We start from the raw sequence: 72089 nt of genomic DNA, 5'->3' as shown, positions 1-72089 counted from the left end.
TGCAAGCATAGAATTCTAGTAACGATGACGTCTAGAATGAAATCCCAGATTCGATTTTTGATGTCGAGGGAGTTTCAAAGGTGATTGTTTATAAGCTCGAGCAAGAGCATGGGTCCATAGAATGATGGACGGAATAGTAAATATACAGACACGTGAAATACGATGATATAATACTTGATGTTGATATATATACGTATATGTTTTGTTCTCCTATGACAAACCTCTATAGTTCAGAGGTAGATTCCAAGCCAGATATTTTGTGGCAGTATATTATATATATACAATTCTCTTCAATTCGTTATTTTCTCTCCTTTTCATTTCATATAATCTGAGAAGAACAACCCTTCCAGAAGGGGAGGTATTGCCGAATGACTATCTATCTGTGTGATAGAAGCCTAGTGGGATACCATCTATTGTTTAATTGCTTGTCAAGTACTAGACGCTGGCCACCTTCTGTACTAACTATGCAATGTAACATGTGTTCATGATCATAGTGATCTCTCAATAAAATCTTTTACTTCTATATGAAGGACCAAGCTTTTGAAGATGGAGGCAGCTAGAGATGAAGTGGTACCAAGTATGGTGGTATTCCGATTCTAACGCGTTCGTGATACTAAGGTTGACGCGATTATTAAAAGGTTATATAACGCTAACGAGCAAAAGTGTAATCAGTATAAAATTTGGTACGGAAGATAGTAACGATTACGAACTGGAAAACAGTGGGTATTGAGAAGCAAAATCTGTAGATCTAGATGAGATAATGAGAGTCTGTACAATAGACTTGAAAGAAATTTAGAATGATCACTAAATGCGGATTGAGTTTTCTTACGATAATCGATCGTATGTCAGTATCGAGGTATCGCCTTATGAGATCCTTGAGGGAAGACAATGGCGATCTCCCTTATGTTAGGATGAAGTTGTAGAGCGCAAAATGCTCGGACCTGCAGTAATCCAAAGGACCAAGGATATAATAGATCTAATCAGAGGACGGCTGGTAGTAGCCCAAGATGGACATAAGAAGTATGTTGATTTGACACGAAAGGACAAAGAATAGGAAGTAGGAGACCTAGTGATGTTATAGGTATTCCCTTGGAAATGATGGATGTGATTCGGAAAGAAAGGAAAGCTAAGCCTACGAATTGTTGGACCCTTGGATATATTAAGTCGGATTGGGGAGTTAACATATGAGCTAGCCTTACCCCGAACCTTAGCAAGTTCATAACGTGTTCCATGTATCAATATTAAGGAAGTGTAATCCGGATGCCAGACAAATAGGGGCATATGAGCGCATAGACATGCAACCAGGCGTAACCTATATGAAGCAACCAGGAAGGGTTATAGATCAAAAATGGATAAGTGCTTTAAAGAAGGGTTATCATGCTAGTCAGGGTTTGTGGCAGAACCACAATATGGGAAAATTGAGTTGAGAGTTAGAAAGTGCAATGCTAAGAAAGTATCCCTATTCATTTTCTATCTGATTCCGGGACGGAATCCTTTTAAGGAGGGGAGACAGTAATAACCCCAAAAATTTTGGACTTTTTGTAAACCTTATGAATAGTGATTTTGCTGATTATGCTGAATAAGAAAACTTTTCATGCCACACAATGTAGCAGTTCTTTTATTGATATTATGAGGTCTTATTAGTACTCTATATGGTATATAAGTGTATGTAAAGATCGTCAGAATCCAAATCCGAACACTTTGATTTTTCCCGAAAATCCACCAGATACCGAAAGAATTGAGTATAAGGTAACATGATAAAAAGGATTTAAATTCAAGGATTTTTATAGAGGATCATAAAAGGAATATAAATATTGAGAAAGGTTTAGGGGAACCTAAGTAATAAGATGCCAGGTATGATCCCTCAAACGATAAACGAGAACGAAAGTTAAGCGAACCGTATAACAGATAAGCGGTCATTAGCCAAGTAATTAGGGGTTAATCATAGAGGTTAGTGGATGATGATGTCATCACACCAGCAAGAAGAAGACACGTGTAAGAGGATGACATGAGAAAGATGACATAGGCATGGTGACATTAGCATGACAAATGGAGGGATTGGTTGGTTGATTGTGAGCCACACAATTTTTACACTGGTAACAATCTAATTAACAACAAAAGGAAGTAACCAAGCTAAACACCACACAAATCATTTAATCAAACTTGAAACATTTTTACTTCACTTTTTCTTCCCTTGCTCTCGGCCAAAACCAGAGCAGCAACTTAAAACTACCATATCTCCTTCAATATTCACTCAAATGTTTTGTTCTATAGCTCGTTGGAAAGGTATTGATATGGCCTACAACTCTTGATCACAAGTCGCGTCCAAATAAGCATGGTAAGACCCTCATTGTTACAGTTTTTTAAATCGGTCTTTTAGAAACTTCAAAACCTAACTTTGTGTTCTTGATTTCTTTGGAAATATCAAGCTTGTAGGAGGTTAGATTAAGGCTCCCTAAGGATTCCTAGAAACTTAACACCTACCCAGGAAGGTATCAACTTCAAACCCTAGCTTTGATTTTATGATTCCATTAAGTTTTATTGAAGCATTGTTAGTATTAAGGCTTGATCTTTGATTATAAGTAGTTTTGGTGGATTTGTATTGGTTTTGAATATTGGGTCTTTGATTGGTTGGATAAATTGGTAAAACTTGGAGTTGGGGACTGAGTTTGTAGTATTATGGTTGAATATTGTTGTATTGGTGGTTGTGAGTGAATTGATGATAATTTAGAGTGTTAATTAAATTGGAAATCGCGTAAACATAAACGTCATAATGCCCAATTTTCCTTAACTGTTCTGTTCTTAACTTTAGGACCCGTGAACTCACTGAAAGATTCTAACCTTTGCCATTTTTAGATAGTTCATGTTACGAGCTTCATTTTGATATGTGGTTCGCTTGAATCCGATGTACGGTTTAGGAGAAACGACCGTTTTAAGTAACGACATTTCGCGAACGAACCATTACCACTCGCCTTACTTTGAAACCTTGGTTAAGGCCCTTAAATGACTAATTGGAGTATGAAACAATTATGTAAAGTGAATTAGGCAGTTGGTAGAGTACTCGCGAAAGAATCGACTTAAAATTATTAATGGTTAATTTATTAAAAATAGAGGAGCCAAGAGTACTCGAACAACTTATGTGATTCGTTAAGCGTAGAAGTGACCATAAGCAAACGTTAGGGTTCAATTGGTTAAAGTCTAGTTTCTTAAGCGATCGTGGTTTAATTCCGACTTATGTTGTTTATAGGTTATCGGACCCACTCTAAGCTTAAGTCTAACCGGGAACACTCAGGCAAGTTTTCTACCCGTTATACTGTTGTTGTGATGTATATATGTATATGCATTATCTTGTGATAGATGCATGATTGTTATTAGCAAAATCTTGCGATATATTGGAGCATGCTGATATGGTTTATATGCATGCCTGTTTCATAATATTGATATCTAATTGTTGATTTCAATGCTTATAATTGCATAATACCTATGCTAGAGATAAGCAGTAGTAGCGTATACCATTAGTATAGGGGACCCAAAGGCGAACATTTTCTAAAACCGGGAATCGATGTACCCGAGTATATTATATATATTTATATATATATATATAGATATAGTTTTCAAAACTATTAATCGAATAAGGTTTATTCGATAACTTTATTTTTATTAATGAATATTACTTTGAATATTCATTCGAGGACTTATGACTCGGTTTATTTTATTTAAGGAATATATCTTGAATATTCATTCGAGGACTTATGACTCTGTTTATTCTATTTAATGAATATTATTTTGAATATTCATTCGAGGACTTATGACTCCGCTTATTTACTAAATAATATTCTTTATTTTATTAAAGAATAATGTTTCGATAATCAAACTTATTTTCGATTATTCGAATAAAGATCGTACTTTCGTATAAGTATATCTTTTGTTATTTATTATTCATTTCAAGTATAAGTTTTAAAACTTCTACTTCAATTATTTTTATAAAGATTATCCTTGTGGGAATATTATTTAAATAATAATATTCAGATATTTTCTAATATATCGGGACTGATTATTTCATTAAATCAGCATTACTCCAAACATTCTTAAAATGTTTTCGAGTCTTCAAAATGATTTTAAAAGTTAGAGCGGATCCCAAAACTCGTTTTCAAATTTAAGATCGTCCTTTCGAAGGGGATTTAAATACTCGCTTTTAAATTAAGGGATACGGCTCTATGGTGTATTTTATATTCGCAACGAGGTTGTTATTTTGATAAATGAATTGATTACTTACCCAACGTTCGGGAAGTAAGTCCATCTAATTGAGTCGGCATAAGCGACAGGCCGGGGTACGGTATATCAAAGTGTAAGTGGCTGGGTTGTCACACCCCCAACTTAAACAGCAAAATAAATATAGCTATTACAATATTTTAAATGAAGAATACACAACCAACTCCAAGATCTTACAGTTTAGGGTTTGGAACAGCCCAACACTACCAACTATTACATCTGATTACAAATACCGAGTCCTCACACAACTATTATTACTTATTCTACCTGAGCTCGAACATAAGCATCAGCATCACAGGTCTTACGGGCAGTCTGCTTGAATCTAACCATAGCTGCTAGCTGTAATATCAGGGTAAAGCAAGAAGTGAGCCAAATGCTCAACAAGTGCTAACAGTACGACACAGAACATAAATTGAGATATACCTTTAAGAATGATAATGGAAAGACATAACCAAAGGTAACGAGAGATAAAAAAAAAACTATGTGAGATGGCATCATTTTGCTTGCATCAAAACAATTTTAAAAATCATGTCTTAATCAAAATCATTTTATGACGCTACGGATTACAGCCGGTGATCAGCCGCGAAGTAATCCCGAACCTCTCTGGGTTCTAAAACATTATTGGGAATCCCTAGGCAACTTTTAAGCCTAATATAAGTGTGGAAAGGACTCGCGTCTCAGTCCAGATCCACTATTCAAGAAAACATTTATCCCCCTTTGGGACTAAAAACCCACATTTTAATTATTTAAAAACTGATGCCGGTTTATGACAAAATCTCTTTTGACTGTAAACATTTTTATCAAGGGATTATAGATCAGCTCGAAACACGGGAAACAAGGTACTGAATATCAGAGCCATGATTCACAAAACTATTCTTTATTCAAGTAATTGAATGGTTTTCAAATATCAAGGATTGGACAAGAGGATTTAGTGAGACTAATGGATAATATGAAGGGTAATGCTAATTTGGGCTCAAAGCAATGGTTTCTCATCAAGGTTCAAGTGCTGGATCATCAAGAAGGTAAGCTTCAAGAATACTAAGGGTGTTAAGGTGTGAAGAATGATCTTTAACTCGGGACATATCAGAATTGTCAAGCTTTAGGATAAGAAAGAGGATATCAATCAATGAGGAATCAAGCTGGTAAGTATCTGACTATCAGAATTCAAAGTAAGGTTCTATAGGGGTTCAAGTATCAGGATGAGATATTAATACTTAGGAAACATCAACATGTTAATCAAGGTGATCCATCAAGTAATATATCAATTCTTCTTTTTATCATGGCATTAAACAATCATGAAAGACTTTTGAACTACTTGCAATATGTACTCGAGGGTTCATGGCATCTCTATGTAACTTAAAGATAAACAAAAGATACGCTTGATTTAAGTATGTCAAAATGACTCAGGATAATTGCATCGATATATATGAATTTGCAGTAAATACGAAGGTCAAGTTGAATCACTTGCCTTGAGATAGGCTGGTCTGGTCTGACTGGTAGGAGCAACAACTGGAGCTTCACTCGACTTTTATGGCAAGTTTTCCCTCGTCTCGAGATCCTACATAAATAATAATAATCCTCATTATAATATATTCTCACCAACCTAACCTATTTACAACTCGAAATTAAACATGGATGGCACTTAGGCCTATATGTACTTAATTTATATTCACTTTTAAATTAAAATTGCGCACACATAGCCACATATTCACATATCATATATTAACACCAAATAACACCATATATACCATAATGCAACACTAGGCTTGGATGATCTCGACTCGCGACTTAAGTCACTTGGTCGCTAAACTAGACAAGGTCTTCTAATTTCGGCTTTCTAACTCGATGTGCCTTTCCAAAATTATCAAAAACCTATTGACCCTCACTTGTGCCTTTTTCTCTACTGACCTTATACCATCTTACAACTATGGTGGTTGACCTAATACTCACTTCTAAGTGTTCTAAAACTATGTGGTAAGTGATAGTGCTCACTGGTGCAAATTTCAGAATGACAACTATGGTTTCTTGAGTACATTAGACATTCTTAAACTACAAGTTTTTCTTCAAAACTTTTACACAAGACTCTCCTGACCTAAGGGCATCTCACAAACTTGATGTGGCTCAAGGGCCTGGCTTGGGCCTTCTTGGGCCTAAGCTAAAAGTCCAAGGTTCCCCTGTTTTTCTTGGCAGAAAATGCCCTGACTTGAATTAACTTGTGACACATGGTTCTAGCTCATATCCTATGAACTATGGTTGGAAAAACCTCTCTGACATACCCTCTAACGAAGGCCCAATTGTGCCTAATGAGGGCCTACCCATGACATGGTCAAATCTCCCTCGTTCCAAATTGCAACAAAACTGTCCCCTGCTGGACAGATTTTGTGATTCTACTTGTGCACCTAACCAAATGTCATGCAAACCTCTAACCAACTCCTAAAACCTATTATATACTCCCAATACTAACTTCTGGTAGCTTGGGCCTCAAATTGCACACCAATGACATGGTCAAAACTCACTCTAAACCTCAGGGTGCTATACTGATTTTTCTGCAGAAACTATAACTCTCATTTTCCAAGGTTTTTGACTTGACAAACTCAACTAACAACAACTAAATACTTAAACCAAGACTTATACATGGTATTCTACTGAACTAACTCCCTTTTTCTCAAAATAACCTTGGTGAGATCATCGTTACCTAAGGTACAATTATGGCAAAACAAAAGAGACTACTCTTCACAAATCACAAATCTTCATGCTTTTGAAACAACAAGATATATATATTTTTATAAAAGATAACCACGAATTATTACCATGCAACAAGAAGCATAAATCAATATTAACACATTATACCTACTGAAATTAAGGCTCACTAACAAAATCTTTCCAAATGATCAAAATCTTACAACATTCTAAGAGAAATCCTCATGCATGCATGCCTTCGGGTTTTTCAAACCAAAACAACATATTTTCTACATATATTCCATCTTAAAATTGACATGCAAGCCTAGCATAAGGTATACCTAGATGATCACTTAGCATGCAAGGAGTTTTATCAAATTTTCACTACAAAATTCAAGTCATTATCACATATACATGCAAAAATTGATCAAAACAACAAGAATGATTTCAAGGACCATTTATTCGGCTCCCATATGGTCATGGCCGAATAAAATGGATGGAAATGGCCATTAAATCATGAAGAGTTTTCTTCTCAAGACTTGGCACTTATCCATTCATTGTAGTCCTCTCAAAAACAACCTTAAATCCATAAGAATCAAGATTGTATTTTGAGTTTCAACTAAAACCTTAACATGCAACTTTAAAACTTAAACTTTCTACTCAAAACTCTTTGGAATATATGTGATCATGGTATGGTAAGTAACATTTACTGGTGTAGAAGGTGGAAACTTGGTGGAGGAATGAAGAAAATGGGGAGGGGGTTGGTTTCGGCTAAAAAACCGAGAGAAGGAGGGGGAGGGCCGAGAGTGAGAGAGTGAGGAGGGTGGGAGGAGAAAGTGTGATGGTGAGTGGAGTGGATGATTACATCAATTGCTTGCTTTATGGTTTTTGATTTGGCAAATGTGAGTGGGAATGAGAATTGACAAGACTATCCCTCCACTTTTACTTGGTTTATTTTGCATGCAAGGGCAAAGAAGGAATTTGGCTAGAAAATTAAGAGTTAGTGGGGTTGGAATTGTCTCTTTAGCCCTTTGAATTGAATAGGGAAGGATTTGCATGCAAGGACAACCATGTAATTTGATAATTATGACAACTAACATTTATAAAGATTTATTTTTATAAAATAAAATACAAGTTCAAAAATTATAAAATTTATATCATAAAATAACTTGGTTTTTTAGAGACTTTATAAAATCATTTTCAAAATTTGTGAACAAAATTCCTTTTAAAAGAAAATTTTTCCAAAGCTTAGAATATTCCTTATAAATCAAAAATAAAGAAATTAAATAAACTCTTGCTTTGAAAAATCATATACTACACAAAGCAAATTTATAACGCAGAAATTTTCACTCACTCTAGCGTACAATCATTGAATATATTTTCATTTGACTTAAATATTATACCAAATCCACAAATAATATTACATAAAATGTCGGTCGTAACATCCTCTCCCCCTTAAGGGATTCTGTCCCCAGAATCTAAGAGAAAAGATGAGGATGCCGGGAACGCATATCAGACTCTAACTCCCAAGTCGACTCTTCGACCTTAGGGTTCCTCCAAAGTACTTTTACTAACTTTACGGATTTATTTCTAAGACTCTTTACTTGCCAGTCGAGTATTTTAACCGGTTGCTCCACAAATGACAGGTCTGCCTGAATTTCTACAGGTTCATATTCTATCACATGGCTAGCGTCAGGATTGTACTTCTTAAGCAACGACACATGGAACACATTATGCACATGCCGATACTGAGGTGGTAAGGCCAACTCGTAGGCCACCTTTCCCACTTGACTCAAAATCTCAAAAGGACCTATGTATCTAGGTGCTAACTTCCCTTTCTTGCCAAATCTTATCAACCCTTTCCTAGGTGACACCTTCAGCAACACAGCTTCGCCAATTTGGAATTGAACGTCCTTACGTGCTGGATCCGCATACTTCCTCTGTCTATCTTGAGTAGCAAGCAATCTTTTCTGAATTAACTTGACCGAGTCATGCAACTGTTGTACCAAATCCGAGCCGAGAATTCTTCCCTCTCCTACTTCATTCCAACTTGTTGGTGATCTACATTTTCGCCCGTACAAAGCTTCGTATGGTGGCATGCCGATACTGGAATGATAGCTATTGTTGTAAGAGAATTCAATCAATGGCAAATGGTCGTCCCAACTTCCTGCAAAATCGATTGCACAACTGCGCAACATGTCTTCAATTGTTTGAATTGTTCTTTCACTCTGGCCATCCGTCTGTGGGTGGTACGCCGTGCTCATATTCAACTTCGTGCCAAGACACTCCTGAAATTGCTTCCAGAATCTTGAGTTAAATCGGGGATCTCTGTCTGAAACTATTGATACGGGTACTCCATGCCTTAGTACGATTTCGCGCACATACAAATGAACCAACTTGTCTAATGACGACTTCTCATTTATTGGAAGGAAATGCGCCGACTTCGTAAGACGATCAACTATAACCCATATTGCGTCATGTCCGGATTTCGTTCGCGGTAGTCCTACTATAAAGTCCATAGCAATATTTTCCCATTTCCATTCTGGAATCTTCAGGGGCTGAATTAATCCGCTTGGTCGTTGATGTTCTGCCTTTACTTTCTGACAAGTATAGTACTTTGCAACCCATTCTGCCACGTCTCGCTTCATATTTGGCCACCAAAAGTTCTTCTTTAAGTCTCGATACATCTTGGTGCTTCTCGGGTGGATTGAAAATTTTGAATTGTGGGCTTCATGGAGGATCTCATTCTTTAATTCAGGTATATGGGGAATCCATATTCTGGATGAAAACCTTAGTATCCCTTGCTCATCCCTTTGAGTATTAATCTCCTCTCCAGATAACTGTTTCTTCTCTTTTTCCATTACTTCCTCTTGACACTTCTTTATTTTTTCCACTAGTGTTGGCTGAAAGGTCATTGCACGAAAAACTTCCGCAACTTTTCCATAAGCATAAAGTTCCAATTCCAATTTTTCGATTTCTCCAGTTAACTCTTTTGATGTTATCATCATATTCAATCTCTCCTTCCTACTCAGAGCATCGGCCACTACGTTCGCCTTTCCAGGATGGTAATTTATCGAGCAGTCATAGTCCTTGATCAATTCAAGCCATCTCCTCTGCCTCATATTGAGCTCTTTCTGAGTAAAAATGTACTTTAAACTCTTGTGATCCGTGTAGATTTCACACTTCTCTCCATAGAGGTAATGTCTCCAGATCTTGAGTGCGAACACTATAGCGGCTAGTTCCAAGTCATGCGTCGGGTACTTTAACTCATGCGGCTTCAACTGTCTTGACGCATATGCGATCACTTTACTGTGTTGCATCAACACACAACCCAAACCCTTATGTGAAGCGTCGCTGAATATTACAAAATTCCCTTGATCATCTGGAAGTACCAACACCGGAGCTGTTACCAACTTCTGCTTTAATTCTTGAAAGCTATCTTCACATTCTGCACTCCATTCAAACTTTTGATTCTTTCTGGTTAACTTGGTCAATGGCGTGGCGATCTTCGAGAAATCCTTGACGAATCTTCTATAGTATCCGGCCAATCCTAGAAAACTTCGCACTTCCGTAGGAGTCTTTGGCCTCTCCCAATTCATAACTGCCTCAATCTTTGCCGGATCCACTTTAATTCCCTCGTTTCCAATAACATGCCCCAAAAATTGAACTTCCTTTAACCAAAACTCACATTTGGTAAACTTGGCATACAACTTCTCTTGTCGGAGTATCTCCTATGCTATCCAGAGGTGCTGCTTATGTTCTTCTTCCGACTTAGAATAAATAAGGATGTCATCAATGAATACCACGACAAATTTGTCCAAATACTTCTTAAATACCCGATTCATCAGATCCATAAATGCGGCCGGAGCGTTGGTCAATCCAAACGGCATTACTAGGAATTCATAATGCCCATATCTGGTCCTGAATGCGGTCTTAGGAATATCTTCTTCTTTGATCTTTAATTGATGGTATCCCGATCTCAAATCAATCTTCGAAAAGCATTTTGCTCCCTTCAACTGATCAAAAAGGTCATCTATCCTTGGTAGCGGGTAACGGTTCTTGATCGTCACCTTATTCAGCTTCCGGTAATCTATGCATAGACGCACACTCCCATCTTTCTTCTTTACAAACAGAACAGGTGCTCCCCATGGCGACGTACTTGGTCGTATCACTCCTTTATCCAATAATTCTTGTAGCTGGCTCGCCAACTCTTTCATTTCTGCTGGTGCCATCCTATAGGGGGCCTTTGAAACTGGTTCCGTGCCTGGAGCAAGGTTGATCTCGAACTCAATTTGTCGATCTGGTGGTAAGCCTGGTAGCTCGTCGGGAAACACATCGGGAAACTCGCTAACTACAGGAATATCTTCCATGCTGAGGCTGCCTCTCTCTGAATCCACTACATATGCTAGGAACGACTCACAACCTTTTCTAAGCAACTTCTTAGCCTGAACGATTGTAAGAAATAGTTGCTCTTGCCTCTGCCCCTTAAATATTACCTTATCTCCACTCTTCGTCTTTAAATACACTCTCTTGGTCTTACAATTAATCTGAGCGCTATTCTCTCCTAACCAATCCATTCCTAAAATTATATCAAACTCTCCCAACTTGAAGAGTATCAAGTCGGCTGAAAACTTATATCCCGAAATATCGATCTCACACTTTGGACAAAATTGTTTCACAGGAATCTTCTCTTGGTTTGCAATTACCACATTTACTACCTCACTCATAACCGTTTTATCACATTGGAGCTTATCAACAAAAGATTCTGATATGAAAGATCTTGTTGCTCCCGAATCAATCAATACTTTAGCCTTGACATTATTGAGTAAAAGTGTACCTGCTATCACCTCAGAATGCTGAACAGCATCTTTCATCTTTAGATCAAATGTCCTTGCTGTTGCTTACGGGGTTGGTGCGGGTGGTGGAGGTAATGCCAATACCTCAGCTGGCACGCTTGCACTGGTACTTGCCACGTTCATCAGAGCTTTGACTGGTCCTGTTGCCTTACACTCCCTAGCCATGTGTCCAGTCTTCCCACATTTGTAGCACGTAACTCCTGGCTTCGGCATCTTGCACTCATTTGCCAAATGTCCCTTCTGATTGCACCTATAACAGGTCATACTCAGCTTATTGCATACTCCGGGGTGCCTTCTTCCACAGTGCTTGCATTCCGGTCTCTGGAACCTGTTTTCTCCAACTTGCCCTTGGCTTACCTGGTGGTTCCCTTTTGATTCTTGCCTTTTTCCCAAATTTCCCTTCTTTTGAAAATTTCCGCCCTTCTGGAAGCCAATCCTCTTTACATTCCGATCTTGCGTACTTCCAGCTTCAGACTTTTCTCCATAAAACGGAACCTTCCTCTTCTTTTTATCCCTCTCTTTCCTTGACTGCATCCCATTATTTTCAATCAGAGCAGCTTTCTGTACTACTCCCGTATAAGTTTCAAGCTCAAACATAGCCACCCTATCTCTGATCCAAGGCTCCAATCCTTGCTGAAATTTCTTTGCTTTTTCCTCCTCAGTGCTGGTATACTTTGTCACAAACCTTGACAACTCAGTGAACTTCTTCTCATACTCCAATACAGTCATATTCCCTTGCTTCAACTCCAGAAATTTTAGCTCCATCTGATTCTGCATGTACTTAGGGTAATACTTGTCCAGAAATAACTTTTTAAATCTCTCCCAAGAAACCTGCTGAGTGACTTCCATAGCCTTTACTGATTCCCACCAATAGATGACTTCTCCCTTCAAGAAGTAAGTAGCATACGGCGTCTTCTGATCGTCTCCTAACTGCACCAACTCAAAAGCCCTTTCCATCTCCTTGATCCATGTGTTAGCTATCACTGGATCGGTGGTATCATGAAATACAGGTGGATTCACATTCTGAAAAGCCTTGAAAGTGACAATTTGTCTAGGTGGTACTGGTGGTTCAGGTGGTTGGTGTGGCTCACGGTTATCTTGGTTTTCAATTCGTTGTTGAAGAGTTAGTTGTTGTTGAGCTATAGCATTGGTTTGCTGTTGCAAGGTTTCCAGTAGTCGAAGAATATTTGGGTCTGTGGTGAAGGTGGTTGTTGGGTTCTTCTTTTTGGGAGGCATGATCTGAAATAAGAGTTGTGTCAAAACAGATATGAATGATAAAATGATTCGAGGGTATCGCATGGCATTCTCATTTTCATATGGGGTCAAGTTTCCAAATTAAGCAGATATGATGATAAAAACATAAAATAACAGTTGATAGCAAATGGAACAATAGCACATAATTATTGAAATTTTAAAGGTCACAGTACATAGGATTGGGACATAGTCTGATTCTAGGATTAACAGGCTTATTTAAAGGAAAAACGGAAATAACTGGGGATTCCATAGAGTCTGATAGTACAACAACATGAAAGGTAAATGGAAAGAACTAAGGCTCCACTCCATCTAAACGGGGCTTGGTAGTCTTTTGCCTCTCGAAGCGTCTTCACAATGCTTTGGAGCTCATCTGCCACCATCTGAATGACATACTGGCTGGTACGATCCCGGTGCGCTGGCATCTCCTCAAGCTTAGTGTTGACGTACCGAACCAAGGTCTCAAGTCTCGCAGTCATCTACTCCTTGGGCTTCCCTTCATAGTTTCGGCTGTCCGGATACACGTTCTTCAGTCGGTCTATCAGTCGGTCGTACTTGCCCTGAAGCATGTCGAACTCGCGCCTCAACTCAGCATACACGGAGAAAGCAATAGTGTCGTCCGACCCAGAGGATGACGAGGAATGCGCCCTTTGCTGACAACCAATAAGAGGAGTACTAATAATAATTTACTTCACCTACTCTCTCGCGTAATATCTATAACCTACACACAAATCCTATAACCTATTTGGGCTGTCCAGGGACTCTAAACCGTAGCTCTGATACCAAAACCTGTCACACCCCCAACTTAAACAGCAAAATAAATATAGTTATTACAATATTTTAAATGAAGAATACACAACCAACTCCAAGATCTTACAGTTTAGGGTTTGGAACAGCCCAACACTACCAACTATTACATCTGATTACAAATACCGAGTCCTCACACAACTATTATTACTTATTCTACCTGAGCTTGAACATAAGCATCAGCATCACAGGTCTTACGGGCAGTCTGCTTGAATCTAACCATAGCTGCTAGCTGTAATATCAGGGTAAAGCAAGAAGTGAGCCAAATGCTCAACAAGTGCTAACAGTACGACACAGAACATAAATTGAGATATACCTTTAAGAATGATAATGGAAAGACATAACCAAAGGTAACGAGAGATAAAAAAAAACTATGTGAGATGGCATCATTTTGCTTGCATCAAAACAATTTTAAAAATCATGTCTTAATCAAAATCATTTTATGACGCTACGGATTACAGCCGGTGATCAGCCGCGAAGTAATCCCGAACCTCGCTGGGTTCTAAAACATTATTGGGAATCCCTAGGCAACTTTTAAGCCTAATATAAGTGTGGAAAGGACTCGCGTCTCAGTCCAGATCCACTATTCAAGAAAACATTTATCCCCCTTTGGGACTAAAAACCCACATTTTAATTATTTAAAAACTGATGCCGGTTTATGACAAAATCTCTTTTGACTGTAAACATTTTTATCAAGGGATTATAGATCAGCTCGAAACACGGGAAACAAGGTACTGAATATCAGAGCCATGATTCACAAAACTATTCTTTATTCAAGTAATTGAATGGTTTTCAAATATCAAGGATTGGACAAGAGGATTTAGTGAGACTAATGGATAATATGAAGGGTAATGCTAATTTGGGCTCAAAGCAATGGTTTCTCATCAAGGTTCAAGTGCTGGATCATCAAGAAGGTAAGCTTCAAGAATACTAAGGGTGTTAAGGTGTGAAGAATGATCTTTAACTCGGGACATATCAGAATTGTCAAGCTTTAGGATAAGAAAGAGGGTATCAATCAATGAGGAATCAAGCTGGTAAGTATCTGACTATCAGAATTCAAAGTAAGGTTCTATAGGGGTTCAAGTATCAGGATGAGATATTAATACTTAGGAAACATCAACATGTTAATCAAGGTGATCCATCAAGTAATATATCAATTCTTCTTTTTATCATGGCATTAAACAATCATGAAAGACTTTTGAACTACTTGCAATACGTACTCGAGGGTTCATGGCATCTCTATGTAACTTAAAGATAAACAAAAGATACGCTTGATTTAAGTATGTCAAAATGACTCAGGATAATTGCATCGATATATATGAATTTGCAGTAAATACGAAGGTCAAGTTGAATCACTTGCCTTGAGATAGGCTGGTCTGGTCTGACTGGTAGGAGCAACAACTGGAGCTTCACTCGACTTTTATGGCAAGTTTTCCCTCGTCTCGAGATCCTACATAAATAATAATAATCCTCATTATAATATATTCTCACCAACCTAACCTATTTACAACTCGAAATTAAACACGGATGGCACTTAGGCCTATATGCACTTAATTTATATTCACTTTTAAATTATAATTGCGCACACATAGCCACATATTCACATATCATATATTAACACCAAATAACACCATATATACCATAATGCAACACTAGGCTTGGATGATCTCGACTCGCGACTTAAGTCACTTGGTCGCTAAACTAGACAAGGTCTTCTAATTTCGGCTTTCTAACTCGATGTGCCTTTCCTAAATTATCCAAAACCTATTGACCCTCACTTGTGCCTTTTTCTCTACTGACCTTATACCATCTTACAACTATGGTGGTTGACCTAATACTCACTTCTAAGTGTTCTAAAACTATGTGGTAAGTGATAGTGCTCACTGGTGCAAATTTCAGAATGACAACTATGGTTTCTTGAGTACATTAGACATTCTTAAACTACAGGTTTTTCTTCAAAACTTTTACACAAGACTCTCCTGACCTAAGGGCATCTCACAAACTTGATGTGGCTCAAGGGCCTGGCTTGGGCCTTCTTGGGCCTAAGCTAAAAGTCCAAGGTTCCCCTGTTTTTCTTGGTAGAAAATGCCCTGACTTGAATTAACTTGTGACACATGGTTCTAGCTCATATCCTATGAACTATGGTTGGAAAAACTTCTCTGACATACCCTCTAACTAAGGCCCAATTGGGCCTAATGAGGGCCTACCCATGACATGGTCAAATCTCCCTCTTTCCAAGTTGCAACAAAACTGTCCCCTGCTGGACAGATTTTGTGATTCTACTTGTGCACCTAACCAAATGTCATGCAAACCTCTAACCAACTCCTAAAACCTATTATATACTCCCAATACTAACTTCTGGTAGCTTGGGCCTCAAAGTGCACACCAATGACATGGTCAAAACTCACTCTAAACCTCAGGGTGCTATACTGATTTTTCTGCAGAAACTATAACTCTCATTTTCCAAGGTTTTTGACTTGACAAACTCAACTAACAACAACTAAATACTTAAACCAAGACTTATACATGGTATTCTACTGAACTAACTCCTTTTTTCTCAAAATAACCTTGGTGAGATCATCCTTACGTAAGGTACAATTATGGCAAAACAAAAGAGACTACTCTTCACAAATCACAAATCTTCATGCGTTTGAAACAACAAGATATATATATATTTTTATAAAAGATAACCACGAATTATTACCATGCAACAAGAAGCATAAATCAATATTAACACATTATACCTACTGAAATTAAGGCTCACTAACAAAATCTTTCCAAATGATCAAAATCTTACAACATTCTAAGAGAAATCCTCATGCATGCATGCCTTCGGGTTTTTCAAACCAAAACAACATATTTTCTACATATATTCCATCTTAAAATTGACATGCAAGCCTAGCATAAGGTATACCTAGATGATCACTTAGCATGCAAGGAGTTTTATCAAATTTTCACTACAAAATTCAAGTCATTATCACATATACATGCAAAAATTGATCAAAATAACAAGAATGATTTCAAGGACCATTTATTCGGCTCCCATATGGTCATGGCCGAATAAAATGGATGGAAATGGCCATTAAATCATGGAAGAGTTTTCTTCTCAAGACTTGGCACTTATCCATTCATTGTAGTCCTCTCAAAAACAACCTTAAATCCATAAGAATCAAGATTGTATTTTGAGTTTCAACTAAAACCTTAACATGCAACTTTAAAACTTAAACTTTCTACTCAAAACTCTTTGGAATATATGTGATCATGGTATGGTAAGTAACATTTACTGGTGTAGAAGGTGGAAACTTGGTGGAGGAATGAAGAAAATGGGGAGGGGGTTGGTTTCGGCTAAAAAACCGAGAGAAGGAGGGGGAGGGCCGAGAGTGAGAGAGTGAGGAGGGTGGGAGGAGAAAGTGTGATGGTGAGTGGAGTGGATGATTACATCAATTGCTTGATTTATGGTTTTTGATTTGGCAAATGTGAGTGGGAATGAGAATTGACAAGACTATCCCTCCACTTTTACTTGGTTTATTTTGCATGCAAGGGCAAAGAAGGAATTTGGCTAGAAAATTAAGAGTTAGTGGGGTTGGAATTGTCTCTTTAGCCCTTTGAATTGAATAGGGAAGGATTTGCATGCAAGGACAACCATGTAATTTGATAATTATGACAACTAACATTTATAAAGATTTATTTTTATAAAATAAAATACAAGTTCAAAAATTATAAAATTTATATCATAAAATAACTTGGATTTTTAGAGACTTTATAAAATCATTTTCAAAATTTGTGAACAAAATTCCTTTTAAAAGAAAATTTTTCCAAAGCTTAGAATATTCCTTATAAATCAAAAATAAAGAAATTAAATAAACTCTTGCTTTGAAAAATCATATACTACACAAAGCAAATTTATAACGCAGAAATTTTCACTCACTCTAGCGTACAATCATTGAATATATTTTCATTTGACTTAAATATTATACCAAATCCACAAATAATATTACATAAAATGTCGGTCGTAACATGGGTGGCAGCCCATCAACGCGAAGAGGCCGGTTGGCGGTCCAGCACAAGGTCCTAATGAGGCCAGGGTGATGACCGGTGGGGGATTCATCCATCTACTAGTAGAAAAGGTTACTTATTGGTATCTTTTCCTGATCAGCAAGATATCGGGTTTATGCCAAAATTCTTTTCTTTCCAAATTTATTGGATATTACAACTCTGTTCATACTTTACATGACAGAGGTTTTCAGGAAATGTATGAGAGATATATACGGATATATATATATATATATATCGGGACCCAATGAAGTATCTCGTAACTTCATTTCATTCAATAATCTTTCAAAGATTGAATCTATTCAAGTCTTATCTTGTAGTCTCATCTGTGTGATAAACTTTTGAAACTAATTATAACTTGAACGGTGGTAGTTCAAGTAGTATTCGGAAAATATATAAGTATATTGGAGTATCTTGTAACTTCATCTTTTCAACTTATATCTAGTAAATGATTATCTTATGCATGACAAAGATTTTCAGAAAAACGTTGAGACAAGGTTAGATATATGAGATCACCTTGCAACGATATTTTATACAGTTATAAACTGGAACTCTGTATATAATATACATGTCAGAGGATTTCAAAGATTTGAGAAGTATATATGTATATATATACTGAATATTTTGCGACTTCGTCGTATTAAAATAACAAACTTGGTTCATTTCTTCTTGACCAAGACTTTAATGAGTACTATGAGGATGCTCACATATTGTAAATCATTATACATATTATTTTGGTGGGCTTGTTGCTCACCCTTGCTTTCTTCTTTCATCACATAACAACAGATAGACAAGATGAACAAGACCAAGCTCCCAATTTGTGAGTGGATAGGAAACGTTCCGCAGTTTCCTGTAGGCATTGATGCCGTTGTAGCTGAGGTAGGAACTACCAATAGGCTAGGCTTTCAACTTTTGATGTACCAGACTTATGTCTACTTATGAATTGTATTAATGGCAGAGAATATGTAAATTTATTCAGAAACCCTTTTAAGGTGTAATGGTTTATAATTATGGAATAAAATGACTTGTGTTATTTTTGGATACTCATCTCTGAGACTATAACTTGTGGTGTGTGTGTATAGTGGGGTCACAGTACGCAGTAGTTGGTTGATTATTAAGATTAAGTATTATTAAGGGAAATGGAACTCGTGACAACCCGGATCCCCGACCCCGGATTTGGGGGTGTTACAAACCCGATCCTAAGGGGCTTGGTTACTCATATGATCATTTTCCAGGTGGTGTGCCTATGGAAGCAGCTATAGCAGGAGGTTCTCAGCATGCCCGTAGAGCAGCTTGAAGAGCTCAGTATGGAGAGAAGGCTGGATCGTTAGGATCACAGCAGCAGCATGAGGCAACAGGAGGCAACAGGAGACATCAGGAGCAGAGATGGGAGCTGGTTTGAGTTCGACGCAGTATAGGCGTCTTGCGAGGAGGATGAATGCGATGCAGGACATCCATAGTTGGTTTGCACGCGATCTCACCCAAGCACTTGGGACTGCATTTAGAGCCACTGGAGTTGACATTCAGTGGCCAGTTTTTGGTGAGGATTCCATGTATCCATCTCCGAACACGCCTGACACTCCACCCCTTAAGGGTGAGGATTCTGATTCAGAGTTGGTATGCCTGATTCCTTACTATTACCTTCACTGAGGACAATGAATATTTTAAGTTTGGGGGTAGTAGTTGAAGGAATATAGTTTGTGTGAGTCTCGTATAGTTTGTATGTTCATGATAGTTTTATTTCATATAGTTGCATATATAGTTTTCCATGTAGTTTTTTTAATTTGGTAATTTTTTATGATAATAGTTTGTTCATGTATTTTCATGCATTTGCATTATATCATGATTCCCGTAGATAATTTTTCCGATTAATTGGTGATATTGATGCTATTGTAGTGATGTTGTATTTAGTCATGTTGAGTCTTATTGGATTGATTTGCATGCTAGAAATAATTGTATTTCACTAAGTCTTATAGGTTGCTAGAGTGCTAGATCATAGTCATGATTTGTTTGATTTTCGAGGTTTAATCGCTTGTTTATATTTAGAATCTAGGATATGCTCTTAATAATATAGACATGGATATTTAAAAATTGGAAAAATTGGATTTCATTGCCAGTTGTGTGGCTAGGTGTCAAATGGTTAGTAGCCGGCTCATATTTTTATGAGTAGTCTAGGGTTGAATGAGATGGAGCGAAACACACTCATTCAGAAATTGTTGAAAAAAAAAGAGAAAAAAATGTAGAAAAGAAAAAAATTAAATGTTATATATAATTGATCACGAGTGGGCTCTTAAGTACTCGAGTTATTAAGTTCTTAGGGGACTTTGTGCCTAGTGACCTAAGGCTTCTATAGTCTGGGATCCGCTAACCTAACGCTCGCTACATGGGTGCTATTGTGTAAGTCTTTTGTGGACCTCACTCATTGCATGATCAAATAAGCATATTTGTTTTGTTTTGTTATGAATAAAAGCATGAATCCATGTTAATTCTGATATAAGAATTGAAGTGTTTTAAGTTATTTTGAGTCTAGCTTTTATTTTATTTATAAACTTGCGATTGTTTTGATAAGTAGTGAGTTATGATTGTCGATCTAGTTGCGATAGTATATCTGTAAGCATTTGCACACACGCACGTCTTTGATATGTAGATTGATTTGTGAGATTTGATGGACCTTTATGCGAATAATTGCATTTGCTGAGGTGTTGTTGGTTGATTGGTTTGGTTATTCTTTGGGGATCGTTGCATTCATATAGTTGCATTCATGCATGTTTATTTCTTGTTCTTTGAGTCTGTTTATGCTTGAGGACAAGCATCGATTCAAGTTTGGGGGTGTGTTAAGTGGAATTTATGACACTTATTTATGCTCTAATAAGCTTTGAGTTGGTGTATTTGTACTCAAGTTATTTTTTTTAACGTGTTTTCAAGTGTTTTTGTATTTCAGGCTTTACTTCGTGAATCAGGTGAATTAGCATTGTTTTGATGCTAATATGGTGTTTTTAATGTGCTGGAATAAAAGCTTGAAAGACTGGCTCGAAGCTGCAAGTAATAAAGAAGAAGAATAAAAGAATTTTTGGCAGAAGGCACGCGCCCGCGCTAGTGTTGCGCGCGGCCGCGCCGGGAGAACCGAAAGTCAGCGCGGCCGCGCGCTGGTGAAGCGCGCGGCCGCGCTGGGTCGTGATATTAAAATCCTGATTCAACTATAATTCGATTTGTTGGACTCCTGGGATGCACAGACTGCTATATAAACATAACTTAAGTCATTTTTCAGAGACATCAAGCAAGGAGAAAATGGCAAGAGACCTTTTGGGCACAATTCAACAAAGGTGAAGACGATCTAGTTTATTCTTGTGAATCTTTGTTTTGAGTTATAATTTGGATGCTTGTTTCTTGTTTTGTTGAACCTTTACTCTTATTTGTATTTTGGTTTATTTATTCGTATAAAGACTACGTTTGCTATATCATGTTTTCATTGGAACTCACGTTGGCGATGAGTTCGATTATGGGCTAATCGTTATAGTGGGGTTCTAGCGGATTTATTTATGAATTTCTTTAGTTAAATTGTTTCGATGCCTTAGTGTATGGTGATTGTATGATATTCTAAGTATGGTTGTGTGTATTCCTCTTGTGAGTGTCGTGAACTTATAAGATAGTGTGTTAATTCTTAATGAAGTGACAGTGAATATAGAGATTTAGAACTTGCCATGCTAGCATAGGTTCATGTATTTGTTAAGCATGATTCGTAGGTAATTTTAACCATCTTACTTGCCCTATGTAATCACGATAGATAAATTGCGCATTAAACCTTTATGTTTTCAATTCTTATAGACATATAAGGACTAAGCATAATTGGTGTCTATTCAACTTCTATCTCTTTTATGGATGCTTGGTAGTGGGGTATTCATACAACGAAAGTTGGCGTTTATCAGTTTTGTGTTGTCTGATTAGTGTCATCACCATTGCATGCTAAGGTTAAGAATAATAAGGCTATTAAATGGAGTACTTAATGAAGTTAGAATCCTATATTTGTCATATATATTAATCAGTCAATCTTATTCTCGTAGTTATAATAATTAGTTTAATTCTTAGTTATAAACAATCTCACTTTGTTATCGTCTTAGCATTGAATAATAACCATACTTTGTTGCATAAGTGCATGAGGTGATTAGTTAATCAATACAGTCTCTGTGGGATCGAATCTGATTTACATCTTATACTACTTGCGAACACGTATACTTGCGTGTAATATTAGCGCGTGTTTAGCGACTAACAGATGGGTGTTTGTCATTCGTTGACTATCACTGCACCTCTTGAAATCTCAACTATTGTTACAAGTGTAGATGATTTAGTAGTTCTACAATCACTCCTATGATTGAGGTAAGGGAGTGAACAGAGTGAGTGGCTGAGTTGCTCTCAGGCAAAAGGAGAGGAAAAGAGTGAAACTATGTATTTTTTCCAGCTTGGCAAAAGTGAGCAAGTGGAGTCCCACCTTAGAAGGTGAAGGTGAAGGTGAGGGTGGGAAGCCAAGGGGAGCCCTTGATAAGAAAATAGAAAAAATGAGAGAAAAACAGGTATTGAAGAATGGGAAGAGCCCATTGTTAGTGAGTTAAGGGATGTTAATGAGGCTGAAAAGAAATAGCTATTTCAGAAAGATTATTAAGCTGTCTGAGACTCTGTTTCTTATAAAGCTGAGGCATTTACTCACCCCATTCCAGCTTATCAAGTTTTGGCTGAACAGGATAATGAGACTGCTGAGAGAATTCTAAACTTGGTGCACACAACTGCTTTAATGCAAAGGGCCAATGATGCAATCACTGCCATGCCCTCCACAGCTGGTGATGATTTTGAATATCCAACTGGTGGTTCTGAAGACAATTTTGGGGATGATGATGAAGATGATGAAGGAGATTTCATGAACATAGAGGGAGAAGCAGGCCCTAGCTCAAGTACAAACACTCCTTCATGGATGTTTAGCAAAGAATGCAGTGAGTATCACTTCAAATCCACTCTCTTCAAAATTATTTATCAAACTCAGAAAAATCTTCAAGCTACTACAGATGCCAACACCAAAAGTCTTCTCTGAGCACACCTTGAGTCTCTCCAATTGCACAAAATCCAATCTCTTAAGCAAAATCAAGATGTGTTTGAGATCAAGACGGAGATGGGACAAGTCAAAAAGGACATCTCAGAAAGATTGGAGTCTATTCTTCCTGCCTCTATAATGTTAGATATCACAAGGCAACTCAGGAAGAATTCTGAACTCAGTAGCAAGGTGGATTATTTGGACACCAGGCTCAAGACTCTAGAAACCTCTATTACTCAAATCCAACTCCATCAAGCTCAAAAAACTCTGATTCTTCAAAAGTTAGTGGCTGCACAAACCTCAAACTCTGCTCAACTTGATGCTAACAAAAAGGGGGGGGATATACTCTATCATTCCAGTTAGCCAGGGATAGTCATCTTGTGAGGGGGAGAAAGTGCTCAACATAAATGTTAGCAAGGTAATAGTTCCAACAATTACCTTCATAAAGCCACCAATGCTTGACAACATTGATTTAATGAAGATAACAACAACTGAATTAGAGTTGAATGAAAAATGGAAGAAGTTTGATGAGAACATCAAGAAGAAATTTGGTCCAATTGAGAAACAAGAAAAAGCCTTTTCTCATTTCTCTCAATTGAGACCAATGTCAGCCAATGACATGAGCTTAGGGAACATGGAAAGGGGTCAACCCTCAATAATCAAATCTCCAAAGGCCAATGTGATTTTTCAGACAAAGAGAAATTATCCAAAGAACTCAGACAAAAATACATTGGATCTAGTTTATGAAACTCCCAAGCCTGATGAGAAGAATCTGCTTGGTAGGTCTATTGCTTTCTTCAAAGATTCCAGAGATTCAGTCTTAAAGAAAAGAATTGCCAAGATCTACAAGAATGGCAAAATGATATGTGTGATGGCTGGACATCCACAGTTTGCAGAGGCTAAGAAAGAAGAAAAGGTGAGGCTCAAACAACAACAAAAGTAAGCTACTTTTGATGCCAAGAACCAAGCTAAGAAGCCTGCAACAACAGATTCTGTAATGCCCACTGTGACATCTGAGACTTAGATTGAAGAAAAGCAAGTAGAACCAAAGCAGATTAAGAAAATAAGATACAAGCTCAAACCAAAGAAGAAGCTCGATTTAAATGAAGATAAGGAAGAATATATGCCAACTCAATCTACCACTTCAAGTCAAACATCCATGCCCACAATGGAGTAGGGTGAATTCAAGGTCTATCCTGACATGAATTTCCATGGTGAAACCATAATTCCTAAGGATGAACCTATAGATTGGGAAAGCCTACCACTTCCTGATCTAAACAGTCCAATCCAAACCAAGCCAAGGAAAAAAAAATAAGAGAGCAATAAAAAAGGTCAAGCCTGTCACACTTCAATCCAAAGCATTAGCCAAGCCCAAACCAACTGTCAACCAGGGAATCAAGTCTTCATCTATGACATCAAGGAATTCTCAGACATAAATCTCTATCTGGATGAGCTAGAAGAAGTTAGAGATATTGATGCTTATAAACATCTTCCAGAGAGATTAGTCTTCAGGTACAAGGGTGGAAAAGAGCTAACTTGGCCCCTTCACAGAATTCTCAATGAAGGCTATTTTGTTTTGGTGAAGATTTTCTCCTCAATCAAGAAGAACTTTGGGTTCAACATAGTTGCCAAGAAAATGGTACTGAACAGAATTGAGGAGATAAGGAATAGCTGGAAAGGACCAAATACACTTCGAAGAGTCCTAACAATTCCATACACAGGCAGTGGAGTGCATTTGAGGCCTTAATGGTTGATGGAGTTCAAAGATGAGAAATGCACCGGAAGATTCTTCATATTGGAAAGTCAGCTAAAAATTTCAAGCAATGAAACTCTCATGGAGATGCAAGGAATATTGGATCACACAAATGAAGATGAATCTGAATTCTATAGAAAACTTCAACACCAGATTGAAGAAAATAATGAGAAGTTGGGAAAGAAGTTCAGACAGTCAAGGAAATAATCTAAATCTGCTCAGTCTAGAGGAGAACCTTGAAAATGGCTTGTGAGATTCTCTTTAAACCTTCCGCTATATTATTTTCAATAAAATTGCAGCACTTGTTAATTTTATCTGCTAGAGATCAGTCTGTATTCATAGGGTGTTTTTTATCATCAAGTTTCTCTTAATTTATGGCTACAATTCCAGTAGATATAAATTGGGGGAGATTGTTAGGAATATGTTGTGTACTTGATGATAAGTTAAACAAAACACCTTTGTAGATTTAATTTAGTGATTTTGTAGCTTTAAACGGATGATCACTTTAACATCTGTTGAAAGGGTAGCTTATGTACTAACAAGTTTAGTAGCACATTTCTGCATATTGTAATGCCTTAGATAACTAGATGTTGTACAATGTTTTAAGTCATGTTGGCTACTAGATTTATATGCAAGATAAGTTGGCTAATTGTAAATATTAGATGCCTTGCAATCTTGTATAAGTGAAATGGAATTAACTGCTATGAAGATACTCTCAACGGATGTTCCACAAGGTTTCAACGGATGATCAACTAAAGCTTCAAGGGATGATCAACCAGACTCTCAACGGATGATCAACCAGAGTCTTAACGGATGATCCCATAGAGTTTTAACGGATGATCTAATTCAAAAGCAGTTGATAGTGACTTGACAGTCACATGCGTTGATTGTATGCAAATGGAATATGGCAGCCTATTTACATGTTTTAGAGAACAAAGAAGCATTTCCATTTTCATGTTAAGCTGAAGATATTCAAAGATGCTGGATGGAGAAATGAAGAAGCATGACATTAGACTAGAAACATTCTGTCTTATTTGTTTGTCTCTTTATCATGTAACTTGGTGATATATAAACCAAGGGTAGCAAGTAGAACACTATCTAAGTAAGTAAGCATTTACCAGAGAAATAGATAAATCCATATCTGTAAAGAATTTCTCTGTACTTGTAAGTTCAACTTGTAAGCAGATGTGTGCAAAAACATTACATCACAGAGTTCTCATATTAATATATATATCTCTGGTGGAAAAGTTTAATCTACCGAAAAGTTTTTAAATACTTGTATTTGATTACTTTATGTTTGATTTCTCCAACACTTTCATTCCACACTTTAGCTAAATCAAACACAGTTATATATTTAAAGTAGAACAATTCTTAAAATTGAAAAAGTAGCCAAAATTACATTCAACCCCCTTCTGTAATTCTTTGTTAGATTGTTTGGGAATAAAAAGCTCTAACAGTGTTTGAATTCATTAATTGTGTTTGAATTTGACTGGGTAAGAATTTTGAAAGAGAAAGACCTCGAAATGAGAGAGAAAACGGTTAAGGTTTTCAAAAACTAGGTCAATTGAGATCTCAAAAGCGTAAAGTGGGGTTAGGTCGAGATGTCTAGGTATTTATAGAAAAAGGTAAGTGACTTGTCGAGAAGTAGAAATAAACATTTGAGATTTTCTTATCAAGAAGTCACGTGAGAAAATACATACATATCGATATGTCACTTTCCTCACTCTTGTCGAGAACTCGATAGTGACTTGTCGAGATTTCAAATAGATACCCAATTTGTCCCGAATGGACTGAATTGTTCCAATTTTTATTTGATTAAATCAAAATAAAATTAGAATGATTTTATATCAAAAGTACTTTACTAAAATAATTTATTAATTAAATTATTCTAATTCTGAGTTATCGAGAAGTCTAAAATGGATACTTGTAGAGAACTCTATGAATCAACATATATCAAGATCTCTACAAGACTTATCGAGAAGTCATAATGAGGCTTGTCGAGAAGTCCTTCGAGAAGTCAAGAAAAAGTCTTTTCGAGAACTCTATTGAGAAGTCTCAAAATGACTTGTTGAGAAGTCAGTTAGACTTATCGAGAACTCAGTTCTCTATATACTTTTATTCTTTTTGGATCTGTCTTATATAAATTTCATATATTGCAAATGTAAATTAACATCTAGACAATTTTTATTAGAATTTGAAAAAAAAATTCCAAGCTGAATTTTGAATTTTGAAAAATAAATTTGCAGAGAATTCTGAAATATTTATAAATCATATTCCAGTTAATTTCTAATTAAATCAAATTAATTCTGATTTATTAGAAATTAATCTGCTACAAAATATTAGCTAAGTTCTTGCCTTTAGGATGAAGAATTTAACATTACAATTTCACCAACAAGTCTAGTGAAAGTTGCTTCATCCAAAGATTTAGTGAAAATGTCAGTTAGTTGTGTTTCTGTTGGAATTAAAATAAGCTCAATATTCCATTTGCAGCATGTTCTATAGTAAAATGGTATCTTACATCAATGTGCTTAGTTCTAGAATGATTAACTGGATTAACAACAATAGATATAACACCAGTATTGTCACACATAATTGGGATTTTGTGTAACACTAGGCCATTATTTATTAATTGATTTCTAATCCAAAGCACTTGAGCACAACAACTTCCAGCAGCTATGTATTCAGCTTTAGCTGTGGAAGTTGACACAAATTGTTGGTTCTTACTGTACCAAGATAAAAGTCTTTGACTAAGAAATTGACAGCTTCCACTAATACCCTTTTTATCAACCCTACATCCAGCAAAATCTGCATATGTGTATCCAACAACTTCAAAACCCGTTCCCTTAGGATACCATAGTCCCAAGTTTGGTGTTCCCTTTAAGTATCTGAAAATTCTCTTCACAACCATCAAATGTGATTCCTTTGGATTGGCTTGGAATGCTGCACATAAACATGCTGCAAACGTAACGTCTAGTCTACTAGCAGTTAAGTACATCAAAGATCCAATCATTCCTCTATAACATGAGATGTCTACACTTCTTCCTTTCCTATCTTCATCCAACTTTATAGCTGTAGAAATAGGTGTTGATGCAGGTGAACAATCAACCATTCCAAATTTCTTCAATAAATCTTTAACATACTTGGTTAACTGATGAAGATTCCGTCACTTTTTTGACTGACTTGACGTCCAAGAAAGTAACTTAATTCTCTCATCATGCTCATCTCATATTCACTCTGCATAAGTCTTGAGAATCTTTGACATAATTTTTCATTTTTAGAACAAAAAATGATATCATCCACATAGATTTGAACTAGGATTGATAGTACATATAGCTCCTGCAAGGACCAGGCCCGGACTCCTAACTTAATCTAGTCCCGCACACTACTAGTCCTAACTAACCCAGTCCCGCAAGCCCAACCTTGGAAGGTCCCAGCACGTGAGGCACATGCCGAAACACATGATAGGTACAACTATCACCCATAAACCATGGGAATAAACAAGGCATGTGTCAGTAGATCTTTAGAACATTCCCCAACCAGTCCCGTCCCGACACGTGTAAAACATTCACTCCAGCCAGGTGTCCTCCGCTCCTAGAATCAATGATTACGATTAAAAGGTACCAACCCCTAAACCCTACCCTTGGGCTATTATTAGCCCAAGGAGAAAAAGAGAAAAGCTTATGGGGTTAATCAATCTCTCACACTCGTATACACATACAACCATCTTGCATTCCTATCTATCCTCATCTTCCCCAAAAGTGAGTTCTTACTCTCACACCGGAGGCGCCACGGGACCCAAACCCCCTTTCCGGTGTTGTTTTGTAGGAGCCTCACGACATCTACACCACCATCACGGCGAAGGATCCAGGCATGACATCGAAGGAGCAGCCCCGCCACCAGGAGTTATCATTTGGTGCTAGAAGGAGGGGCTCTCCATCCTTGGGCCTCGGTGCCCCTAGATTTACCTTCATCATCAAGCTCTTTAAAGAGTCCATTCATTTAACTTGTAAGAACCCAAGAAACCAAACCCTCTCATAAATATGAATGTCATTTATTTAAGCCACGTTTGTATGTGCTCGTTATTTTAGGCCACATTTGTGTGCACCCAGTTTCGTTGATTTAAGCCACATGTGTATATGTTACTGTTAATTACTACTGTTTTAGAACCCATATTTTGCTTTAGTTTGCATACATTCTACCATATTGCTAACCAGTCCCAGAAGATTGTTTGAACTAGTCCCAAAAAGTTGTTTTCAATTGTTCTGAATAGTTTTTATGATTTTCGAAAAGCAACCTTAGATCAATATTGTTAGTTGGAAATTTTTGTTAGTTGTTGGTAATTTTGAGAAAATGGCAAGAGCAGGAAAGCATACTTCTGGGAGTCCCTCTGCTAGCACTTAGGTCCAGGAGCCGGACCATTCCCAGGCTCAGGACCCGGGAGCCGAACAAGAAACACTCTAGGAGCAACCACTTCAACACACTCTAGTTATGGAGAGGATTGTCCACACTCGGAATGTCAGGACCCTCTTTGAACTGAACCAATACAAGTACACTAATGTTCGGTGGCTGACGAGCATATGTCCAACCTCACAAGTAATGAGTTGGTAGAAGCAATCCGGCTCTACAGGCAGGAGCAAACACGGCTCTAGGAAGAAGCCGAACTTGAGGAAGAACCGGAGGAGTCCGAGGACTCCCATCAATCTAAAAGATCTGTCTTTAACCGAATTGGAGATAAGGGTAGGAAGAACAAAAAGGATCAGAGAAACAAGAAAGAAACAAAAGCGACAAAGCAAAAATGGCTAGAAGAGATGCGGGAGCAAATCAGAAAGGAAAAAGAAGCAAAACTCGAACTAAAGATCCAGAAAAGAATGCAGTTAGAAGAAGAAAAGCTACTGGCCAAGTCCAGGACCAAAAGAGCCCGGAGAGATTCCACTCCGGAGCTGATTTCTGATAACGAAGAAGAGGAGAAGCAGAAAGACCTAAAATATATGATCTATGAATTGCAAAAGAAGATGGACAGAGACTCGGGAGTAGAAATTGGGGAAACATTAACTTTTCCAGCCACTCCTTGGAGGCTATTCCCGACAGCGAGACTTGAAGCACTATAATTTCGATTCTTTTGACGGTCTGGGAGACCTAGAAGAATACTTGAACTACTTTGAGCCAGATTGCACAAATATATTACTACAATGACTTGACAAAATCAAGGTTCTACACATCAACTCTTAAGGGAGGGGCCCATAGATGGTTCAGCAGGATCCCCTCCCGCAGCATCCATAGTTAAAAGGAGTTCCAAGCATCTTTTCTCCGAAGATTTCAAGCAAACAAGACACATGAAATGCATATATGTCACTTGGAAACCATCTGCCAGCATGACAATGAGTCCCTATCAGCCTATATGCGCTGGTTCCAGGAAGCAATCAACAAGGTCTTCAACTTGGACGAGCATGAAGCTCTGAGCATCTTCAGGAGAAATATAGATTTGGAGCACAATGAAAGATACATAGTGGAACTGATCAATAAGGAGCCACAAAGTCTGGAAGCAACTTACTCCATGGCTGCCAGATTCATAAAGGAAACTGATATACTCCAGGAAATGAGGATGACCCGGAGTGGGGGATCCAGGAGTAAAAACTCTGATGGCCGACCGAAAGGGGTTACCATCAGTACAAGAAGTTCAAGCAAAACCAGCAGAACCAAGTAAGACAAACTACTCCAGTCGGACTGGACCAACGAAGCAGCCCCGGAAGCCGAAGCAGGAGTCGGATTGGACTCATCTCAACATGACCCGGGAGAAAATCTTGAAGGAGGTAAAATATAAACCTTTCTATTATCCTCCGAAGCCAATGCAAACTCCTCCGGAGAGCAGGCCTTACAATAGGCAGTGCGATTTTCACGAGACACACGGGCACAAGATAGAGAACTGCTTATCACTAAAGTACTTCATCGAGGACCAAGTAAAGAAAGGAAACTTGATCAAGTACTTGGTCCGGGACAGCAACAACAGAGGAGAGGTGTAGAAGAGAGAAAAAAACATAGTTAATATAGTCCTAGGAGGCTCCCATTCCCCATCACGGAGCCCGGACTTTGGCGAAGAAGTGCTCTCAATCCAATCACTCCCAGATCTGGTGATATCCTTCAGCAGTAAAAACTATGAAGGAGTCAACCCTCATCAAAATACAGCTTTAGTTGTCACCTTGGACATCTTTGATAATGAAGTAAGAAGAATGCTGATAGACAATGGTTCCTCGGTAAATATTCTCTTCAAGCACACAGTGGATCGAATGTAGTTAGGGAGCATCCGCTCAAATGATTGTTGGGAGGACCCACTCTATAGGTTCGGACATAACTTAGTCCTGATTCAAGGGAAATTGTATCTACATGTCATTTTTGGAACTGCTCCTAACCAAGTAACTCATGTCATCAAGTTCTATGTCATCAACACTCCTTCATCATACAATAGAATCATCGGCAGGTCAGCTCTTACCATGATGCAAGCGATAACTTCAATCTCCCGTCTCAAAATCAAGTTTCCAACCCCGACAGGAGTCGGGGAGATAAAAGGAGATTATGGAGTTGCTGAAACATGTTATAGCCAGGGGTTAGTCATGGAAGAAACCCACCAAGAGAACAAAAAGAAGGCCACAGTCCTTCGTAAACAGCAAAGTATAAAGAAACACCGACCCCGACCAAGGGAAGAAACAACAAAATAAGTACAACTCACTGAATCAAGTCCAGACCCGGAAGCAAATATACTAAATTCAGAGGGACCGACAAGCAACCAAGTCATGATAGTCGACAAGACAAATCAGGCCCTAGACAGTAGTCCTACGATGAAAGCAACCAAAGAAAAATAATCGGAATAAGTAAACCTGTACTAGAACAAGAATTCCGAAGCCCGAATTCATCAAATGATCTCAACCAAAGAACAAGCAAAAATCGAAGCTGCAGTAAAAATAGAGGAAATCCAGGTTGATGAAAGCAGTCCTAACAAAAAGGTGAAAGTTGGTTCAGGACTCGAAGAGTTCTTCAAAGAAAGACTATAATCCTTGATCCGGGAGTACAAAGATGTGTTTTCCTGGAGTCCAAGAGACATACCCGGACTACATGAGTCCATAGCAATGCACAGCTTGGACGTCAACCTTAACAGAAAACCAGTCAAGCAGAACTGAATAAATTTCACCCTAGAGAGGCAAAAGGAAATAGACAAAAAAGTAGAGAAGTTACTCAAAGCAGGAATCATCAAAGAAATCAAATACCCAGAGTGGTTAGCTAATGTTGTCATGGTAAAGAAGTCGAATGGCAAATGGAGAATGTGTGTGGACTACACAGATTTGAATGATGCATTCCCGAAGGACCCATAACCTCTCCACAATATTGATCAGTTGATAGATGCCACCTCCAGACACATCATGCTCAGTTTCATGGATGCCTTCTTCGGATACAACCAGATCAAGATGAACCCGAAGGACATACCTAAGACAGAATTCATAACTCACAGAGCAGTTTATGCTTATGTGATGTTGTCATTTGGACTGACAAGCACATGATCCACCTACCAAAGAGCCGTGAACAAGATATTCAAGTCCCAAATTGGGAGGAATTTGGAGTGCTATGTCGATGATATGATTTTCAAATCAATAACTATACTAGGACAAGTAGAAGATCTGAAGGAGTGTTTTGACAACCTGAGGAAGAACCAACTTAAACTGACTCCGAAGAAATGTACCTTCGGAGTAGGAGCAGGCAAGTTCTTAGGGTTCATGATCAGCAACCAAGGAATAGAAGCTAATACTGAGAAGATAAAAGTAATCCAGGAGATGAGGGCTCCCAGGACCCAGACAGATGTGCAGAAGCTAGCAGGATCCCTAGTAGCGCTCAGGAGGTTTGTCTCAAAGCTATCAGAGAGGTTCTTACTATTCTTCGATTTAATCAAGGGAGAAAGTAACAAAAAAGAGGTAAACTGGAGTCTAGAGTGCCAAAAGGCATTTGAGGAAATCAAGTCCTACCTCTCTAAGTCACCAGTCCTAACTAAAGCTCAACCAAGAGAGCCTCTCTACTTATACTTATCAGCGGGAGCACAAGCAGTCGGAGCTGCCCTAATCAGGGAAGAAAATGGAAAACAACAACCAATTTACTACGTAAGCCAAGTTCTTTAAGATGCGGAAACTAGATACCCAAGACTAGAGAAGTCCGCCTACGCCTTAGTCACAACTTCAAGAAAACCCAGGCACTACTTCCAAGGAAGAGAAATCAAAGTGGTCACAAATCAGCCTCTTAGAAAGATAATTCACAAGCCAGATGTCTCGGGAAGGCTAGTCAATTGGTATGTGGAGTTAAGCCAGTTCAATTTAAGTTTCATTCCAGGACAACCATTAAAACTGATTTCATAATCGAATGCAACTTCCCGGAGGAAGAATCGGAGCCAATGAGCATAGATCCGGAGATAAACCAAGATGCAAATCCGTCCTGGACTTTGAAAGTAGATGGTTCTCCAACAAGCGAGAGATTAGGAGCCGGACTTATACTAAAAAGTCCCGAGGGATTCACCATTTAAACAACTATATCTTTCGGTTTCCCGGTAACAAACAACCGTGCGGAATATGAGGCATTGATTGCAGGACTAAAGCTCTCCAGGACTCTGAGGGTCCAGGACTTAAAAGTCTACAGTGACATCTAGATAGTGGTCAAGCAAACAAACAGAGAATACATAGCAAATGACCCTATTCTGGAAAAGTATCAAGCACTAGTTCAAAGTTACCTAGCTTCAACCCCAAAGCATCAAGTTCTTCAGACATGTCAAGAAGAAAACGAAGAAACGGATATTCAATCCAAGTTAGTACGGAACTCATCAGATCTAGACTACTCAGTTTACTTTGAAGAGATCCAAAAACATCCAAGTTCTTCTTTGAAGAAGGACTACTATGCCTCAGGACCTTCTCCTCTCCTATTCTAAAATGCATCGGCCCAGAAGAAGCAAAGTACTGTTTAATGGAAGTCCATGAAGGGATATGCGAAGATCACATGTCCGCAAAGGCCCTAGCTCATAAGATCATAAGACAAGGCTATTACTGGCCACTTATTCATCAGGATGCAATAGAGTTCGTGAAAAAATGCAAGAAATGCCAACTCTTCAACAATGTGTCCCGGATCAGCCCAGTCCTACCTTCCTCAGTCCTATCACCAATCCCCTTTGCTGTCTGGGGTATTGACATTATGGGACCCTGGGCCAAAGGAGATCTCAGGTACTTGTTAGTCTTAATTGATTACATGACCAAATGGGTTGAAGCGAAAGCAATGAGGACCATAAACCAGCAGGACTGCATAAAGTTTATGGACAATATTTTGATGAGGTTCGGGATTTCAAGAGTCTTAGTATCAGATAATATAGCACAGTTCATCGGATCAGTATTCGAGTCCTACCTCCAGGAGCGCAGGATCTAGCACAAAAAGTCATCGGTAGCATATCCCCAAGGAAATGGGCAAGTAGAAGTCACCAACAGAATCCTGCTCCGGGGTATGGAGAAGAGACTCAAAGAGAGCAAAAAAAAAAGGCCAGAAGAACTTCCAAGCGTACTATGGTCCTACAAAACAAGCCCTAGGACAAGCACCGGAGAGACTCCATTCAAACTAGCTTATGGCACAGAAGCAATGCTTCCTATTGAGGTGAGATCTCTTTCTCACAGAGCAATAAACTTTGATGAAGAAGCCAACAAAGAAGAAATTAGAATAAATATGGAGTTAATTGATGAGATCTGGGACCAAGCTGTAGAAAAGATAGAGAGATACAAGGAGAAGACCAGGGAGCATTTCAGCAAAAAGTCCACAGTAAAAACTTCCAAGTTGGAGACTTGGTTCTTCGAGACACAGAAACATCAGATCCTACAAACACTGGAAAGATAATAGCCAAATGCGAAGGGCCATACAAGGTCAAGGAAGTCCTGAGACTAGGAACCTACAAACTCCTGAACATGGATGGCTCAGAAGTCCCCAATACTTGGCATGGACTCAGACTAAGGAAGTTCTACCAATAGGAAAAAACAAAAAAGCAACCAAAATCTTGTAGCCAATATGGCAAGCAACCAATTTGTTTTTCCTTATATTTTGTATGAATGAAATTCTGGATTAATGAAAAGCATTTCTCTATATTAAATTTATTAAATCTATCCAAAAAAAGCAACCACTAGTCCGGACCCAATATTAGTCTGGACTAGAGCAAACATATTTACTTAGAATTAATTTTCTAAGTAAAACATCATCCACTAGTCCAGACCAACTATGAGTCTGGACTAGAGAAATCATATTTACTTAAAATAAATTTTCTAAGTAAACAACAACCACTAGTCCGGAACAAAGATTAGTCTGGACTAGAATAAACATATTTACTTGGAATTAATTTTCTAAGTAAACAGCAACCACTAGTCCGGACCAAATATTAGTCTGGACCGGACCAAACACATTTACTTAGAATTAATTTTCTAAGTAAAACAACATCCACTAGTTCAGACTAACTATGAGTCTGGACTAGAGAAATCATATGTACTTAGAATTAATTTTCTAAGTAAACATCAACCACTAGTCCGGACCAAAGATTAGTCTGGACTAGAGCAAACAAATTTACTTAGAATTAATTTTCTAAGTAAACAACAACCACTAGTTCGGACCAAAGATTAGTCTGGACTAGACCAAACACATTTACTTAGAATTAATTTTCTAAGTAAAACATCATCCACTAGTCCGGACTAACTATGAGTCTGGACTTGAGCAATCATATTTACTTAAAATTAATTTTTTAAGTAAAACAACATCCACTAGTCCGGACTAACTATGAGTCTGGACTAGAACAAATATATTTACTTAAATTAATTCTCTAAGTAAACAGCAACCACTAGTTCGGACCAAAGAATAGTTTGGACTAGAGCAAACACATTTACTTAGAATTAATTTTCTAAGTAAACAGCAACCACTAGTCCGGACCAAGACCAAACATATTTACTTATAATTAATTTTCTACTTAAAGAAGCCACCACCAGTCTGGACCAATTATCAGTCAGGACTAAAGCAAACAAATTTACTTAGAACTAATTTTCTAAGTAAAGAAACCATAACTAGTACGGGCCAATTATTAGTCTGGACTAGAGAAAAAATATTTACTTAGAATAGAGTTTCCTCAGAAGCCACCACTAGTCCGAACCAAAGATTAGTCTAGACTAGAGCATCCACATTAACTTAGAAAAATTTCTAAGCCAAGAATAAAATACAACAGTAAAAATAAAAGAAAACAAAAGAAAATAAACCGATATTAACCGGACCAAGAGTACCCAAAGCCAAGTACGATATTATAGTTACACATCAATAATCAGTCTAAAAATACAAGTTCAGAATTCAAATTCAAGAAATCAAATATCTAAGAATCCGGAACAGTTGGCGGAAGGAAGCTAGGGCAAGGACCATCAAAGGGCTCAGGCTCCCCGAATCCAGCCTCGATATCTTGCTTAGCCTTAATAAATTCTTGTACAAAGCTATCTCAATCCACCTCCGGATTAGTCTTGATATGCTTCTCCGCAACAATCCAGCAACGTCCAATCTCCGGAGCACCAGCGTTGGCGATAGCCCTATCATATTCTTCATACTTCCTAAAAGCTTTAATAACTTCAGCCTCCGATCTAACAGCGGATAACTGCTTACAGAGCTCAGCCAATTCTGCCTTCAAATCAGAAACGTCCTTCTCAGCACTCTCATCCTGGAATGTCATATCATTCATGTGAGTGTTTAGTCCGGACAGAGAGGTATCCTTCATAATAATCTGATCCCTCAACTCCCCAATCTCGTTATTCTTTGTCAGTAATCGTGGTCCGGGCATTCTTCAATTCCTTATATGAGAGAGAAGCAGCTCCGGCCATGTAACCACCAAACTACAAAGAAGAAGTTACAAATCTTAGAAAACTTACAAGGCAAAAACAGAAGAAACGGAGCAAGCAAAGAAACATTGTATACCTGGCCCCAGAGACGAGTACATTCCTTCATCGTGGCATCAAATCCGGAAGCATTCATTTCCTTCCAGTCAGCTTGTGAAGGAATCTCAATCATAAAACGAGCAACTTTCAAATCCAGCCCCGGACTACTCCTTTCCGGACACTCCACCTCCACACCTTTTCCCTTGTCCACCCTAGACTCACCACCAACATTAGCCTTTTCAGCCCGAGGAGGTTTCGAACCAACACTCCGGAGCCTCTTCCTCCTCCGGGTAACCTCCACTTCAGGAACTTCCCCAAGAGGCTCAAACTCTTCCAAGTTTTCAAACTCTACCCCTATCTCCACTTCAGAATCCTTCTCCGGACCCATTTCAACACCAACACTCTCCGGCCTCGACACAGCATTACTCTGAGAGCCTTCCTTCAGAGAAGGATTGGATCCAGACCCACCAGTTGCAGCCTTCTTTATCAGCTTGAAGGCTCTCCCTAAACCCTTCAAGGTATCGATGTACACTGAGAAAGACATATATGGATTGTAATGAGGTAAACCTGCCAGAACACAAAACAAAATGCAAGTCAGAATAAGTACTTTACAAAAACCAAACACTAAAGAGCAGTAAATATACAGAAAATAGTCCGAACCTAAGAGAAAGCACTTACACCCTAGCCTATGCATAGTTCTGTGCATCATAAAGGTATCTCAGGTTAGCTGAAAACCCAAACATTCACAAAAAGAAAAAAACTAGTCGGATAGCGTCTCCCCAGAGAACATCACTAGGAAACCTAGCCCGGACTCCCTCAGCAGTAATATGAGGGAGATACTGCAAATCCAAACCCCTCAGCATAATCAGTTCCCCATTCCAGTGCTTCAATAAGGACTGCTGAATGACAGGCTTGTAAGAAGAACCGTAGCCACACTCCGCAGCCCGGAATCGAATCTCATACAGCGGCATCTGGCTAGACCGGACCAAACTAAAGATATGTTGCCACCACTTAAATGTGGGCTTAAGCTTAAGTTTATTGCAAGAAGCAATGAATTAAGGCATCCACTTTATCCCATTGGGAGTTATCTGCATCGGAGAAAGCTTATATTCATACTTACAAAGATGTTTGAGGAAGAGATGCCGATGAGGGTTCCACCCGGACCGGAGATGCTCCAACCAGACCGGAACCAAACCATCCACCGGTCTATGATAGATTCTCTCCCCAGGCTCTGACCACCTCCATTCAATTCGGGGATCCAAATAGAAAGCAGCCCAGATTGAGGGATCTTGGGCTGCATGGTCCAAAGCGGCATACTCCTCTTTCAACTCCTACGGCTCCTTGGCTACAATACTACCAACAAACCTCCTATCGAACTCAACCCGATCATACGGCCCCGGACCAATATTGGCTGCCTCACATAGCCGGACCTGATACTCTTATAGTACCATTTGTGTTCTATCTCCTCGCTCCTCGTAATAAAATAGTTAGGGATATCAACCCATAACCCTTCCGGAGTACAGGGCACCTTCCGCGGGGAGATCCTATTGACAGTCAATTTGGTGATAACTCCGAAGTCCGAAGCGTTAGCCTTCTTACCCATCTCAGTCCGATCTGAATTAGAACTCGAATCAAAGTCTGAAGGTCCGGGGAAGCAAGCGAGGGAAATTCTGGCACGGGCTTTAGTCCGAACCATATACCTTAAACAAATGACAGAGGTCGGTCTAAATCTCTACAAGTTTTTATCTTGCATCCTATAATGGTCCGGACTACAATATTTCCAATTTTATTAAACTCATATACATCTAGTCTAAAATTCGTTACATGATACCCTAATCCCCACAAAAACACTATAATCCTAGTTCCAAAATCCCGGACTAAAATTACACTAAACCAATAAACACAATCCACCTTAGTCCGGACTCAAAACATAACCAACTCAAAGAAATACAAACCCCAAACTATCAGTCCGGACTAAACATCCAAGTCCGGACTAAACTAAAAAACCCTAATTCCAGAAACATGATTAGCCAAAATCAAAAACCAAAATATGCCTAAAACACATATGCATATACTTATATACACGAACATTCAACCGAAACCAAAAATGAAAATACAAAAAACATAACTAAACAACAACAATAACAACATAATCGATTCATGGAACAATTGATTGAAGAGCAAATGCAAATAAAGAAACAAAAATAGACAAAGGAAACTTACAGATGCAGAAAATACAAAGAGATTAGGGATGAACAAGCAACGGTGACACACCGGCGAAATGTCCTGGACAAACTTCAAAAGAGCTTCTGAGCAAAAAGAAAAAACAAGAAGAAGAAACAGAGGTACAAAAAGAAAAAAGAAGGGGGAGGGGTGCCTTTTATAGGCACTGTGAAAAATGAACGGGCCTTCCACGAGGCCAAATATGGACCATCTATAATATCTCGGATATATCGTGTAACTATTTTTGCAAATAAATAAATATTATGCATGTTCCGTATTTATTCTGTAAATTATTTGTTAAGTGGCATATGTGTTTGGATATTTAAAAATAATATAAATTGAGTATTTTAATTTTTATATGTCCAAAATAAAATATAGATAATTGTCATATCTTTCTATTTATTTTTATGTTGATTTATGATTTTATAGGAAATTTATGGATTTTATAAATTCTTTTTCCGAGTATTTATAAACTATTTTATATAATCGGGAACCAGCCGACTTCACTCGTTTTTACATTTTTATAACCCGAAACACTTCCGAGAACTCCTTTCTTACCTAATTACAATATTCCGAGCATTTTCCATGTTTCGACTTTTTCGATCCGGCGTACGGTTTGTCCTGTGCGGGTCCCGGCGCAATATTTTCGATAAATTATTCGTTTCGGTAAATCAATAAAACTCGTATTTTCGATAAACAAGATGTTTTTATTAAACTATTATAATTATCACCTCGTAATACGTGTAACCAGGCGCTGAGACCAAGACCGCAGTACAAATTGTACTGATTTGGATAATTATCCCGAAAACCGGTACCGTTTGGATCTATTTTTATAAATAAACGTACTATTTTATATCCGGAATGATCCAACGGGATACTAATTTTCCGTAATTATAAATAGCCTTTACCGTATTTTATTTCGTACCAAAAATCATTTGCAAACAGTAATTATATAATTTTACAGAGAAAATACTTATATTCATATAACCTTTCAAGAATCAAACTGCAAATCGGAGGTGTTATTTAAATCCGTTTGGAAAGCTCTGGTAATCAAAACGAAGGGTTTGAAGAGTACTATCAGATTATACAAGTTTCAGAACTGCATAATCAAAGGTTGATTTCATATATTTTTATTTATTTTTGAATTATTTTGATTAAAAATATGAATTTTTGTACGTATGATTGTTTGAATGATTTGATGCTTGCATGTTGTAGAGCTTGTTTTCCTGATGATTTTGATATGTCATATGACTGATTTGGAGTTGAATAACATGTTCAAAATTGAGTTTGATTTTTGAATTTTGAAATTAGGGTTTATAACCCGTATGAATGTTCTTAATTGAAATTTAGGGCTTTTTGTTCCAGGGGTTATTAGATGTACTAGATGAGTGGGTTTTGTTCCTCTTGAAATTTGTAATCGATTGGTGTATAGCTCGTTAGCAGACGATCCCTGGTTCGAAGGGAGTTATATTTTAAAGTTTTCGTCGAGCTCGCCGGAAACCGGCGAGTTTCTTGAGCATTTTTCGGCCAATTCTGAAATAGGTTATTTGTTTTGATTATTGGTATAAGTTCCAGGTGATCTGTGCTTTAATTCTGGAGAGTTTAGTGGCCTGAGGTGGTCGGGATCATGTTCTCCGGCCACACTCCGGCGAAGTCGACGACGGGGTTGGAAAAATTGCAAACAAGCCGTTGTAGTTTTAAAAACGATACAGTTTGGTCCCCCAGGTTTCCAGAACTTGCAAATTTAGGATTCCTGTTTATAAATTATTTAAAAAACATATTTTCTATTTATTTTAATTATAAAAATTTGTTTTTAATTTTTGAAAATTCCAAAAATTATTATTTTAATTCCAAATTTTTTTTAACTCAAAAATAAATCTGAATTAATTAGTTAATTAATTTTAGTTAATAATTAATTAGTTAATTGGTCAATTAATTCGAAAATTAATTGATTAATTGATTTAATTAATTATTAATTGATTTTAATTAATTATTTAATTAGATTTAACTATTTATTAATGAGTTAAAAATTCCAAAAAATAGTTTCGAGTTTTAAAATATTATTTTAAATTATTTTCATGGCTCGATAATTATTAGAAAATTATTTTGAAGCCGGATTTGGCCAACCGAACCCAATCTATTACTTTAAAATTGACCCAATTACCCGTTTTAACTCCGAAAAAATGTTTTAAAAATCATATTAAATACCCGAAAGACTGTTTATGACCCGAGACCTTCTTATAAATGGAATTTCATTGATTGTTTGACGTGATATGTGCTATATGTGACTTGTTTCTTGGACTGTCGATCTATATGATCAGTGTTTATTTGTTTTAGCATGACTTTTAATCCGTTAGTCGGATTTGGGTAAAACGAAGGGTAGATAGAAGTGTATACTGAATATAATTGTATGAGTTAAGTATTGATAAATACTTATATTATGTGAACAGAAGAGGCAAGGTGTAGGAAAGGGAAATAGATAGTCAAGGAGTAGGAGATTGTGATTGGAAATTGGTGAAGTATAGCAAGCTAGTACCAGGCAAGTGTTCTGAACTTACTCGAGATATATTGTAGTTTATTGATAGTCCTATATTGCAAGTGCTTTGAAGCACTGAACCCTAAACCTTGATTTCAGCTATTGATCTTTAGGCCATAAACCTTATTCTTTCTGAACCATTGATTGTTAAATCCCCGAATACGAACCACAGATATACGATACTACTCCACAAATACATGCAAACTAAATATCAAACACTGAATCAGATTGCTTACATATTCAAACCCTTGTACCTTACGCTCCGAAAGACCAAATCCTTATAACCTTGGAACTTTGATTCTTTTGTTATCTATTTCTTTCACTATTTGATAGCTATATTTCATTTGTGAAAATTGGAACCATCTCATTATTGGGCATCCAATGTTGCTTATGATTTTTTTTACTGCATTACATTATTTATTCTGTTATTATGTTAGAAATGGATTATTTTATAAAATTGTGGACCAGATTCGTGGTCAGACCAGATTGGTGGTCAAGTTAGGCCAATGTGTGCCTTGGATCCAGTAATTAGAGTAGAGTTGTGTGCCTTGCTCGGGGTTAGTGCATGATTGATCAGCAGCCTGACCTTGGTTTTTAAAATAAAAATATAATATCAAATTCTAAATCATTAATCATTGTTCACTTGATACCTTAACCCTTTTCACTTGATGATCATTATTCTCAGTCTTGTCATTGTGACTTGCTGAGCTAGTTAGCTCATTTGTGCGATGTTGTTTATGTTCTTTTCCAGTTAAGAAGGAACCAGTTGGTAGCGAGGATCCCCAATCCAGTGCGAGAGCTAAGGGTCCAGGTTAATCGAGTTCAGCTAGCTGACAGCTTTTGAGATAGTTTAAGTTTGTAAAAGTTTATAATAATGTTTAATGTTCAGTTCTAAGTTTGAATAGTTGGGATTTGGACGTTTGTAATATAAGTGTGTGTGTGTGGCTTGTGTACATACTTTAACCTGTTGCGGTCCGTGGTAGTTGGTAAGTAGGGTCACTGCATATTATTATTATCTTCATTATTGTTATAAGCAGGTTATAAATAAGGTGTGTGTGTGTGGACCTCAAACTTCTGACCCGGGTTTGGAGGGCGCCACAGGTTTGGTATCAGAGCTACAGGTTAAAAGTCACTGACACAAGCCAAGGTTGACGGGAATGGGTAAAGGGTTAGGATTAGAAGTAGGAAGTAGCAAGATAGAACGTTGAGAGGTTGAGGGTGACGGTATAACAGGTATTAGTATAATTCGCGTTGTGGTTCGAGATTCTAATATTGCAATATAATTTCAGATAGCAGCGATGGCCGACTCTTTCATCTCCGTATTAGCTGATCACTCAGAGCCCTCAGTTGGAAGACCATTTTCAGATCCACGACCTGTTGTTCCACCAGTGTTGGCTATTTTACCTCCACCTGTGTTGCAGCCCGTACCACTGCAGGCTATTCCACCCCCAGGCATGAGACCACCTATCAGAGGACCCCCACCTGCTGATTTAGGTTTTACTGGTCACTCAGTTACATGTGTTCCTTTTCAGTTTTCTTCCTATCCTATCCCATATCATCAGTTCGAGGCTTCCCTTATGGAGCAGCGATTCCTACGGGGTCAGATTCAGGAGCTATTACATATTATGTGTACCAGAGAGGTTGGGAGTGGTGAGAGGCAACTCAGAGAGAGACTCCAGGTATTTCAGAGAGCAACTGCTGTGAGGATTGCTGAGGCTACTCATGAGGATATCACCCCTGATTTTCTTGTGGAGTGGGCTAAGTGGGTTCTGGAGGAGCTCGAGGAGATTGGAGGACCAGACTTGCCATGAGCTAGAGGCACATAAATGGAGATGATGAGCAGTGTTATTGTGGTTGTTTAGTATGTATAGTAGTGTGTAGTATGTATCAGTAGACTTTTGGGTTGTATTTATAGACTAGATCTGCTGACTAGTGAGTAGGTTTGTTGTACCTTTTGCTTTTACTTCTGAAGCGTTTTAACGCTTGTACTATCTAAAACTTTTGATCTATATATATCAGTACCTTTTCCTTTCCAGCATTGTCATTTACATTACTACACCTGTTTTAATTTACTTTATTTATTGTACCAGTTATACCCCTGTGATGCCATATACCCTATCCCCTTAGCTGTTTATATTCTGTAAAGAAGCATGCAATTTACTTAGTTTAACTGTTACAACTTTTTTCAAAAAGATATATTTCTATTTTATAAAAAATTTCTTTTATGCAAAGGATTTGATTTAAAGGCTAAATAAGTTGTTTGATTCTTTACAGAAAATGCCTCCCAGAAGAAATACCCGCACCAACACCCAGAATGAAGAAACCAACAACAACAATAACAACCAAGATGATACCAACCAGAATACAAACCCAGGACCCATAGACCCAGCAATAGCCCAGATTCTTCAAATCTTGGCCCAACAAACAGTTCACCTGACTCAACGACAAAGATAGACCAATTCCCAGGTAACTTTCAAAACTTTTCAGGCGATAAATCCACCAGAATTCAAGGGTTCCTTAAATCCGATTGAAGCGAATGTTTGATTAAAGGAAATAGAGAAGTCGTTTGCTTTAATTGAAGTGAAGGAATAACAGAAGGTGGAGTTTCCAAGTTATTATTTGAAGAATGAGGCCACCTATTGGTGGGAGACTGTGAAGACATTAGAAGGTACAGATATTATTACTTGGGAGAGGTTCAAAGAATTATTTTTAGAAAAGTATTTTCCTCAGTTTGTTCAGGATCAGATGGAGCTGAAGTTTCTAGAGCTAAAGCAAGGAAATATGTCGGTAGCTGATTATGAAAGTAAGTTTGAAGAATTGTCAAGGTATGTGCCATCATATGTAGATACTGACAGGAAGAAGGCTAAGAGATTCCAGCAAGGTCTAAAGCCATAGATTAGAGGGAAGGTAGCTATATTTGAATTGGATACCTATGCAGGAGTTGTATAGAAGGCCATGATTGCAGAAACTGAGAGTGAGGTGTTATAGAAAAAAAGGAAAGTAAGAAGAGGAAGTTTGAAGGAAATGAAGGACAATCACAACCAGGGAAGCTTCCAAATTTTAAGAAGGGCAAGTTTCAGCCAGGAAGAAAATTTAATTTCAAAAGGCAAAATACAAGCAACGGAGGCCAGGGCAACCGTCTAGTCAATATGAATCAGCCGAATCAGTTGAGGTTAACTTTTCCTGATTGTCAGGTATGTGGGAAGAAGCACGGAGGAGTTTGTAATAAGTTGAATGTGGTTTGTTTCAAGTGTAATCAGAAAGGGCACTATTCGAGGGAGTGTCGTAATCAGCCAGCGAGAGAACCCGTAAACAAGGATCAGCCTACTCGGAATCCAGCGGTTAAGATTCTAACTATTGGATTTACATGCTTTAAATGTGGGAAGCCAAGACATATAGCCAGGGATTGCAAGACACCAGCCCCAGTCAGTAATGTATTAAGAATTATGGGATCTACTCCAGCAGTGAATGATACTCCAAGGGCTAGAGTTTATGATATGTCTGTGAATGACGCTATCCAGGATACTGATATCGTGGCAGGTACGCTTAATATGAATTCTTTATGTGCTAAAGTGTTAATAGATTCGGGAGTAACTCGATTGTTTATTTCTCAAGATTTTGTTAGTAAGTTAAACTGTTCAGTTGAGTATTTAAATGAAATAATGACTGTGGAATTAGCAAATCAAGAACGTATATCTGTTAATCAAGTTTGTGGGAATTGTGAGATTGAGATTTCTGGTAATAAGTTTTGTGTAGATTTGATACCATTTAAGCTACGAGAGTTTGACGTTATCTTAGGAATGGATTGGTTATCTAAGCACGATGCCCAGATAGATTGTCGAAATAAGAAGGTAATGGTGAAGACGCCAGACGAGAGGATAATAACGTTTAAGGGCCAGAAATAATCAAAAAAGTTTTTAACAATGATTCAAGCTAAAAAGTTACTACGGCAAGGATGCGAGCTTTTCGTTGCTTATGTGATTGATAGAAGTCAGGAGCCAGCAAAACTTGAAGATATTCCAGTAGTTAATGAATTTCCAGACGGGTTTCCCGATGATTTACCAGGACTTCCTCCAGACAGAGAAATTGAATTTGCGATCGACTTAGCACCTGGAACGGAACCAGTATCCAAGGCCCCATACAGAATGGCGCCCGTTGAGATGAAGGAACTAGCAAAACAATTGCAAGAGTTGTTAGAGAAAGGAGTAATCAGACCCAGTGTATCCCCATGGGGTGCACTAGTACTATTTGTCAAGAAGAAGGATGGAAGTATGAGACTGTGCATCGATTTTTGGGAGCTCAACAAGCTTACAATCAAGAACAAGTATCCGTTACCTAGAATTGATGATTTGTTTGACCAGTTGAAAGGAGCCAAGTACTTCCTCAAGATCGATTTGAGATCGGGATATCACCAACTAAAGATTAAGCCAGAGGATATACCAAAGACAGCTTTCAGGACAAGGTATGGACATTATAATTTTTTAGTGATGTCTTTTGGATTGACCAATGCCCCGACAACATTCATGGACCTGATAAATAGAATTTTCAACGAATATTGGACAAGTTTTTTATTGTGTTTATAGATGATATTTTGATTTATTCAAAGACAGAAGAGGATCATGCAAAACATTTGAAGACAACTGTGTAGATTTTAAGGAAGAAAAAGTTATATGCAAAATTCTCAAAGTGTGAGTTTTGGTTACAGGAAGTCCAATTCTTAGGACACATAGTCAGTAATTAAGGGATCAAAGTGGACCCATCGAAGATTGAAGCAATTGCGAATTGGGAAAGACCGAGAACACCAACAGAGGTAAGAAGTTTCTTAGGATTAGCGGGATATTATCGCCGGTTTGTTCAAAATTTCTCAAGGATTGCAACACCATTGACAAAGCTTACATGGAAAAATGAAAAGTTTATATGGAACGATAAATGTGAAGAAAGTTTTCAGGAATTGAAGCAAAGATTAATCACGACACCTGTTTTGTCACTTCCAGACGATCAAGGGAATTTCGTAATCTATAGCGATGCTTCTCATAAAGGACTCAGATACGTTCTGATGCAGCACGATAAGGTTATTGTGTATGCGTCAAGGCAATTGAAACCACACAAACAGAAGTATCCTACTCATGATTTGGAGCTAGCAGCCATAGTTTTCGCTTTGAAGATTTGGAGACATTATCTATATGGAGAGAAATGCGAGATTTATATGAATCACAAAAGCTTGAAGTACATATTCACACAGAAGGAGCTTAATATGAGACAGAGAATATGGTTAGAGTTGATTAAGGATTATGATTGCACGATTAACTTTTATCCCGGTAAAGCAAATATTGTAGCGGACACGTTAAGTCAGAAAGAAAAGTTGAATGTGTTATCAATACCCGAAGAGATATACAAGCAATTTTAGAGACTGGAATTGGAAATTAGAGTTTGCAAGCCTGAGGAAGAAAAAGTGTATAATATGACTTTTCAGCCGGAGTTATTAGAGAAGATAAGGAAGTGTTAGGAAGAGGTAATGGATCAGGACATTAACCGTTTGGTAGGTGAGGAATTGTGCACGCAAAAGGACGATCAAGGTATTCATAGGTTTTCTTCTAGAATTTGGATTCCACGAGTAACGGAGTTGAAGAATGAAATTTTACAGGAAGCTCATAATTCAATGTATTCAATCCATCCAGGGAGTACCAAGATGTACGGAGATTTAAAGAAAAATTATTGGTGGCCAGATAAGAAGAGGGAGATTGCGGAATGGGTTAGCAGATGTTATACATGTCAGAGAGTTAAAGCACAGCATCAGAGACCAAGTGGATTGTTGTAACCATTGGAGATTCCAGACTGGAAGTGGGAGCATATTGCTATGGATTTCATAGTCGGATTACCAAGGACGAAAGCCAATCATGATGCCATTTGGGTTATAGTGGACAGACTTACCAAGTCAGCTCATTTTCTGCCTATAAATGAAAGATTTTCACTAGACAAGTTAGTCCATATGTACCTGAAGGAAATCGTAGTTCGTCATGGAGTCCCTGTGTCTATCATATCCGATCGAGATCCGAGATTTAATTCGAGATTTTGGAAGAGTTTTCAAGAATGTTTGGGAACGAGACTGAATATGAGTATGACTTACCATCCACAGATGGATGGCCAAAGCGAAAGAACAATCCAGACAATCGAAGACATGTTACATGTTTGTGCTATTGATTTCAAAGGAAGTTGGGATGAGCATTTACCCTTGGTAGAATTTGCTTACAACAACAGTTATCATGCCAGTATTGGGATGCCACCCTATGAAGCTCTTTATGGACGCAAATGTCGATCTCCTGTATATTGGGACGAAGTAGGAGAACGCAAAATACTTGGACCTGAATTAGTGCAATGGACGAAGGAAGTTGTTGAAGTTATCCAAAAGAGATTGATAACAGCACAAGACCGCCAAAGGAAGTATGCAGATCAATCAAGGAAAGATATGGAATTCGAAGAAGGAAATCTGGTATTACTGAAAGTATCGTCGTGGAAAGGATTGACAAGATTCGGGAAGAAAGGAAAACTGAGCCCTAGATATGTCGGACCTTTTGAGATTCTAAAGCGTATTGGTAAAGTAGCTTACGAGTTGGCGTTACCTCCACACATGGAGCACATTCACAATGTTTTTTACGTATCGATGCTTAAGAAGTATAATCCAAACTCCAGGCATGTAATCGAATACGAGCAAATAGAGCTTCAAACAGATTTATCATATGTAGAGAGTCCGATAGAGATTCTAGAAGAAAGAGAAAAAGTGTTAAGAAATAAAGTGGTAAAATTAGTAAGAGTACTGTGGAGAAACCCAAAGGTTGAAGAGTCAACCTGGGAATTAGAAAGTGATATGAGAGAAAAGTACCCTCATTTGTTTTCTTAGGAGATTCTGAGGACATAATCCTTTTAAGGGGGGAAGTATGTAATATCTGGGATATATCGTGTAACTATTTTTGCAAATAAATAAATATTATGCATGTTCCGTATTTATTCTGTGAATTATTTGTTAAGTGGTATATGTGTTTGGATATTTAAAAATAATATAAATTGAGTATTCTAATTTTTATATGTCCAAAATAAAATATAGATAATTGTCATATCTTCCTATTTATTTTTATGTTGATTTATGATTTTATAGGAAATTTATGGATTTTATAAATTCTTTTTCCGAGTATTTATAAACTATTTTATATAATCGGAAACCAACCGACTTCCCTCGTTTTTACGTTTTTATAACACGAAACACTTCCGAGAACTCCTTCTTAACCTAATTGCAATATTCCGAGCATTTCCATGTTTCAACTTTTTCGATCCGGCGTACGGTTTGGCCCGTGCGGGTCCCAGCGCAATATTTTCGATACATTATTCGTTTCGGTAAATCAATAAAACTCGTATTTTTGATAAACGGGTTCTTTTTATTAAACTATTATAATTATCACCTCGTAATACGTGTAACCAGGCGCTGAGACCAAGACCGCAGTACAAATTGTACGGATTTGGATAATTATCCCGAACACCAGTACCGTTTGGATATGTTTTTATACATAAACGTACTATTTTATATTTGGAATGATCCAACAGGATACTAATTTTCCGTAATTATAAATAGCCTTTACCGTATTTTATTTCGTATCGAAAATCATTTGCAAACAGTAATTATAGAATTTTACAGAGAAAATACTTATATTCATATAACCTTTCAAGAGTCAAATTGCAAATCGGAGGTGTTATTGAAATCCGTTTGGAAAACTCTGGTAATCAAAACGAAGGGTTTGAAGAGTACTATCAGATTATACAAGTTTCAGAACTACAGAATCAAAGGTTGATTTTATATATTTTTATTTATTTTCGAATTAATTTTGATTAAAAATATGAATTTTTGTACGGATGATTGTTTGAATGATTTGATGCTTGCATGTTGTAGAGCTTGTTTTCCTAATGATTTTGATATGTCATATGACTGATTTAGAGTTCAATAACATGTTCAAAATTGAGTTTGATTTTCGAATTTTGAAATTAGGGTTTATAACCCGTATGAATGTTCTTAATTGAAATTTAGGGCTTTTTGTTCCAGGGGTTATTAGATGTTCTAGATGGGTGGGTTTTGTTCCTCTTGAAATTTGCAATCGATTGGTGTATAGCTCGTTAGCAGACGATCCCTGGTTCGAAGGGAGTTGTATTTTAAAGTTTTCATCGAGCTCGCTGGAAACCGACGAGTTTCTTGAGCATTTTCCGGCCAATTCTGAAATAGGTTATGTGTTTTGATTACTGGTATAAGTTCCTGGTGATATGTGCTTTAATTCTGGAGAGTTTGGTAGCCTGAGGTGGCCGGGATCGTGTACTCCGGCCACACTCCGGTGAAGTCGACGGCGGGGCTGGCAAAATTGCAAACAGGACCTTGTAGTTTTAAAAACGACACAGTTGGGTCCCCCAGCTTCCCAGAACTTGCAAATTTAGGATTCCTGTTTAAAAATTATTTAAAAATCATATTTTATATTTATTTTAATTATAAAAATTCATTTTTAAATTTCTGAAAATTCCAAAAATTATTATTTTAATTCCAAACATTATTTTTAATTAAAAATGAAATCTGAATTAATTAGTTAATTAATTTTAGTTAATAATTAATTAGTTAATTGGTCAATTAATTCGAAAATTAATTAATTAATTGATTTAATTAATTATTAATTGATTTTAATTAATTATTTAATTAGATTGAACTATTTATTAATGATTTAAAAATTCCGAAAAATAGTTTTGAGTTTTAAAATATTATTTAAATTGTTTTCAAGGCTCGATAATTATTATAAAATTATTTTGAAGCCAGATTTGGCCAACCGAACCCGGTCTATTGCTTTAAAATTGATCGAATGACCTGTTTTGACTCCGAAAAATATTTTAAAAATCATATTAAATAACCGAAAGACTATTTATGACCCGACACTTTCTTATAAATGAAATTTCATTGATTGTTTGACGTGATATGTGCTATATATGACTTGTTTGTTTGATTGTCGATCTATGCAATCAGTGTTTATTTATTTTAGCATGACTTTCAATCCGTTAGTCAGATTTGGGTAAAACGAAGGGTAGATAGAATAGAATCATATGAGTTGAGTATTGATAGATACTTATGTTATGTGAGCAGAAGAGGCAAGGCGTAGGAAAGGGAAACAGATAGACAAGGAGCAAGAGATTGTGATTGGAAATTGGTGAAGTATAGCAAGCTAGTACCAGGCAAGTGTTCTGAACTTTCTCGAGATTTATTGTAGTTTATTGATAGTCCTATATTGCAAGTGCTTTGAAGCACTGAACCCTAAACCTTGATTCCAACTATTGATCTTTGAGTCGTAAACCTTATTCTTTCTGAACTATTTATTGTTAAATCCCCGAATACGAACCACAGATATACGATACTACTCCACAAATACATGCAAATACCAAACACTGAATCAGGTTGCTTACATATTCAAACCCTTGTACCTTACGCTCTGAAAGACCAAATACTTATAACCTTGGAAGTTTGATTCTTTTGTTATCCATTTCTTTCACCATTTGATAGCTATATTTCATTTGTGAAAATTGGAACCATCTCATTATTTGGCATCCAATGTTGCTTATGATTTTGTTTACTGCTTTACATTATTTATTCTGTTATTATGTTAGAATTGGATTGTTTTATAAAATTATGGACCAGATTCATGGTCGGTTCAGATTGGTGGTCAAGTTAGGCCAATATGTGCCTTGGATCTAGTAATTAGAGCAGAGCTGTGTGCCTTGCTCGGGGTTAGTGCGTGACTGATCAGCAGCCTAACCTTGGTTTTTAAAATAAAAATATAATATCCAATTCTAAATCATTAATCATTGTTCACTTGATACCTTAACCCTTTTCACTTGATGATCATTATTCTCAGTCTTGTCATTGTGATTTGCTGAGCTAGTTAGCTCATTTGTGCGATGTTGTTTATGTTCTTTTCCAGTTAAGAAGGAACCAGTTGGTATCAAGGATCCCCAATCCGGTGCGAGAGCTAGGGGTCCAGGTTGATCGAGTTAAGCTAGATGACAGCTTTTGAGATGGTTTAAGTTTGTAAAAGTTTGTAATAGTGTTTAATGTTTAGTTCTAAGTTTGAATAGTTGGGATTTGGATGTTTATAATATAAGTGTGTGTGTGTGGCTTGTGTACATACTTTAACCTGTTGCGGTCCGTGGTATTTGGTAAGTAGGGTCACTACATATTATTATTATCTTTATTATTGTTATAAGCAGGTTATAAATAAGGTGTGTGTGTGTGGACCTCAAACTTCTGACCCGGGTTTGGAGGGCGCCACACCATCCATCAAGAAAAATTATAAATACACACCAATATACACATACACAGTTATTAATGCAAGTAATTATTACTACACATCTTTTCAAAAAAGATAGCTGTAATAATTCAAATTATTGGGGGGGGGAAACCAAAAACCCTTCATCTTCCTCTCCGGTCCCCGCAACTCCAACCACTCCGAAAGAGGGGCAAGCAAAGCTCAAATTCTTCTAAAGACATCAAACCTTAGTCCGGATTTCCTGAACTCAAGTCAATCTGGACTGGGGGAAAGCAAAGCACAAATTCTTTTAAATGACAACTCACCTTAGTCCTGATTGGCTGAACTCAACACAATCCGGACTGGGGGCAAGCAAAGCATAAATTCTTTTAAAGGACAACTCACCTTAGTCCTGATTGATTGAATTCAACTCAATCCGGACCTGGGGAAAGCAAAGCACAAATTCTTTTAAAGACAAGTCACCTTAGTCCTGATTGGCTGGACTCAACACAATCCTGACTGGGGGAAGACAAAGATCAAACTCAAAAGAGAAAACCAACCTTACTCACCCATCCAGAAAATCTGCATAAGGGAGTGGGGGCATATGATAGTACATATAGCTCCTGCAAGGACTAGGCCCGAACTCTTAACTCAATCCAGTCCCACACACTACTAGTCCTAACTGGCCTAGTCCCGCAAGCCCAACCTTGGAAGGTCCCATCACGTGAGGCACATGCCGAAACACATGATAGGGACAATTGTCACCCATCAACTATGGGAATAATCAAGGCACGTGTCAGAAGATCCTCAGAACATTCCCCAACCAGTCCCGCCACCAAGAGTTATCAAGGATCATATCCACCATGCGGCTTGTCGAATATAGTCTTTTCAATTGTTCCCCTAGTGAATCCATGTTTAAGCAAAAATTCTAACAATGTGTTATACCAAGATCTAGGTGCTTGATTCAATTGATAGAGAACCTTTAACAGTTGATAAACAAAATCTATAAATTCTGGATTTTCAAAGCCAGGTGGATGTTGCATATAAACCTCTTATTCCAACTCACCATTGAGGAATGCACTCTTTACATCCATTTGATACACTTTAAAATTTGAGTGTGCAGCAAATGCAAGAAAGATACTTATGTCTTCAAGTCTTACAACAGGAGCATAAGTTTCATTATAATCAATTCCCTCTTCTTGTGAGTAGCCTTTTGCAACCAACCTTGCTTGGTTTCTTGTTATAATTCCATTTTCATCCATTTCATTCTTGTACACCACTTTGTTCCAATTATGCTTCTGTTCTTTGGGGAAGGAACCAACTTCCAAACTTTGTTTCTCTCTAATTGATTTAGCTCTTCTTGCATGGCAGATATCCAGTCAGGATCAAGTAGAGCTTCCTCAATTTGCTTAGGCTCAATTTGTGAAAGAAAGTATGCATGTAGACATTCATTTGTAGTTGCGCTTCTAGTCCTCACTCCAGCATTTGGATCACCAATAATTGCATCTCTTGTGTGACTCCTATCCCATTTCCTGGTGTGATTTTGTTGAATTGAATTTTCTACATTTTCTTCACCATTGGCATGACTTGCAGAACTTTCTTCTCTTTCTCCCCCTGAGTTTGTACTATCAAATTCAGGTGTATGAGATGAGTTTTCATTCTCATGATTCACTTGCTCAGTTAACTCTACATTCATTCTGTTGCTTATGTTGATCTCAGCTTCATCTTCAGAATCATCATCAATGTTTAGATTTTCAAACTTAAGGGCTTCAACTTCATTTTCATCAAGACACTCTAAACCTAAAAACTTGTCATCATCAAAAGTCACATCTATGCATTCCATAATTTTCTTTTGTTCAAGCACATAAACTCTGTAGGTAGTTCTCTCTAATGAATATCCTAGAAAAATTGCTTCAAAAACTTTAGAGTCAAATTTTCCCACATATTCAGTGTTATCTTTTATAACAAAGCACTTGCTTCCAAACACACGCAGATGCTTCACAGTAGGCTTCCTTTTTGACAATATTAAGTAAGGTGACTTGCCAAGATTTTTGTTGATGAGATATATATTTTAAGTGTAGCATGCAATGTTGATAACTTCTTCCCAAAAACTTGTTGGCAAATTGGCATCTTGCAACATTGTTGTAGCAGCCTCAACTGGAGTTATATTCTTCCTTTCAACTACCCCATTTTGCTGAGGTGTCCTTGCAGATGAGAACTCTTGAACAATATCTTTTCTTTGCAGAATTCATTTAAAATTGCATTCCTGAATTATGTGTCATTTTCACTCTCAATCTTTTCACACAATTATGTCAGCCTGCTTCTTAGTTTTCTTAATGTGTTCAATAATGATGTGTAGAGTTTCATCCTCTGAATGCATAAACTCTACCCATGTGTATCTTGAGTAGTCATCCACCATCACAAGTGCATATTTATTTCTAGAAATAGATAAGACATTAACTGGTCCAAACATGTCCATGTGAATAAGTTGCAGTTGTGCACTTATGGAATTCACAATTTTTCTTTTGTGACAGGACATTTTCATTTTTCCTTTTTGACAAGCCTCAAAAACTTCAACTTGAGAAAATTCCAGATTTTACATGTTTCTCACTAATCCTTTTTCACCAAGGTATTAATTTTTTTGTAATTCAAGTGAGAGAGTTTCTTGTACCACAGATTGCTTTAATCAATAGATGCCTTGGTGTAGAATCAACATATACCATCCTTATTTATTGAGTATAGATCTGCAATAAATAAGCTTCCTTTTCTTGCTCCTTTGAAAGCAACTTCACCATTCTTTTACGGATAATTGAGCAGTCTTCTTTGTCAAATGAAACCTTGAATCCTTTTATATGAATTGACTGACACTCAGGAGATTCATCTCAACACCAGCTACTAGTGCTACATCTTCAATGATGACATTTCCAGAAATTAACTTGCCATATCCCATTGTGAATCCTTTGTTGTTTTCTCCAAAAGTCACCAATGGGCCAGCCATCTTCTCAAATTATGATAGCATGGCTTTATCACCTATCATATGCCTGGAGAATCCACTGTCTATGATCCATATGACTTTCTTCATTTTTCCTTGCACACAATGAGGATTAAGTGTGTTTAACTACCCAAGAACTGTTGGGTACTTTCTTCATTTTAACTGAAGTTGCAGAAGTAGAATTTGATGACTCAGAAAGAACAGTATTCAAAGATTGATTTGTATTTTCCTTTTTAGCTGTAGACCCAAGTTTAAATTCTTTGAGATCTACTCTTAGTCTATGACATCTTGTCATTTCTTTCATATTTCAAGGAATGTAATCAAATTTGTCACAGAAGGAATAAAGATCTGTATCCTTTGCTTCATTGTATTTGCATGCTCCCACTTTTGGCACACTAACTGCCTTTTTACAAAGGTGAGTTAAGTGATTTGTAGAGCCACACTTTTGACATTGTTTCCTGGGAGCATCTGTAATAAATGCAAAGTTTTTGCTCATATTCACTCCAATTTTCCCATTCCTGTTCTTCTTTTTCTTTCCAGCATTCTCATTCTTGATTGGTGTCTTAGAAACTTGACTGACCATGGGCTTCTTTTTAATTCCAGAAGTAGGAGTGGTTTCTTTTTTTTCTTTTCATTTTCTTCATATGCAAGTTCTTACTTGAGGACCAACTCAACTTCACTGAAATTGACTTCACATGCCTTGGACAAAGGTGCATAAACTTTTCTCAGCATAACTGGAACATCTTGATTTGCAATTGCTTTACCTTTGTCACCTTCATTTTTCTTACTATTGTTCATGGCATCATAGTCCAAACCAATAGCTATATTAGCACATGGTTTGTTCTTCTCATGGTATTGTCCAACCAACTGAGATGGATTTCTGAAAGACTTCAATTTTACCTCATTCTTCTCCAATTTTTCCCTCAACACAGCTTCAATGTCACTTGCACACTTGTGCTTGTTTTTCAAATATTCATTTTCTTGCTTGATAGTTTCAAGCTCAACAAGCTGCAGCTCCAATTGTTGCTTTTCAATCTCAAGCTTCTTATTTATTTTTGACACTGTCTATTAACTTCCTCAATAGATGCCACCATGCTTGTGTGGATATGAAATATCTCTACACTTATCTTTTCAACAGTTTCGTTATATTGGCTTGTATTTAAATCAGTGGTAGTTAGAGTTGGTACTTCTGATTTTGATGAGGATGATTCTCTTTGCTCAAGAGCCATAAGTGCATAATTTCCAAATTCTTCATTCTCATCATCTTCATCAGTGTCATCCCAACTCTTTCCTTCAGCTACATAAGACTTTCCCTATTGTTTCTTTAAGAGAACTTCATAATTTGCTTCCAATTCCAGAAAGGCTTTATCCTTTTTTCACTTTCTTTGGCTTCTTGCACTCAGTTACAAAGTGGCCCACTTATTAGTTAAAACACCTTATCTTTGATCTATCAACAGATCCATTCTTGTAGCCACCTTTGCTAGCTGGGTTAAACTGAGTTTTTCGTTTCCAATTGTTGCTATTTGAAGATTGTCCCTTGTTCTTGAAAAACCCTGGCTTTTTAACCCTGATATAAGAGAATTTTCTAGCCATGTAAGCCATTGATTGATCTATCTCATCTAGCTCAGCAAGGCTGTAGAATTCATCTTCCTCTAGCTCCAAAACAACTTATTTCTGAGGTCCCTTATTTTTTTGCTCTACAACATGAATGACTAGAATTTGAGCATCTTGTTCATCTTTACTATCATTGACCATTAAGGCACTGGATCCATCAACCAAATGTCCTTGGTTTTCCTTCAATGACTTTTTTTGTAACATTTTAAGCTCATATATTTTCAAGATCCCATACAAAACTTCCAGTGTTATTCTGCTCAAGTCTCTTCCTTCTCTAATATCTGATATTTTCTGTTCAAGGTGGTCAAGAAGAGCTAGAAAAAACTTTAGGTTAACCTCCTCAGCTTCATAATATTTATCATGAAGTTGCAAGTCATTTATCAGTTTGTTGAACCTTTCAAAAACCTCTGTAATTCCTTCTTTAGGCTTGGCCACGAAACCCTCATACTGAGACACAAGTATTCTCCTTTAATTTGATCTTACTTCCTCTGTATCCTCACACATAATTTCAATCTTTCCCTAAATCTGTTTGGCTCTGTCACAGTTGACAATATTATTGTACATAACATTGCTAAGTGACTCTATCAAAATTAGTTGTAAGCCATTTTCCTGAGAAACCTTTTCCTTTTCAGGCTTTGTGTATTTTAAGGGGTCTTTAAGAGCATAATGAGCTGGAATGACCATGTCTCCATTAGTAGATTCATCAACCTTTTCCATGGGAATAAAAGGGCCATTCTTGAAAATCTGGATGTACATTGGGTTGGCCATCCTTATGAATATCATCATCTTTTTCTTCCAAAGTGTATAGTTGATTTTATCAAAGGCTGGTATCTTGATACTACTTATCTTTTATGCACTCATTCTTCCAAGATCTTTATCTGTTTACTTTCAGATTTTGCACTGATACCACTTGTTAGATATTGAGTGCAACACAGGGGCAAATGTGTTTCTTGGATTTTAGGTGAATAAAGAAGTTTAGATTTTGCAGAGATATTGTGTTTTCAGAAATAAATCAACAAGCACAGTATTTCAAAACTCACTTAATTTGTATTAATTAAGTTTGTCTTTCTACAAATTCCGTGTTCTTATCAAAATGAGAACTCATCTTCTATCTTGAGAGAATAAAAGAAAATTTATTCTGTTTTGTTACTTCTAAACTAAGGACCAATGCATGCTTTATATACTAGCTACACGGGTTTACAAGACTTGCACTAAAATCTACTAAACTACTTTCTAAAATAACCTTTTTCCATTTCCATTTCTAGCTTAGCAAATTTGTGCAGAATCTTGCATGTCTGTGACCACCCTTTGTGTAGTTAATATTGGCCCTTGATCTTGTACTCTCCCAGCTACTTTGTAGACTTTTCATTCTAGTGAATAGATCATTTATTGACTGATAATCTTAAATCTTTAATTTGTCTGCATTCTATATTTGAGAAGTATGTCGAGATCTCCAGTTTTTCCATAGAGAAGTGACATCTCAATAAGTATAATGACTTATCGAGATCTTTGTGTTCTCTGTAGGTATACTTGACTTGTCGAGGTCTCTAGATTCTTGCATGTGAAATAACTTGTCGATATGTCTGAGATCTCTACATGTAGAAATGACCTCTCGATATCTCTAAGATCTCTATGTACATATTTTAACTTGTCGATATCTCTGTGATCTCTATATAAGAAATTGACTTGTCATATCTCTAATTCTTCACATCTTCATTTGACTTGTCGATATCTATGAGTTCTCTACATGCACAAATGGCTTGTTGATATCTCCAGTTCACTACATCCTCATTTGACTTGTCGATATCTCTGAAAATTCTCTATAAGCCATTTTGGACTTCTCGATAAGTCATTCTTGACTTCTCGAATTACTTCTCGATATGGCATGATCTGTGACTTGTAGATATCTTGACTTAGAACATTTTTCCTAGAACAAATTTATTCAACTACAAGCTTCTATACTTTTCTCTCAGGCATGATCATGGCTTGATCTTCTTCCAGAGTTTATTCCTTATCTTGAATCTGTTCACAGAGAAATCCTCTAGTCGAATCTTCTATCCTTTTTACAGACTCAATAAATATGATACAGAATACAAAATTGATTATCAAACAACTAAATCTTAGGGTTGTCAATGTGACTTAGTATTCTTATTATACAGGCATGCACAACAATATAACATTCATTGGTGTCAGCACAAGAATCTTTAGAAAAATATATGCCTTTAAGGCTCTTCTAGCTATAGCCAAGATGTAGGTATCAACAATCAACTTATATCGACTTTGAACGTTTATAGAAAATCTCAAGGTGTGTCATGAAAGTAGGTCTGAAAAATTAATTGATTACGTACATTTCCTCTATTTCAACCAATATTGAATGGACCGAATCTCTATCAAAACAAGTATCTAGCCAAAATTCATAGTTTTTTTTATAATTGAATGTGCAATGTCTGTTTTCTTAGGTTTTCTATGTTACCCATATAGCGAGCTTTGGGCCAATGACTCCCAAACCAGGTTGTCTTAGGGCACTAGGTTTTGAAATACCCCTACGGACTTAATTGCTCGAGTAACAAAGGCCACGAAACAAGACTGGTCAATTATACTACTTGTGCCCATCATCTAAATCTTCTTTTTTATATTTATGAGGAATATTGGGAATAGAAGTAGTTAATTCAAGCATTTTTTTTCTTTTTTTTCACAAAAATTTGATTCGACATTGTTTCAACATGTGGGCTCTGTCTCAAATATCGAAAATTTCCCTAAACAATCTTTCCTACAAAGACCTTGTGTAAATGTGTCGTCTTGGACTCTTAAGAAAAAGTTTTTTCTACACAAGTTTCATGAAGACAACCTTACTCAACTACATTCAAATCATCTCAAGGCATTACATATATATAGGTTTTGAAAAACTACTAACACCAACTAGTATTAAAGTACAAGAGTTGAGATGGAAATGGAGCTAGAGAAGATATAGGAGAGCTGGACAACTTGGCTAAAATATCCCTGATTTTTTCTGGATTTTTTTTTCTATTATGTTTTTTGGTTTTTTTAAGTACTACTAAACCCCTCCCCCATACCTAAATCATGCATTGTCCTCAATGAATGTAAATGAGAGAAAAATGGCAAAGTAAAAGGACGAGAATACCTCATAAGGGCTTGATAAAGGAACACAATTACCTATAACAGACACACTGACTCACACACACACAGTCTAACCCACACATAGTTATTCCCCATACTTACACTTTATTATAAGAGACACACATAAAAACATTTATTAACCAATACCATAACGTGGGAAAACTACCTCCGTCACACAATCTGTGACAGCACGGAAAACCGGGGTCAGGATTGGGTGTCACCAACCACTTTAAATAATATAAACCTCTATATTAAGATAAATATACAGATGACCCCTATATTCTGGATCGATTATAAGTTATGGTATGAAACAAGAATCTGAATATTTAAACTTTTATAACAACTAACTTAAACTTCATTACCTCTTTAATCAACGTCCTCAATTTATCTAGTCTGAGATATCCAATTCCTGAAGCTGGGATATCTCCATTTTATTGTCGACCGTGAGCTATCTATAGTTATCCTTAGGTCATACTGAAAGAATAAGAAAATAAAAAAGCAAGAGTGAGCCAAAAATACCCAGCAAGTATCATAATTGATTTCCAGGCATCATTATCAAAAGAAACTCCCGAAAACAATCTTTGAATGATTTTATAAACAACTTTGTTCATTTAAATAATTGAGAGAATAAAACATCACCCTTTAGTAGCCTTGAATCATAAATCAAAATCAACGAACAATTCATTGATTCATCTCTTGAATCAATTATTTGTTCAGTTATGTAATCATGAAACTCTCAAAGAAAGAACGTCATTAATGGCGATCAACACTAAATTAGACTGGACACTAGAACCAGCATATGTACTATACTCTGTAGATTAGTCAGAATATAGTATGAATATGCCCATCCGCATAGATCCGCCATCATATAGGGTAACCAGGCCACTTTGGCCTAATAAATCTTAGGGTTCAGTCCATCCCTGGCCCTTTTTCGTAACCATCCAGTCCGTAGAGTATTTTAATGAAAAGCCATTTTGGACAAAACATCATAATTTAGGGTTCGCAAATAACCCAGAACAATAGGTAATTTCTCAAGAGATCATAAGTCATAATAAAAGAACAAGGATAAGAGATACTCGCATAATCAATATTTATTGCTGGGAAAAGTAAAACATTTAACTATTCTGAATTTAGAATAGGGAAGAAATACTTGCCTCAATTGATCGACCCTCTGTTTTTTAACCATCTGCCATATAACTCAACTCTGGTATATTTGTACTTCCGTCGACAGACTATTTGATATTTACTTGTCAATTACCATTTTATGTTCATCTTATCTCGATATCTACTCATCTCATGTATCACATAAAAAGAAACTTTACTTTCAATCTCTTGGTCTGGCTTTAAACGTTTAGAACTATGTGTATCTATCATAAAAGATACTATTTTAATCAACCGATAATATATAATTTTCTAGTCTATACGTCTATCCTTATCGTCTACCCACCCAATGACAATAGATAAGGATCATATTTAAATATTTAAAATTTAAGAGACACGTGGACAAAAAATTCACATAACATGTAAACACATAAGGCACATATCACATAATTCATATAACACATGATTCAGTTCGTGACAACATTCGTCTCGGTATGCTTAAAACTGAAATAGAGTCGAAATACGACTTTTCGATAAATGCGCGAATCAAAAATGTTTACAAAATGAACGACCTTTTGATAAAAAAGATTTAATGTCTAAAAAGTATTTTTAATGAAAGCAGAATATTTTTCTGAGTTTAGACGCGTTTGTTTCGTATTAAACGGGTGAACGTTTTGATTATAATGAATAAAATAAGAATAATTCAATTGATAATAATATTAATAGAATATTCAATACCTATATATATTTTTAAGAGATCAAAATAATTTTAAAATATTATTTTGCTTAATTATAAATAATTACATTTCGTTTAACTATTTATAAATAAAATTAATTGATTAAATGAATCAATCAATTAATTAAATAAATAAATAATTAATCAAAACAAATTATCAATAATTATATCAAATTTGGATTTTTAAAAATAATAAGAGAAATTTTTTTCTATAATTAAAATAATTCAGTTAATTATTTAAAAATAATTAACCAAATTAATTTTGAATAAAAAAAACTTTTTAAAATAGGATTTTGAATTATTTTTGGAAAAATAATTTAGAGAAACGGTTTGAAGTGGGAGGTTGTCCCCAACCTCGGATTAAACGGTGGAGGAAATAGGCGGGGAGGCCACCGTAGGTCGACGAACACGTCACTGGAAATTGGGTTTTCAGAATTCGGCCGACGTCCGACCACTTTCTGGCGTGCCATCCCTTTTCCAAACAGCACGATTCCGACACAAATATTATTTTAAATCGCTCCAACACGACCCAGGAACTCAGATTCACTGACAACAACCGCATAACATCATCAAAACACTATATCCGATCAAAACAAACAACGCCAAGTCGATTTTGCAAGGAAAAATCAAACTCCTTCATTTCTTAACCAAAATTAATGTTTTAGACAAGGAAATGAAGCTCAGAATGAATACAATCAATTCACACAATAATAATCAACAACCAATTAGTGATTAATTTGGAAAAATCAAATTTAAAAATGAACAAAACCAAAAACTCGGTTAAATGCTTTTTGTAATCAAACACTACACTTCTATATACGATTCGATTGTAAATGATCATATGAATCTATTCATGGCATCAAAACAAGCCAAAAATCATCTAATCAAAAAACCCCAAATTTTGAATATAAACCCTAAAAATTGAATAAACGATTTACCAATATTTGAAACTTTTTGATGAAAGAATCTGGTAGAGCTTTACAAGATCTTCATTTTGACTACAAATACGACCTACTTTGCTTTGCAAATCGATCCTGAATCATTGATTGATCTCAAGAACAATTCTTGAAACCCTAACCCTAATTTCAGAGAATTTTTTGAATTTTTAATACTTTTTTCTGAATTTATAAAAAATAATAAATAAAATCTATTTATAATTATAAAATAATACCCCCAAAATTATTTAGGGCCTAATAATATCATTTAAAAAGTAATTAGCCCAAAATTAATAATTAACGGGGAATAAATTTAATTCAATAAATATAAAAATTATGCCAAAATTCCCCAAAAATTACAAATAATCCAAAAATGAAAAAATATTGATTATTTGGAAGTCCTACGATTTTATAAAAATGAAAATAGGATTTTTGTGGGCTTTGGAATACTGGTAGGGCCCCGCTAAGATCATTTTTCATGAAACGAAACATTTCCTAAATTAACTAGATATTCCGAAAATCAATATGGTAAACTCCATATTACACAAAATAATACCAAACATTTCACCCGCAATATCGGGAATTAAAATTTATTATCGGTAACATATTATTACATATAAACACATTTAACACATAATAAAATATCCAAAAATTATCCGAAGTCGCACCGAACATATAAAACACATAACATGTCAAATTTATGACAAAACATAATTCACATTGTATTATAACACATAAAAATTTATTTAATACAACCTAAAATAGTCATTATTTTCCCGGTTCTTACATTCTTCCCCCTTAAAAGGATTAAGTCCTCAGAATCACGCTAAGAAACATGTGATGATACTTTTCAAGCATCTCACTTTCAAATTCTACAGGTTGACCTTTCAACCTTACGATTCCTCCATAAAACTTTTACTCACAACATCAAATTATTAATCAACAGCTTCTTGCTCACATAATATTCTATCAATTTCTCATACAAACCCAATTTAATTGAGTTTTCATCATATACAATGAAGCTAGATTACGCTTTTTGAGTATAAACATATAAACACACTATGAACATGCTACATATGTGGCGGTAAAGCCAGCTCACATGCAACCTTCCTCACACGTCTTACTATCTCAAAATGACTAACATGATGCATACTAAACTTTCTTTCCTTGCTAATTCTAATCAATCATGTTCATGAAACGCTTTCAACATTACTAGTTCTTTAACTTCATTTTTCATGCCCTTTTTTGTTTAATCAGCTCAACTAATAATTTCTTTCAAGTACATTTGAAGCTCTTTAATTATTCTCTTACTTTTCTCATCCAAACGCGAATGGTATACTGAGCTCATGGCGCATTTGGTTTATAAACGTTCCTAAAATTACCTCCAAATCTAAGAATGGAGAGAATCTCGGTGCGGTACGATCGATATGCGAATTTATTTTAATACCATATTTTCCTTTAAATACACATGAATTTATTCATCGAGCGAAAATCTTTTGTTATTTAGAAGAAAATACGATAATATGGTCATTTTATCCACAATACTCCAACCCATATTATAATTCTTTTTGGCTATAGGATGTCCCCCTACGAAATTTATTTTAAGGTACTCTCACTTTTATCTTGAAAACCTAACAGTTGTAATAATCCACCTATTTTATTTTACTTTTCCTTGACTTTACATATAACATTTATTCCTTCTTCATGCCTTATTATCAGAAAGTTTTCTTTTACATCTATGTTCTTTATCATATTCTCAGAACAACTTGAATATCTCGAGTTATCGACGTCTAGTCAAACTCTGTCCTACCTGGTGCCCATTTATCCATTCTAGAATATCAAATGGTTATAACAATATGTCTAGCCTTTGATGTCCGACCTTAATTCTTTGGTATGTAAAACATGTAATTACATATTCTATAATTCCCTTCCTCATATTTGGTCAATAAATATTATCTTATAAATCTTGGTACTTAATCGTATTACCGGGATGAATTCCCTATCTCAAGTTATAGACGTTTCATTAATTTCTTTACTTTAGCTCTGTCACACATGATGCCCATATCCTACTTATATCTTGGGATAACTCTTAGAATCTCTTTATCATCCTTTTAATTCGTGTTTCCTTTCCAGTTAAACTTTCCTTTTCATGGTTTATTACTTCTTTTTGATATCTGCGACTATTTTCTAATAGTCTTGGTTGGTACATCATTATATATCCAATTTTATGGCCAACTTTGGAATAAAACTTTTTAATTTCTATCAGTTCAAACTCTTTTACTATCTTTGCTAATAAATTTAACAATATCAAACTTTTTTTTCACTGAAACTGTCAGCTACCTCTTTAGCCTTGCTCAAGTTACTGTTAATCGTGCAACTATCATCTTTAATCAATTCTAACCATCATCCTTTTCTCATATTTGATTTGCTTTGAATGAAGATATATTTCAAATTGTCAGGGTCTATGTAAATTACATATTTTTACCTTAAATAAACAATACCTCCGAATCTTCAACTCACATGCTATCATGGCCAACTTTTACCATATGTCGGATCCTTTTATTCGCAACTCTTCCAATATTTCGAGATCTTCATCATTACTTCATCTATTTGTATGGATATACAATGAAATTCCTAATGAAAAAACATCATTGAAGATGATAAAACGTATTTGATTGTCTGTCAATATCAACATTGGTGCAATTACCAATCTCTTCATTTCCTTCCTCCATTTTTCTCTTCTTCTATCTTCTCTTTGCACTTTCTTGAACCTTTAGTTCTTGAAAAATTTCTTCTCACGTGCATGTGCAATAAACTTTTCCAAAAAATTGTACAACACTTCCTCTGTATTATTAACTCCCAGTCGGACTCAAGCCGACACCAACCATCAACCAAGCCAGAAACAGGTATATCAATCAGCTGCTATCAACCAAAATTATCATTTTATAATACTTTAATACGTATCATACTGATAACCATACATACCCCTAACTAACATTGATCACCATGTACATTTTTAATAATACTAAGGCTGTAGACGAATTATTATTTAATATGACCATACATTTCCTTATTCCTTTTGGAATATGACTGAATATTACCAATGAATATAATTACGAGCTTATCCCAATATTTCTAAAAAACCTCTACTTGTCAATCCAGCAAAACTATTGGTGCATTTGTCAATCCAACATAACTATTGGTGCATTTGTCAATCCAAACACCTTTATTAAAAACTTATATTATCCATGCCTAATTCAGAAAGACATTTTTTTAAAGTATCTTCTGGCTTGATCTTCAATTACTAATAATTTGTGTGTAAGTCACTCTTAAGAAAAACATACTGCATCTTTCAACTAATTAACGAATCATCCATTCTTGACAATATACACTTATTCTTTTTAGTTAACTTTTAGTCCTGATGACCAACATATGGTCTCACACTTTCATCCATTATCCTTACAACCAACACTAGCGTATCCCATGAAAGTACATTTGGCCTTAAGAGGCTATTTCTTAAAATATTTTGCAATTGGATTGCTATTTTCTCCATTTCTACTTATGCCTTGCAATACCGAATCTTCGTCATCGGGTCGGTTCCTAGTGTTAAATCAGTAGTAACTCATCCTCTCTTATTGGAAAAAACTTGAGAGTTCATCAAGGAACTCATTTGAAAAATTCATTTAGAGTGGAATTCTTTTATCCTCAAAACTTCTCTGATAAGTATCCACCACATGATCTAAGTATGCTTCACCTCTGTAACAAAATAATTATTATTCTGCATTATTACCAAAAACTTCTTTATTCACTTCTGTCATCGGGATATACTTTTGCCTTGCTTATTGTAAGCAAGTTCGCTTTCTTACTTCCATGGTCGATCTACTCAGTATGATTCTCCAACTAATCCATTTCACGTCAAAGTTTCTTAACTCGAAATGTATCTGGTAGCAGAACTAATTTACTACTATATTTTCTATAACAAAAATAAACATTTAAAATAGATATGTGCTTCTGATTTGATACAAACGAGTCATCTACATCCTGAACCATTCCTTGCATATGAACGCCCATCATCTATTGTCTTGCAATCGTATCTATACTCAATATATAATTCCATCTACTATAAGGGATTATTTTATTTCTTTTAAAACACAAAGAACAAACTTTCCATAAGGAGTGAATATGTGTAAATGATTTTAACTAGAAATCCTTGTAAAGAACAACATTACAACGAAACAATTGGAATGATTTATAAGTCAAAAATTCATGTTTAGGAGAAGAAAGGACAAAAAGATAATGTGGAGATGAATAAGACAACCATATTAGTACTTAAGATGGACGGTTTTTCATACTATATGGCATACATCACATGATTAGGTGGCATCCCACCAGAATCTACATCATTTAGATAAAATTTTGCACCATAACACTGTTTGTCCCAATCAGGAAGCAACATTTTGAAGAGAGAAATGATTTTGAACGAAATATATTAAATTTTCTTTTCTTATTGCCTCATAAAACTTATCAATGAAAGAAACTCATGCTTATTCAAGAATCAAGAAGAATATATGTTGTCACATTGTTCAAAAGAAATGATACAATTGGTTTTATTTCATATATCATTTACATATCCCTTCAGGGCTTATTCGATTAATAGATTCCAAATCCAAGTCAAGTTATAACCTTTAAAAGTCCTCTGAAAACGTCTCCATAATTCGTTAACTATTACAATTTTCTACCATTAAGTCTTGCATTTCTAGCATCTTGCACCCACGTTCAGTACTTTAAAATTCAAAGAGAATTGCTTTCTTGTGATATTTACAATCATAACTTCTAATTTTGTCTATGCCGTGTAGAATAACCATTGATCATGTAACATATCGACTCCTTTGATATTAATAATATCCTTCATCAAAATCTGGAAAATTCCCAAATTTCCTTCAATCATACTCTGAATTGTTTTAAATCAATGAATCCTTTAAACTTTAATAATTTCATAAATTCGATAGATTTAAATGTTTTCGTAAGCTAACTCTATTGTTGCTACTATCAAACAAGATTTACAATCTTGTGTTGAAAAAATTTCAAACTTCCTCGTAATAACGGGTCCACTTGGCCCTCTGAATTGACAATACTAGTACTAGAAGAAGTGATTTACAATACTAGTACTAGAACAAGTGAGTCGTCTGTGTAATATAATCTTTGTAAACAAACAAGAAACTCAAGTAGCAATTTGACACCCATTTTAAAAACTCACTCTGTTTAAAGAACTTTTAGAAATTTTGTTAAGAATTTTTTTTAAAAAAAACTTATTCTATTTTTTTAAAAACAATCGCACACATATGAGCTCATCCATAATTCACTTTTATATATCTCCTAGCTCTTGTTGGGTCTATCTCACCTTCACCAGTCGATGAAAACTTCAGTTACCGCTGCATAACTATCTTATTCATAGCTCAAACTCTAACGCTGACATCTGGAACTACCTTTGATAATCTCATCATCATCCTTGGTGTCATAATTACAACTAATCGGTGCAATCGATGTTCAGCCCGTACATAAAGTCATATTTCTTGTCAACTTTAAGTGTACCTAGTAAGGTAGGTGTATCATTTCTTGCGCGGTGCCCAAAAAGTGGTTGACAATAATAACAAAATTCTCAAGCGAGTGGTGCCTTTAAAACTTGCAACTTTGGCTCTCCAATCAACTCGTTGCCTCAAACCTGGAGCCTATCCTACTACACAATTCTAAATTGGATCATACTAAAACTCATCCATCTCTCCTTATAAAAGATCCTTTAAAGAATCAATCTCGAATCCATTTAAAACCACATGAAAATCAAGGTAGTTCACCCAATATATATCGAGCTGTCGACTCCTCATAACTATAGGGTCTGGGTACTTAATATATCTATAGCATCAACATATTCGCTCCACACCTATTAATGCATCTTATCTTAGTAATCAATACATATCCGATAATCTCAACTCAAGCTCAACATGAGTTTACTTAAGGTCTTCCCTATCTTATATGACCTGCCAACCTTATCTTAACTTCTACATATTTTTATTTCAGTGACCAATAACCTGTAGCTCTGATACCAACTGTGACAGCCCTCAAATCCGGGATCAGGATTGGGTGTCACCAAGTACTTTAAATAACATAAACCTCTATATTAAGATAAATATACAGATGACCACTCAATTCTGGACCGATAACAGGTTATGGTATGAAACAAGAATCTGAACATCTAAACTAACAACTAACTCAAACTTTATTGCCTCTTTAATCAACATCCTTATTTTATCAAGTCTGAGGTATCCAACTTCCTGAAGCTGATATATCTCCATTTTGTTGTTTACTGCGAGCTATCTACAGTTATCCAGCAGTCAGAGTTGAAAAGAAAAGAAGCTGAACTCAAAAAGGTATCCCAGATCATTGATATGAGGAAAAACATTGAACGAACAGAAACTCTTGAAAAGCAACGTCTTCATGACATTAAAGCTAAAGAAAGGAGAAGAGATGTCAAACTGAAGATTGGTGAAAAATGGGATGAAGCTAGGAGAGTACTTGATATGCCTCAGCTGAGCACAAACAATGATAGGCAGTTTCTACATCTTCTTGACAAGCTGGAGATCTCTAATCCAAACAATGACGTGTACATGAATGCTATCAAGACTGAAGTCTCAAGGATCACAGCTGCCTTTGACAGATGTCTAAATAAAATGAGCATATTTGTATATTGTCAGAGCGAAGGATCTTTCAAGGTATCACTTCATCTGTTTGAGAATCGTTCTTTATCAGAGATTTGGGTTCTTCTCAACAAAGTCAAAAGAAGCTCAGAATTGAATGAAGTTCTTCGAGAAAGGCTCAAAGAGTTTGCCAGCAGGGCTAGTCCTCAAGTGGTCAACAATCCTCATCAGGTAAGATTCTTTAAGTCTGACTGTCTTCAAATCTTCCAGCTCGATTCACAATCTCTTAAAGACTACTCTGCTAAGCATCTTGTCTGGATGGAACATCACTTAAGAACTGCTGGATATTCATCCATGTTGAAAACTCAAGCAGTTGATCTGATTCAAGCTTATTGTGAAAAGAATATTAAAAGGTACAATCAGTTCAAGAATAAGCTAAAGTCAGTTGGAGTTCAACCAGTCAGACCAGCCAGCTTCACTTCTGAAAAGGATCGTGTCTTTTACAAGGAGTTGCTTCAAGATTTGGAAGAAGGTGAATTCGGAAGAGAAGACAAATGAATTTAATTAGCTCAAAACTTAATGTAATTTTCCTAGAGCTTTATGAATCAAGATAGCCTAATGTAGTTATATGTTCAGTCTAGAGGAACATCTATCTGCTATTCACTTGTAAATTTCTTTTGGAATCTGGAAAATGTTAAATATAATCCAGAACTTTTTTGCTATTTACTTTGCATTACTGTTTATATCTTTTTCTTATTTGTTAGTTGAGTTATCCTCTAGGTATTTGTTGTTATTGTCTAACAAACAAATAGGGGGAGATTGAAAGGCATATGTCATAGCCTATTTGTTTATTCGAGGATTTAACTCAACTCAAATAAGGATGTAACAAGTAAATAGTGGTTCTATCGTCAGAGAGATCTCTCAAAGTAACATATGTCAAAGGATTAAGTAACATTGTTCATCTACAGACTTGAGGACTTAATTCACTGGAAGAAGCTCAAGAAATTGATCAAGCCTCAGTGATATAAATAAAGATTGTGGATTTAATCAAGTGACAGAGATCTCGTCAGGGTATCAATTGATTACAGGGATTTAATCTGAAAAAAATCAAGACATGAAGAAACATCACAGAAGTTAGTCATTCATGAACCAGACAGTACATCGAGTGTCAATATTGAAGTGGTGAAATGGATTCAGTGATTTTCAGAAGATTGTCAGAAGAGTGGTTGTTGTTCAAAATTAGTATTAATTCTCTAATTAATTAATTAAGTCATATAATTTAATTAAGAAAATAAATTATATCTGCAAAGATTAATTTATTGATTAATTGAATTAATTGGTTAATTAATTCTGAATTAATATTATGAATTTTTCAGAAGTGATTTTGAATTAATATTCAAAATTAATTCAGCAAGACAAATATTTGAACTGGTATGACAATTGGATTGTCATACCGAAAGTCTTACAAGTTCATTTAGATTGTCCTACCGAAAGTCTTACAAGTTCAGTTAGATTGTCCTACCGAAAGTTCTACCAGCTAAAAGGATTGTCTTGCTGAGCTAAAAGGATTGTCTTGCCAATTAAAAACATAGGATTGAATATAAAGAGCAGCAGCTGTTTATTTTTCAACAGAGCATTGAATATAAAAAGAAAAACAGAAGAACACAGAACAAAGAAAAGAACAGGGAACTTATTGCAATTTCTCAGAACATTTATTTCTAGTATTAATTGTTAAATCTAAACCACTAGAAATACTCCTCTTGTTCTTGTGTAACTATCTAGCGGATCAAAATCCCTATAACTTAATCTCAAATTGCATTTAGCATTTGATCCTTTTTATTACAAAAATAGAAAAAGTTCATGTCGAATTTATTCTAGATTTGGAATAATTTATTTGAGATTAATCCCTTGTAAATGATACCGTTGTTGTAACACCTTTCAAGTTTAATAATAGTTTTATTTAACTTGAATTTTGTTTCACTTTTTTATCCCGCATTTTATTCGATTAAACGGTATTGTTTGTATTCAACCCCCCTTCTACAAACATATTGAGACCTAACAATTGGTATCAGAGCCTTCTGATTAACGAACAAATCAAGATCCTAGACTTTTGTGATTCTTTCACTCCTTGAATTTTTATTTACTCAAAAATTCATAATGACTACACAAAAAGTTGGAACCGTTAAAATTCCACTATTCGATAAAGAAAATTATGTTATGTGGAAGAAGAAGATGCTATTGTTTTTACAAGTTGTAAATCCCAAATATCTGGAAGTGTTAAAGAAGGGTCCAAAAATTCCGATGGTTATTGAACCAGAGGTAATAGAAAATGTTGTGGTGATTACCAAAGCTAGAACTTATGTAAAGAATCCTGAGGTTTCTCCTGCTGAAAAAGAAGAAGCCTCCATGGATGCTAGCCTTTAATTAATTTTAGTTGATTCCCTTGATCCCTTGATGAATAGACATGTGATGAACTGTAAAGATTCCAAACACATCTGGGAAACTATTGAGGTGATTAATGAAGGCACAGAGGAAGTTAGGGAGAACAAGTTAGAAATCCTAACCTCTGAGTATGAATACTTTAAATCCAATCCAGGAGAAGGAATCACTGAAGTGTTTGAGAGGTACAATGCATTGATCAACAACCTGAACATTAATGGTAAATAATATTCAATCAGGGAGGTCAACAAAAAGTTCCTTTTAACACTGCCAACTCATCTCGAACATAGAATCACTTCCATAAGAGAAGCAAGAGATCTGAGTGAGATTTCTTTGGAAAGGCTCTATGGTGTGTTAAAAACCTATGAGTTGGAGCAGATTCAGCAGAAGAAAGTCTACGGGAAAGGAAGAGTGGTCAGCACGTCTACTGCTCTAGTAGCTGAAGAACAACAACAACAACCGAAACAACAACAACAATCCCAACAGTCAGAAAGAATGGTACAGTCTTCCAAGGCTGAAGAAAATGTGATAGTTGCAGAATTCGATACTCCTACTACAAATCAATCAGGAGATGATTTTTATTCCTTGGAAGAACTGGAGCAATTGGAAGATGAGTCAATGGCCCTGATTGTCAAGAGATTCTCCAATGTCAGATT

General features: G+C 36.4%; 1 protein-coding gene across 1 annotated transcript; it reads left to right on the top strand.

Annotated features, from left to right (window-relative positions):
- Positions 1–34270: 34270 nt before the first annotated feature.
- LOC141701540 (uncharacterized) lies at positions 34271–34654 on the top strand. The gene has a single exon (XM_074505173.1). It carries the CDS (start codon positions 34271–34273, stop codon positions 34652–34654), a length of 384 nt encoding a protein of 127 aa, XP_074361274.1.
- The last annotated feature ends 37435 nt before the right edge of the window (positions 34655–72089 follow it).

The sequence above is a fragment of the Apium graveolens genome, unplaced genomic scaffold, assembly GCF_009905375.1.
Source record: "Apium graveolens cultivar Ventura unplaced genomic scaffold, ASM990537v1 ctg403, whole genome shotgun sequence".
Classification (NCBI taxonomy): Eukaryota; Viridiplantae; Streptophyta; class Magnoliopsida; order Apiales; family Apiaceae; genus Apium; species Apium graveolens.
This window is presented reverse-complemented; position numbering and strand designations above follow the sequence as displayed.

Coding starts and splice junctions, on each gene's coding strand:
- LOC141701540 (XM_074505173.1), top strand. CDS start 34,271: ATGGAGAAGAGACTCAAAGAGAGCAAAAAAAAAAGGCCAGAAGAACTT.